The sequence below is a fragment of the Bufo bufo genome, chromosome 6 (genome assembly GCF_905171765.1).
Source record: "Bufo bufo chromosome 6, aBufBuf1.1, whole genome shotgun sequence".
NCBI lineage: Eukaryota > Metazoa > Chordata > Amphibia > Anura > Bufonidae > Bufo > Bufo bufo.
This window is the reverse complement of record NC_053394.1, coordinates 168,041,960-168,114,048: the sequence shown is the minus strand read 5'-3', so window position 1 is coordinate 168,114,048 and position 72,089 is coordinate 168,041,960. Positions and strand designations below refer to the sequence as shown.

The 72,089-nt window shown below is 42.8% G+C and overlaps 1 protein-coding gene across 4 annotated transcripts; it reads right to left on the bottom strand.

Annotated features, from left to right (window-relative positions):
• Positions 1 to 20,579: 20,579 nt before the first annotated feature.
• Positions 20,580 to 67,267, bottom strand: LOC121005107 (zinc finger protein OZF-like). Of its 4 annotated transcripts, none has more exons than XM_040437665.1 (8): positions 67,233 to 67,267; positions 58,379 to 58,519; positions 57,623 to 57,784; positions 45,110 to 45,218; positions 44,097 to 44,185; positions 39,401 to 39,512; positions 25,787 to 26,425; positions 20,580 to 22,897 (listed from the first exon to the last, which is right to left on the bottom strand). In XM_040437665.1, the coding sequence occupies exons 2-8, from the start codon at positions 58,484 to 58,486 to the stop codon at positions 22,278 to 22,280; spliced, it is 1,839 nt and encodes a 612-aa protein (XP_040293599.1). In that variant the 5' UTR covers positions 58,487 to 58,519; positions 67,233 to 67,267; the 3' UTR covers positions 20,580 to 22,277. The 4 variants fall into 4 exon arrangements, with proteins under 4 accessions (XP_040293599.1, XP_040293600.1, XP_040293602.1 ...); XM_040437666.1 differs by having other exon boundaries at positions 25,787 to 26,422; XM_040437668.1 differs by lacking the exon at positions 25,787 to 26,425.
• Positions 67,268 to 72,089: the final 4,822 nt, after the last annotated feature.

The following is a 72,089-nucleotide window of genomic DNA, read 5'->3' as shown; positions in this document are numbered from 1 at the left end:
ACAGCTTGAAGGTGCCATTTTCTACTCAGGTGCATCTAGTAGTGGGACGCTCAGGTGCAGCTTGTATCCTAGACAAGGAGATGGTGTGAGAGAGAAGGTAAAGCAGGTCTAGATCCATACTGGAATGACACAGAAGCAAAGAGAAAGGATGCAAAAAATATTTATTTGTCCAAACATTAGGGTGTTAAATTTATTTGCCCACTATGTTACATTTGCCCTATAAACAACTGAATTCTAATACATGTGAATACTCTCCTAGTCTCTAGATGGAACGTGCAGCATGCTCTTTGTAAAAGAATGGACTTAGACCCATTCATCTCATTACAATTAACCTTTCTTCACAATCCTGTATTTCAACTGGGTCAGGCCCAAAGGAACTTCTATTTTTGGCACAAATAGGACATTCTATCAGTCTCGTCACTGGTTAATGTTTCCCCAAAGAAGGATGTTCACCATTGAGGAACTCAGGGAATGTTTTGAGCAGTGGGTGTGGAACCACTATGTCAACCAACACGTTTAATTTTGGGCTAATCATAAGGGCATTATCCTGGCAGTCCCTTTGTTTTTACCTTATAACCCAGAAACAGGGATCTGGTCTTTCCTGCAGGGGAGCCACAAGGTCGCTACCACTTACACTAGTCCCATTGTGATTGACAGCTGACCCAGGGTCAGAGACACTGGTGCAGAGCACCAAAGGAACAGGCCGAGGTCAGGGAAGGCAGAGAATGTGCAAATCTGTAAACCAGGTCCAAGGTCAGGGCAGGCAGCAAAGGATCAATGCGATGTTCAGGCATAGGTCAGATCAGCCAGTGGAGTACCAGAGTCAGTAAACAAGCAGAGATCAGTACAGGGCAGATAAATGGAACAGCACACCTTTTTGGCTGGAGTAGATTAAGGTGCATGCACTGGCCCTTTAAGAACCAGGAAGCAGACAGGCAAGCGCAGATCACAAAGGCAGTGATACCGGACTATAGCAGCTGGGCCAGCAAGGTATTCAGGTGCCTTTGCCCACCCAGAGGAGCAGGCTGCTAACATAACAGCGAACAGTACCCAATGTTGGGCCAACAGTTATGTTTCCAAGACTAAATCCAAGTTCTCCCCTGGGGACTGGAATAATGCTGTGCATAAGGTCTTCTTGCATCTCGGGCATTCAATAAGGCCTCTTGCACACGACCGTATGCCCTCCAAGATATACGGTCTTTCAGCATGCTGAAAGGTCACGATTTGCCAGCGGCAGATCGTGCTGTATAATCACAATCTGCTGCCGGCAAATAACTAGACCTCATGGGGACAAGCGATGCCATAACAATCTCTCCTCCCCGTGCTGTGGAGGAGATCGCTACATGTAATATCAGTGGTCTCCTCCACTAGTGAGCAGGCGATTGCCGGGAAGGAATGCTTCCATCCCGACAATCGCCTGCAGAATTGGGCTGTGTAATATAGCCTTTAGAGCAGCTGTTTTGATAATTTGACAAAATCCACCTTACTGGACATACCTACTCTGTTACAAACTGTTAACTTCACTAAGAAAACCCTTCGATCTTCAAGGTTGACCCTTTGTATTTGTTTTACTATAGATTCAAAGATATGGAAATGAATAGTCTTATACAATGGCTAAGTGAATAAGAGATTTACTATGCAGTGATAAAAGATTTATACAAATCACAAAGTAAAGAATAGCAAAAAGTAAAGGAACTTCCACTTAACCTGAAACCAGTTTTGGGGAAGCTCACTCTACTCTGTGGCCAGCGTCCACAAGATGGTAGATGCAAGAGATAGGGTAGTCTTGTTCGGAGCTTCCCCTCTATTAGGCTACTTTCACACTTGCGTTCGGAGCGGATCCGTCTGATGTTTCATCAGACGGATCCGCTCCGGTAATGCAGACGTTCGCATCCGTTCAGAACGGATCCGTCTGCATTAAAACTTAGAAAATTTTCTAAGTGTGAAAGTTGTCTGAGCGGATCCGTTCAGACTTTACATTGAAAGTCAATGGGGAACGGATCCGCTTGAAGATTGAGCCATATTGTGTCATCTTCAAGCGGATCCGTCCCCATTGACTTACATTGTAAGTCTGGACGGATCCGCTCGCCTCCGCACGGCCAGGCGGACACCCGAACGCTGCAAGCAGCGTTCAGGTGTCCGCTCACTGAGCGGAGCGGAGGCTGAACGCTGGCAGGCGGATGCATTCTCAGTGGATCCGCCTCCACTGAGAATGCATTGGGGCCAGACGGATGCGTTCGGGGCCGCTCGTGAGCCCCTTCAAACGGTGTGCACGAGCGGACACCCGAACGCTAGTGTGAAAGTAGCCTAACATGTACAGATCTTTATAACCCCTGATGCCCCCCCCCCTCCCAAAATAGGTTAGAATCATCTAGTGTATTGTGCAGTATGCATGTGCTGAGCTAATCACTTAAGAATGCACATACAGTTCATATTTATCATAGTATTGTTAGAATAGCCTTTAAGTGGAAGAATCATATAATTAAATGGGTATTCCAAGTTTTTTTTAAATGTAATGTGTCCCCGCCCTGCCCCCCCCTCCCCTCCTTTGTTGAGGCAAAGGAGAGAAACATGAACCTTGCTGAACAACTTAGGCCTCATGCACACGACCGTGTGTCGGCAGTGCCCATGCTGCAGACCACAATTGCAGACTCATTCACTTGAATGGGGTCCGTGATCCATATGCGACTGTCCGCATCACAAACAATTAGTGCAATGGCACGGACTTCTGATTCATGCCTCTGTGAACTGTATCTTCCGGATTGCGGACCCATTCAAGTGAAAGGGTCTGCATCTGTGATACGATGCACATATATTGCGGGCCCGCTGTTTGCGTGCTGCAATACGGACATTGACCTGCTACGGTCCTGTGCATGAGGCCTTAGGCAGAGTTCACACTTTTCAGTTATTTGGTCAGTTATTTTTATCAGTAAGGGTCCATTCACACGTCCGTTTTTTCTTTCCTGATCTGTTCCGTTTTATGCGAACAGTTCTGGACCAGTTCTGTACCCATTCATTTGCAATGGGTCCTGGGAAAAATCGGAAGCACAATGTGTGCTGTCCGTTTCCGTTGTTCCGTTCCGCATGTCCGAAAAAATATAAAACTTGTCCTATTCTTTTCCGCAAAAATCGGATCCTGGTACAATACAAAGTCAATGGATCCGCAAAAAACGGAAGACATTCGTATGTCATCCGTTTTATGCGGATTCCGTTCCTGGAAATTAAATTTTTATTTTATAAACTTTTATTCACTTATTTTTTCAATTTTTTTTCAAAGAAATCCAAACAAGTTTATTTGCTTATTGAAATTTATACATGTTTCCGTTTTTTGCGGATCCGCGAAAAAACGGATGACATACGGAAACATTTTCAGGGACAACGGATCCGCAAAAAACGGACCGAAAATCGGGATATAGAAAAATACTGACGTGTGAATGTAGCCTTATTGTGAGCCAAAACCAGTGGTGAAGCCTACAGAGAGAATATGTATAATGGAAAAATTTGCAGCTCTTCTGTGTTTTTGACCAGCACCTGGTTTTGGCTCACAATAACTGATGAAAATAACAGATCAAGTAACTGAAGTGTGAACTGATACAAATTGATGCTTATTAAAAGTTGCCTACCGGGTCAGCAGCACTCTCCACAGTTGAATAATATGCTCCTGGCGCTTCCTGGATCACATGCCGTACATTGTACATGTGATCCTAGCCTAGTTACAAACCCGCAATGAACGTGTCAGTCATCACTGACGACACGTTCATGGCCTGCCTCCTGCCCGTGCAGTCAGGCAGCCTCGGGCGCTGACCTGCATGACGTCAGCAGTCAATGCCTCAGGCTTTAAAAGCCAGACTGCAATTTTGGATACAGGCATAAACCCTTCCAAGAAGTTATTCCTGGAGAAGCTAATTTTTCCAAATGGAAATGTATACACATGGAATACAAGATATGTTTTTTTGAGATATGAAAAAACTATATTTATTGCCAAACAATACAGGGCAAGACAAGACAACATTTCCACCTGAACATATATATGGAAACAGTAGTGACAGAAGCCTCTCGCATAAAAGAGTGTGATTTCTTGGGGTAGGTTCACCTTTGCATTTATCGGATCCGGCAGGCTCTTCCAGCAGAGTTCTGCAGACACCGACGTTCACTGCCAGACCCCATTGACTATAGCTGTTGCGTGGAATTGTTTTTGTTCGACAGAAAACAGTCACTTATGCTGGAAAAATGCAGTTTGCCCGCCGGATTCCATTATAGTAAGTAGGGTCCGGCAGTGAACGGATCTGGTGAACTCTGCCACCTGGATATAATAAAAACACAAGTGAAAACCTATCCTTTTGAACTATGTGTGCCCAATTATAGTCCGTGAGTGCCTCAAGCCATATATTTCTGTGTTTTTTTCGGTTTACAAATGTATCCATTTGACATACAGCAAAAATAAGTTGTTAACAGACCCCAAGTCCCCTTGGTAGAGTCAAAAGATGGCAATTATGATCTTAGCTTTTTGTTTACCAGCACACCCTGACAGATGCTTCATTTTCTTTCTGGCCTTTCTTCTTTATCCTCCAGTCCTCTTAGGGCTTATTCACGAAGCCTGTAAGGTGTCTCATGGATTTCTAATAAATCAGTAAAACGGTCTTGGGTTTCCAGATATTGATATTGTGTTCCTAATAGATTCTCAGCTTAAGATTGGTGGTGCAAGAAGAGCAGCTTTGGCAAAAATGTTTGCAGTATTCTGTAAGAGAAACTCAAGGAGCTGGTCATCTTGCACTACTAACCTAGGGATATCTCAAGCCAAAAGAACAGGTAAGAAACGACACTTGTCCACAGAAGAGGAAAGGTAAGAAAGGACTCTGTATATGGGCTCTTACTAGACTATGGATGCCTTTTTTAGGAGCTGTGAAATACAGATCCTATATCTGGCCATCAGCAAGGTCTTTCCTTAGGTTACTTTCACACTCGCGTTTGGTGCGGATCTGTCATGGATCTGCACAAACGCTTCCGTTCAGATAATACAACCGCATGCATCTGTTCAGAACGGATCTGTGACGCGATGTTGCTCCACCGTCCAGACCTTACTCATAAAAATGTCTTTATGACTGAGGTCCGATTGACCGTCTGTTTAATATGACCCACTTCCAGTGAGAATTAGAGTTTCACCTTAGCCAGGGAACAGGATGTACATATATGGCCGTTCCTGTAGCTATGATACTCTCAGCAGGGGGTAATAGAGTATCTCACACTTAGGGCAAGCTTCAAAGGAGAGAATCAACACCTAGACTACACGTTCAGTGTATCATCAAAGAAAACCCTCAGACATGTGTCTCCCAACTGCTTTGATAGGCACCCAGGGTAAATGAATGCTCATTCCCCACTCCCCTCCACTGTCCACTTCAAAGGAATGGCATGTAGTGAACCCAGCCCAAGCGCCCGATTTTCCATAACTATTGCGCAGGCGAAATTATGGGCCCTTTTGGTAAAAATGGAAAAACTCTGGCAGGGGGCGGCAGGGAGGCGAAGCAGACCCGCCTTATGAAACACCCACTGAACAGCCTCCCCTGTTCAGTGACTGGCCGGGCCAAACCCCTGCCACTCCCAGAATATGGGGCATAAAAATTCCTGCACAAGGAAAAAGGGGGCTTCTTGCCCTGTGGTCACACCGCCGATAGGCTGCCCGTTGGAAAGCAAGTTTTTGCCTGGATTTTGCATAGGCAAGGTCCAAGATAGTAATTTCTCTTTTTATCACTGTTTATTTTACACATGCTTCACAGCTTGCTATTGTATTCTTTTCTGTAAATTTTTGTATGTATTGTTTGTTTCACTTCTGTGTTACTGAAAGTAAAAGATTTTTTTATATCTTTTAAATTGTCTCTCTCTTAAAGGGGTTGACCGGGTTCAGAGCTGAACCCGGACATACCTCCATTTTCACCCCGACAGGAGCATCGGAGCAGTTCATGCTCCGATGCTCTCCTTTGCCCTGCGCTAAATTGTGCAGGGCAAAGGCATTTTTTGGAGATCCGGTGACTGACGTACCAGGGCTCTCCATGGGGCTGCCAGGAAGCCTGCTGATGTCACCGGCACTGATTGGCGTGATTTAGCGCTGCCCTAGCCAGTAAAACGGCTAGGGCAGCACTAAAGCACGGCCATCAGAGCCGGTGACGTCACCAAACACACTGCTGGGCGGAAGTTTCCGCCCGGCAGTGTGTTATTGTAAATAAAAGATCGCTTGCCCTGTGCGATTTAGCGCAGGGCAAGGGAGCGGATCGGAGCAGGAGATGCTCCATTGCTAGCCTCAGGGGGGCTGCCGGGGTGAAAATAAGGGTATGTCTGGGTTCATCTCTGAACCCAGACAACCCCTTTAACGCTCTAAGCCCCACTGCAACAAAGTACTTGTACACCTTGAAGAGACCTACCTGTTTTATAGTCGACTGGTATTAGAGACATAACTGGGTGGTGACTTGATTGGTGTTAGATTGTAGTGTGGTACAGGGGCTGACCTGCGAGAGGTCCGAACCCCTAACCCTACAATTACAGTCGTTCCCTCACGAACGTGGTGGCAGCAGAAAATAAGGGGGGTCCAGGATTGACTGTTTGGGTAATTCTGTGCCCCCCCCCCCTCCTGTCTCGGTCCACCTCCGGTTGGGCTTTTCTCCCCGCTAGGGCGTCCTGGCGGTCGTAAGTCTGAATTAAGCGGGGGCGGTCGTGACAGGATCCGTTTGTATTATCTGTAACATAGCCAAAACGGATCAGTCTTGAACACTATTGAAAGTCAATGGGGGACAGATCCATTTTCTATTGTGCCATATTGTGTCAGTGAAAACGGATTTGTCCCCATTGACTTACATTGTGCGTCAGGACGGATCTGTTTGCCCCGCATCATCAGGCGGACACAAACGCTGCAAGCAGCGTTTTGGTGTCCACCATCAGAGCGGAATGGAGGCAAACTGATGCACTCTGAACGGATCCTTATCCATTCAGAATGCATTAGGGCAAAACTGATCCGTTTTGGACCGCTTTTGAGAGCCCGGAAACGGATCTCACAAACCGAAACCAAAACGCCAGTGTGAAAGTAGCCTTAGTCTCTTTTTTGTCACAGCTGTGCAGGTAGGTACTTATCTAAATACTTCCCCATGCGACACCTTGATTATCTTTTGATATTTTGTGTAGAGCCATAAAAGCAATAAAAACAGAATTCTGAAAAATATAATAAGCAAATAAAACTCATTTAATCCAAGATAACATCATTCGTTTTACTAAATTTGGACGACGCCAAACATACTGAAAGCTTATTGACATACAATAATAAAGGGAAATCTATAAACCTAATTCTTAGGGCTGTTTCACATGAGCGAGTCCATTGCGTGAATCACATTCCGTGTGGGAGCATGATCCTCCGTTTTGGACTTGAAGGAGCACACAGCATTATACTGATTTATAATGATGTGTGCCTCTGCATGACCTCACTTCTACAGAATCATAGTGACAGATTTATATCAAATAAATAAATGTTTAAATCACTATAACGCTGTGTGCTCCGGCAATGTACTGGCTCATGAAAAATAGCCCTTTGGGTTAAGAGTAGAAATGGAGACTTGCGTGTTATAGTGAGTATATGACTGATGTTTAAGTTATAATCAGTGTTATTTCACATCCCCTGTCCATATGCTCTTTGAGGGCATATGGACATTGTATGTTGGGTTATCGAGCTCTGTTCTCTAATAGAGGATTCCCACACTGGTGGATTCAAGTCATACATGTATTACATAGATGGCCATTCTTCTAACTGGATCCATGAAATACTACAGTTGTCAGGCAAAATCAGTCATTTTGGTGCCAGACCTGTGGTGATCAGTAGATTCCCTTTCATTTTCTTGATAGAACACAGTTAATTGTCCCTCAAGGTTTGCATGACTCTTCACGGAAATTAATATTCAGAAGTAAGAAGACTGGGTAAATTTGAAAAATAGAAATCTTGATAAAACTTTAAAAAAACTCAGCATAGGCTGAAATACATCCTTTCCTGTATGTGCATTAACCTCTTCCTAACATCCACCCGTCTTTAAAGGGAACTTGTCACCGGGATTTTGTGTATAGAGCTGAGGACATGGGTTGCTAGATGGCCGCTAGCACATCCGCAATATCCAGTCCCCATAGCTCTGTATGCTTTTATTGTGTAAAAAACCTGATTTGATACATATGCAAATTAACCTGAGATGAGTCAGGGACAAGACTCCTCAGGTTAATTTGCATATGTATAAAATCTTTTTTTTTTAACAATAAAAGCACACAGATCTATGGGGACTGGGTATTGCGGATGTGCTAGCGGCCATCTAGCAACCCATGTCCTCAGCTCTATACACAAAATCCCGGTGACAGGTTCCCTTCAAAGATGGCGTCTGCTCCAGAGTAGAGTGAGTGCCATAGCCGCCGGGTTTCTGCTGTTTTACACAGCAGACATCCGGGCTAGGCTAATGTCTAAGACCGGTTTGAAAAAATGTAGTAGCAGGCACTCTCTGATTTGGAGTCACATATTAGTTGTAGCAATGAGTACAGATAATACTGAGTAATCAATAAATTTGATGTATTTATATAAAATCACAGAGTAACAGGTAATACAAAAATAAATAATAATACAATTAAAATAATAAATAATAAGATGAATAAGCAGGTGGGACTTCCTCATACTAGGTGGGACAGCACAAACAACCGCACCTTCTTATCTAGGTGAAGCGCACCACCAGACTCCACGTGGGACGCCGAGGCCTTGTCCGGGTAAGGCTACAATCGACCAAAAATCGGAAGAAGCTACGTAGGAGAAAAAACCGAGAGGTAAGCGATTTTAGATGCCAAAGAAGCTGCATGACGCCGCGTGAAGGCACTAGCTACCCAAGAATATCCACCCTGCACGTAAGTTCCGTTGACAGACTCCCTCTGATACGATACTAATCAACAGAAGGGTTCTCTGTGTTTTTATTGAATACGATTTTAACTTGATACCAGCAGTATATTAAGACTTGTACTTGGGACCAGCAATATAATTTCCGATCAGCTATAACTCAAAATTTACAAGTTTGCCAGCGAATATCACAAAAAATCAATAGTATTTAATGTTTACTAATGGAAGGACTATATATGCAAGATTGACTAATTTTAACAGTCACCTGGTTTTACTATCTTTTATGTCCATCTATTTATTAGTATTTGGGACTACTACCTATTGCTTATTCATCTTATTATTTTAATTGTATTATTATTATTTATTTTTATATTACTCTGTGATTTATAGAAATACATCAAATTTATTGATTACTCAGTATTATCTGTACTCATTGCTACAACTAATATGTGACTCCAAATCAGAGAGTGCCTGCTACTACATTTTTTCAAACATTGTACTACTGACTGGGTGAGTCACAGCAGTTGCACCTCAAACCACTGTAGTGTCCAGTGGAGCCGTCCAATAACCAAACAATTAATGTCTAAGACAGGCTATAATCTTGATCGCAGACATTTAACCCCTCAGATGCCATGGTCAAGAGACCAAGGCCATCATAGCAGTAGTTCGCACGGAGGCCTGTAAGAGGCAGAGCGACATAACGCAACTCCCAAAGGTTGCAATGTTAATTCATTGCAGTCTAAGGGACAAGTGTTCTAGACTTAATAAAAGTGTAAAAAGTAAAAAAAAAAAGTTTAAAAATATTAAATATATAAAATACAAACATAAAAATTCAAATCACCCCTTTAACCACTTAAGGACCACAGGTTTATACCCCCCTAGTGACCAGGCCCTTTTTTTACTAATCGGCACTTCACAACTTTAAAGGGACTCTGTCACCACTTTCTAACCCCCCCTTTTCAAAGTATTGTTATCTGCATGGCGCCCCTGTGATTATAAATGTGTTGTTAGAAGTTAAATTCGCCGTCTCCTTTTGATAAAAAGAGCTTTTATCTAACCTGTCAATCTTCTTGATAAGGTGCCCAGGGCGTTTCTTTTCGTCTCAATCTGCCGCCCGCCGCCGCCACCGTTGGTGCCCAGCTCCTCCCCTCATGCTTTCAGCGCCGCCTGAATGTAATCAAATACGCCTCCGGCTCTCTCTGTGCCCCCTCCTCCTTTTCAAAGATCCCGCGCGTGCGCACAGGGCTGTGCCTGATGCGCCCGTGCGGACATTTACAATCAGCCTCATTGAGCGAAGTGCGCATGCGCGCACTTCGCTCAACCTCCTCATCAGACGAGCACTGCAGCAGGCTGCAGTGCTCGTCTGATGAGGAGGTTGAGCGAAGTGCGCGCATGCGCACTTCGCTCAATGAGGCTGATTGTAAATGTCCGCACGGGCGCATCAGGCACAGCCCTGTGCGCACGCGCGGGATCTTTGAAAAGGAGGAGGGGGCACAGAGAGAGCCGGAGGCGTATTTGATTACATTCAGGCGGCGCTGAAAGCATGAGGGGAGGAGCTGGGCACCAACGGTGGCGGCGGCGGGCGGCAGATTGAGACGAAAAGAAACGCCCTGGGCACCTTATCAAGAAGATTGACAGGTTAGATAAAAGCTCTTTTTATCAAAAGGAGACGGCGAATTTAACTTCTAACAACACATTTATAATCACAGGGGCACCATGCAGATAACAATACTTTGAAAAGGGGGGGTTAGAAAGTGGTGACAGAGTCCCTTTAACGGTTTATTGCTCGGTCATGCAACTTGGCACCCAAATGAATTTTACCTCCTTTTCTTCTCACAAATACAGCTTTCTTTTGGTGGTATTTGATTGCTGCTAAGATTTTTCGTTCTCAAAAAAGTGTATTTTTAACTGTTTCTGGTTAAATTGCTCAAATATAATTACATTTCTATACAAGTTTGTGTCAGAATTTATTGTGCTACATGTCTTTGATAAAAAAAAAAATCCAATAAGTGTATATTTATTGGTTTGCGCAAAAGTTATAGCATTTACAAACTATGGTACAAAAATGTGAATTTCCGCATTTTGAAGCAGCTCTGATTTTCTGAGCACCTGTCATGTTTCTTGAGGTGCTAGAATGCCAGGATAGTATAAATACCCCCAAATGACCCCATTTTAAAAAGAAGACACCCCAAAGTATTTGCGGAGGGGCATGGTGAGTTCATGTATGATTTAATTTTTTTTCTAAAGTTAGCGGAAAATGACACTTTCTGAGAAAAAAAAAGAAAAAAAAATAAAGTTTCCATTTCTGCTAACTTCTGGCAAAAAAAAATAAAACCTCCTACGGACTCACTATGCCCCTCAGTAAATACCTTGGGGTGTCTACTTTCCGAAATGGGGTCATTTGTGGGTTGTGTTTACTGTTCTGGCATTTTGGGCGGGGCTAAATTGTGAGCAACCCTGTAAAGCCTAAAGGTACTCGTTGGACTTTCGGCTCCTTTACGCACCTAGGCTGCAAAAAAGTGTCACACATGTGGTATCGCCGTACTCAGAAGAAGTAGGGCAATGTGTTCTGGGGTGTATTTTTACATATACCCATGCTGGGTGAGAGAAATATCTCTGTAAATTACAATTCCCATTTTTTTATACAAAGTTGTCAATTTACAGAGATATTTCTCTCACCCAGCATGGGTATATGTAAAAAGACACCCCAAAACTCATTGTTCTACTTCTCCTGAGTACGGCGATACCACATGTGTGACACTTTTTTGCAGCCTAGGTGCACAAAGGGGCCCAAATTCCAATGAGTACCTTTAGGATTTCACAGGGCATTTTTTATGCATTTGGATTCCAAACTACTTCTCACGCTTTAGGGCCCCTAAAATGCCAGGGCAGTATAAATACCCCACAAGTGACCCCATTTTGGAAAGAAGACACCCCAAGGTATTCCGCGAGGGGCATGGCGAGTTCCTAGAATATATATATTTTTTGGAACAAGTTAGCGGAATATGATTTTTTTTTATTATTATTTTTTTCTTACAAAGTCTCATATTCCACTAACTTGTGACAAAAAATAAAATTTTACATGAACTCGCCATGCCCCTCACGAAATACCTTGGGGTGTCTTCTTTCCAAAATGGGGTCACTTGTGGGGTATTTATACTGCCCTGGCATTTTAGGGGCCGTAAAGCGTGAGAAGTAGTTTGGAATCCAAATGCATAAAAAATGCCCTGTGAAATCCTAAAGGTACTCATTGGAATTTGGGCCCCTAGGCTGCAAAAAAGTGTCACACATGTGGTATCGCCGTACTCAGGAGAAGTAGGGCAATGTGTTTTGGGGTGTATTTGTACATATACCCATGCTGGGTGAGAGAAATATTTCTGTAAATGACAACTTTTCCAATTTTGTTATACAAAGTTGTCTATTTACAGAGATATTTCTCTCACCTAGCATGGGTATATGTAAAAAGACACCCCAAAACACATTGCCCTACTTCTCCCGAGTACGGCGATACCACGTGTGACACTTTTTTGCAGCCTAGGTGTGCAAAGGGGCCCAAATTCCAATGAGTACCTTTTAGGAGGGCATTTTTAGATATTTGGATTCCAGACTTCTTCTCACGCTTTAGGGCCCCTAAAATGCCATGGCAGTATAAATGCCCCACATGTGACCCCATTTTGGAAAGAAGACACCCCAAGGTACTCCGTGAGGGGCATGGCGAGTTCATAGAAGATTTTTTTTTTGGCACAAATTAGCGGAAATAGTTTTTTTTTTTCCCCTCACAGTCTCCCTTTCCGCTAACTTGGGACAAAAAGTTCAATCTTTCATGGACTCAATATGCCCCTCAGCGAATACCTTGGGGTGTCTTCTTTCCAAAATGGGGTGATTTGTGGGGTGTTTGTACTGCCCTGGCATTTGAGGGTCTCCACAATTATTACATGTATGGCCAGCATTAGGAGTTTCTGCTATTCTCCTTATATTGAGCATACGGGTAATGAGATATTTTTTTTCGTTCAGCCTCTGGGCTGAAAGAAAAAATGAACAGCACAGATTTCTTTCGCATCGATCAATGTGGATGAAAAAATCTTTGCCAAAAAATGTGCAAAAAAAAAAAAGGAGGGGAAAGGCGTCTGCCAGGACATAGGAGCTCCGCCCAAACATCCAAACCCACTCAGCTCGTATGCCCTGGCAAACCCGATTTCTCCATTCACATCAATCGATGTGGATGAATAAATCATTGCCGGAATTTTTTTTATTTTTTATTTTTATACAAAGTGTTTGCCAAAGCATATGAACACCGCCCCTCAGCTCATAAGCCTCAGCAAACGTATATTTTATACTGCAGAGGAGAAATCTCGTCTTGCAGCGCCGCATACACCGACTTTTGTGTAATGACAGCAGCGCAATGCTTCAGTCAGAATGCACATCAGTGCTGCAGCTCGTCCACCTAGAAGGTAAAAAAAACAAAACAAAAAAAAAACAGGCCGCAATGCAATACATTTATTAACATTAACTTTATATAACATTTGAACAGAAAAATAACTTTTATAAACTTTATTGAACTTTTGAAACAGAACATTAACTTTTTTGCTTACCTGTAATTTTTTTTTTTTTTTACCTTTAGAGGATAAACTTCTCCTTCCCCATGGGACAATGTGCAAAGCGCAAATCGCCCAGAGATGTGGCGAAGTACATTTTGCACTTTGTCCCAGGTGAAAGGAGAGGTTTGTGGCAGCTCTGTGTGAAAGGGCCCTAAGACCCCTGTGTGCCTGTCCTGTGTCACGCAATCCCTACACTAATAGTGTACCTGTGTGTGGTACTTGCGGAAACACTCCCCTATGCATAGGGCAGGCTGGTCAGGACAGTCAGGACAAAAAAAAGGTGGTGTCACGCCTTATTCCACCCCTGCTACAGACACAACATCTTTTTCTTGGGGAACGTTGAGTTGGGGTACCAGGATAGACACTCGGGAAGTGTCTGCCATGTAGCCGGCTCACTACATCAGGGACTTGGGGCACGGACCCTCCTGGATACAGGATTTCCAAAATGATCTCTTCCTGGAATTTTAGGAAGGATCCTGTTCTCCCAGCCTTACTGTAGAGAACAAAACTGTTATATATAGCCAATTGAATTAAATATACAGACACCTTCTTATAACAGCGTCTGGTGCGGCGGGACACTAAATAGGGAGCCAACATCTGGTCATTGAAGTCCACCCCTCACATGTGAAGGTTATAGTCGTGGACAGAGAGGGGTTTCACAATGACTCCAGTTGCCCTTTCAATTTGGACAGTCGTGTCTGCGTGAATGGTGGACAGAAGGTAAACATCCCCTCTTGTCCCTCCACTTCACCGCGAGCAGTTCTTGGTCACACAAGTCAGCCCTCTCCCCCCGTGCAAGTCGGGTATTAACGAGCCGTTGGGAGAAGCCCGGCGACTAGGTCGCGCGGTGCCACAGCATTGAATTCCGACTAGATGTAAGTGCCGAAAGAGGGCCATGCTTGAGTAAAAATTGTCCACGTATAAGTGGTACCCCTTGTGGAGTAAGGGTGACACCAAGTCCCAGACAATCTTGCCACTGCTCCCCAGGTAGTCAGGACATCCGACCGGCTCCAGTTTTGAGTCTTTTCCCTCATAGACCCTAAAACTATATGTATAGCCTGTGGCCCTTTCACAGAGCTTATACAGTTTGACCCCATACCGGGCGCGCTTTCTGGGGATGTACTGTTTGATGCCAAGGCGCCCGGTAAAATGTACTAGGGACTCGTCTATGCATATGTTCTGATTGGGGGTATACGCATCTGCAAATCTGGATGACAAATAGTCTATGAGGGGCCGAATTTTGTGGAGCCGGTCATAAGCAGGGTGGCCTCTTGGATGACAGGTTTTATTGTCAGCGAAATGCATAAAGCACATGATGACCTCAAAACGTGCCCTGGACATTACAGCAGAGAACATGGGCATGTAATGTATTGGGTCTTTAGACCAATAGGACCGCAATACATTTTCTTTAGTTAGACCCATGCTGAGGATAAGGCCCAAAAAAATTTCACATTCGGAAACTGTGACTAGTTTCCACCGGTAAGGCTGGGCATAGAATCTTTCCGGATTGGCGGTTATATAGTCTGTGGTGTAGCGGTTGGTTTCTGCCACAACTAAGTCATAGAGATCTGCGGTGAAGAACAGCTCAAAAAACTCAAGGGCCGATCCTAAATGAGCTGTCTCCATGCGAACTCCAGACTGGGCGGTGAAAGGGGGCAATACGGGTGCGGCGGAAGCAGGGGAGTGCCAATTATGATTTGCCAGCACCTCTGGAAGACTAAGGGTTCTACGGGCCTGTGAACGCGGTGGCTGCGACGGGGGAGTTATTGCACGTGCCACCGTACCAGCTTGAACTGCCCTTCTGGTGCTCGCCACTTCACCAGGGAATACGGCAGTGCTGGTAGGTCCAGGATGTGCTGCGCTGCTGGTGTATGCCGCACCATAAAAAAGATCAGCGCTAGCACCACTCTAGAGTTGTTGCGATACCAAATTTTTGATTCGGTTTCGATACCATGAAAAAGTATTGCGATACTCGATACCATTCGATACCACGCGAAAAAAATAAACAAAAAAAGCCACGTGCATTCCTCATTTTTAAAAATGGCGAATCGCGCAGTTTTTATTTTATTTTTTCTGTTCCGGCATTCACCACCTAGATTTTTTTTTTATATTTTAATAGTTTGGACTTTTCTGACGTGGCGATGTAATATGTTTATTTATATATTTTATATGTGAAATTGGGAAAAGGGGGGTGATTTATACTTCATATTTTAGTGTTTTTTTTTTTTTCACTTTTTATTTAATAACTATTTCCCCCCTTAGGGGCTAGAACCTGGGATCTTTCATCCCTTTTCCTATTCACCCTGATAGATCTCTATCAGGGTGAATAGGACTCCACACTGTCCCTGCTGCTCTGTGCTTTGTGCACACAGCATCAGGGATGTTACCATGGCAACCAGGGCTTCCTGGCTGCCATGGTAACCGATCGGAGCCCCAGGCTTACACAGCTGGGGCTCCGATCAGAAGCTGCCACTGCACCACCAATGAGGGGGAGTGGAGAGGTCCCTGTGGCCACTGCCACCAATGATTTTAATACTGGAGGGCTGAGAGGGGCCGGCGCACTGTGCCACCAATGATTTTAATGGGATGGGGGGATTGAGGGGGGGGGCACACTGCACCACCAATGATTTTACCCCTTTATACAGGAGGCGGGTACTAGCAGATCAGCGGCAGTTAACTGCCGCTGATCGCAGCTCCCTGTCAGGGGCAGGGTGCCGGCAATGCGATTCTGCTGCCGGCACCCGCCTCCTGTATGTGTTAAAGACTACTGTATATGAGTCCAGACTTTCACTATTAGGCCACACAGAGCGGCGCCCAGCGATGTCTCAGCACTCACCATTTAGTCCTGGGCGCCGCTCCGTTCGCCTGCAGTGCCCCATTACTGTCTCCTCTCCTGCTCCACATGCTGCTGATTACTATCGGAGCGATGGGAGGAGACATCAGCTTCACTAGTGGGCGTTCCTTCTCCCTGGCTGTAGCGCTGTCCAATCGCAGCGCAGGAAGAAGGAACGCCCACTAGTGAAGCTGATGTCTCCTCCCATCGCTCCGATAGTAATCCTATCATTGGTGGCGCAGTGCGCCCGCCCCTCCTCCGCCCCTCTCTTCTCATTGCCGCCCCTCCTCCACCCCCTCTCTTCTCATTGCCGCCCCTCCTCCACCCCCTCTCTTCTCATTGCCGCCCCTCCTCCGCCCCCTCTCTTCTCATTGCCGCCCCTCCTCCGCCCCTCTCTTCTCATTGCCGCCCCTCCTCCGCCCCTCTCTTCTCATTGGTGGCAGCGGCAGCAGCACAGGGGGAGGGAGGACAGCTTCCTTCTCCCCGTGCTGCTGAGAGAGAACATGAGCGCGCCGATAGCAGCGCGCTCATGTTCAGAGATACTAGACTGCGCAGAAGCGCAGCCCAGTATCGAAAAAACGGAAATCCCGGTATCGTATCGATACCGGGACAAAAGTATCGATTGGGTATCGAAATTTCGATACCCGCAACAACCCTACACCACTCTGCTGCAAATGAGGCCTATCATGTGGGGTATGCAGAACACTGACATGGGATCGGATACGCCTGACCATAACAGGGACCTCAACCTCGTCATCTTCGCTAGCGGTTAGAGTGCCACTGCTGTCTACAGGTTCATATTCTGAACCACTGAATTCAGCGGGTGAGGCGTCCCCATCGCTTTCATCCATCACGGCCAGAATCCTGTAGGCCTCTTCAGCGGAATACCCCTTATTTGACATTTTGGGCTCACTAAATTTAGGAGGTATTCCTCTGAGACTACCCAGGAAAAAGAGCAAACCTGCCTAGTAAAAAGGAGCGCTTGCGAAGTAAAGCTGCGATCGCTAATAAAGATCCAAAAAGCTCAAAAGTGATCTTTATAGCGGCGCAGCGATTTTACGGTGTTTTTGCAGTGATCAGAAAAAATAATTCTGTCACTGCGGTGGGGCGGACTGAACACAAGTGTGCGCACAAGATCAGGCCTGATCGGGCGAACACTGCGTTTTTTGTAGAGCCTAAGGTGACCCTAATGTACTTATATAGATCTGATTGCGATTAGTCTTGATCACTTACAGATAGTATATAGTACTAGTGCTGATTAGCGATGCCGCTAATCAGCGACTAATCAGTGACTGCGGTGCGGTGGGCTGGGCGCTAACTACCTAACAAGTAGCTAACTACCTGGCGATGATAAGGGACCCTTACAGGGCGGTGATCAATGACAGGGGGGTGATCAGGGGTTAATAAGTGACGGGGGGGTGTGTGTGTATGTATGTGTGGTGATTGGTGCTACTTACAGAGCTGCCTGTGTCCTCTGGTGGTCGATCCAAGCAAAAGGGACCACCACAGGACCAGGTAGCAGGTATATCAGACGCTATTTACAAAATAGCATCTGACATACCTCTTTGATTGGATCTTTTAAAAATCTACAGCCTGCAAGCCAATGATCGCTGCCGGCAGGCTGTGGATGAACTTCTGAACTGCGCGATCCTGTGAACGCACGCTCCTGTGAGCGCGCGTTCACAGGAAATCTCGGGTCTCACGAGATGACGCCTATTGGCGTCATCGAGACCTGAGAGAGCCGCCGCACTCACGCCTTTCGGCGTTAGTGTGACGGCAAGCGGTTAAAAAGAAATATATATCAATTGCACTGCAGTGGCCCAAAACGCCTTAAAATATAAACATGTTTAGGGGCTGTTCACATCTCGTTTTACGTCTAGCAGCTACATTTGTAAACAGAAAAACTGTATAAAATCGTATGGCTTGACATACCCATAGACTATAATTGGGCAAACATAGTTCAAAAGTGCATACTTTTTACTCTGTTTGTCACTGTTTACGTTTCTATACTTTTTTTGCAGGACAGAATAGTATAGTATACCATGCTCTTCTGTCCTGCAGAAAAATATAGAATCGTATACTTTTTACATTGTAGTGAATGGGAGATCGATGTAAATGTAAGACAGTACGTATACATCCGTTAAACGTATCCGTGTTTAACCGCATACTTCCTTTGATACACTTTAAATCTTTATTTTAAAAAACAAAGGTTACACAAAAACGTATGTTTTGTTAAAAAACGGATATAAACATTGAAACGTATGCACATCTGTGAAACATATACGTTTAAAAAAAAAGATTAGATAACCATAAAATTGCATATGTTTGTGCAAAGAAAAAAAATAATTCTGTACTAAAACAAGAAAAAGTATATAAATGTGATATCGCTGTAATCGTACTGACACAGAGAATAAAGGGAATCGGTAAGTTTTACTGCATAAGGAACGCTGTAAAAATGAAACTCCTCTTTTTTTACAATTATACCCCAGTTGCTAATTGTTTCCAGCTTCCCATTAGACTGTATGCAATATAAAATGGTGCCATTAGAAAGTGCAACTAGTCTCACAAAAAAAGCCCTCATATGGCTATGTTAACTGAAGAATTAAAAACTTATGGCTCCAGAAAGGCAGAGAGTGAAAAACAAAAAGGCAAAAACTGAAAAATGCTGCATCAGGAAGGGATTAATGAAAGCAAAGCAGAAAAGAGATGAATGTGTTGGGATTTGTTATATAATACAACCTAAATTCCCCAAAAGTTGGGACGCTGTGTAACATGTACTCTGTAAACAAATATAAACAGATATGATAAGCAAATCTTACATACCCATATTTTATTCACAATACAACATAGAACACGTCAGATGTTGAAAGTGAGACATTTTACCAGTTCATGAAAAAAATTTACTCATTTAGAAATTGGCATCAAAGCACCTCAAAAAGTTGGGACGGGGCAACAAATGTCAGGAAACATAAGTGGTACTTATAAAAAAAAAAAATGCTGGAGGAGAAATTTGCAGCTAAGTCACATGGCTGAGTATAAAAAGGGCATGTTAGAGAGGCAGAGTCTATAAGAAGCAAAGAGGTTCACCAATCTGCGAAAAACTACGTCTAAAAACTGTAGAACAATTCCTTGACGTAAAATTGTGAAGTCTTTGAATATCCCACCATCTACAGTACATACACTGAACAAAAATATAAATGCAACACTTTCGGTTTTGCTCCCATTTTGCATGAGCTGAACTCAAAGATCTGAAACATTTTCTACATACACAAAAGACCCATTACTCTCAAATATTGTTCACAAATCTGTGTTAGTGAGCACTTCTCCTTTGCCGAGATAATCCATCCCACCTCACAGGTGTGGCATATCAAGGTGCTGATTAGACAGCATCACTATTGCACAGGTGTGCCTTAGACTGCCCACAATAAAAGTCCACTCTGAAATGTGCAGTTTGATCACACAGCACAATGCCACAGATGTCGCAACGTTTGAGGGAGTGTGGAATTGGCATGCTGACTGCAGGAATGTCTACCAGAGCTGTTGCCCGTGCAATGAATGTTCATTTCTCTACCATAAGCTGTCTCCAAAGGCATTTCAGAGAATTTGGCAATACATCCAACCGGCCTCACAACCGCACACCATGTGTAACAACACCAGCCCAGGACCTCCGCATCCAGCATGTTCACCTCCATGATCGTCTGAGACCAGCCTCCCCGACAGCTGCAGCAACAATCGGTTTGCATAACCAAAGAATTTCTGCACAAACTGTCAGAAACCGTCTCAGTGAAGCTCATCTGCATGCTCCTTGTCCTCATCGGGGTCTGGACCTGACTGCAGTTAGTCATCGTAACCGACTTGAGTGGGCAAATGCTCACATTCGATGGAGTCTGGCACGTTGGAGAGGTGTTCTGTTTACGAATGAGTCCCGGTTTTCACTGTTCAGGGCAGATGGCAGACAGCATGTGTGGGTGAGCGATTTGCTGACGTCAAAGTTGTGGATCGAGTTGCCCATGGTGGCGGTGGGGTTATGGTATGGGCAGGCGTATGTTATGGACAACGAACACAGGTGCATTTTATTGATGGCATTTTGAAGGCACAGAGATACCGTGACGAGCTCCTGAGGCCCATTGTTGTGCCATTCATCCACGACCATCGCCTCATGTTGCAGCATGATAATGCGCGGCCCCATATTGCAAGGATCTGTACACAATTCCTGGAAGCTGAAAACATCCCAGTTCTTGCATGGCCAGCATTCTCACCGGACATGTCACCCATTGTGCATGTTTGGGATGCTCTGGATCGGAGCAAAACTGAAAGTGTTGCGTTTATATTTTTGTTCAGTATAATATCATCAAAACATTCAGAATATCTGAAGAAATCATGTGCACAAGGGACAAGGTCAATATTGGATGCTCGTGATCTACAGGCCCTCAGGCGGCACTGGAAATCACTGCAAAGGCTCAGGAACACATCCAGAAATCAGTGTCTGTGAACTGTGCAATCCACATATGGAAGCTGTATCATGCAAAGAAGTCATATGTCAACACGATCCAGAAACGCTGCTGTCTTCTCTGGGCCAAAGCTCATTCAAAATGGACTGAGGCAAAATGGAAAACTAAGAGGAGGGGGACCACCAGCTTGATATCAATGCACAATTCAAATGCCTGCATCTCGTATGGTATGGGGTTGCATTAGTGCCTATAGGGTGGGAAGCTTAGAAATCTGGAAAGGCACTATTGATGCTGAACAGTATATAGAGGGTTTAGAACAACATATGCTCCCATCCAGATGTCTCTTTCAAAGAAGGCCTTGCACAGTTGAGCAAGACCATGCTAAACCACATACTGTATCCATCACAGGATGGCTTCACAGAGTAGTCCGGGTGGGGAACTGATCTGCCTGTGGTCCAGACCTTTCCCCATTAGAAAATATTTGGTGCATCATGAAATGAAAAATCTGTCAAAGAAGACCCAGGACTGTTGAGCAACTAGAACTCTACATCAGGCAAGAATGGGACAATTTTCCTTTCCCTAAACTCCAGTAATTGGTCTCCTAACTTCCCAGATGATTACAGACCACTGTTAAAAGACGAGGGGATGCTACTAGGGATGAACAACTTCTGTTTTCAAGTTCGGCTTACAATGTTCGGGTTATCTAAGAATTCCGTTATGGATTCCGCTACCATGGACCATAAGTTATGGTCGGTGGTAGCTGAATCCATAACGGAATTCTTAGATAACCAAAACCTTGTAAGCCAAACTTGAAAACAAAAGTTCGCTCAACACTAAATGCTACAAAATAGTAGACATGGCTCTGTCTCAACTTTTGAGATGCATTGCTGCCATAAGTTCTAAAAGAGTAATTTTTTCATGAAATCAGAAAATTTCGCACTTTCTGATTAGGATATGTGTTCTATAATCTATTATAAATAAAATATGGGTCCATGAGAGTTACAGATCTTTGTATTCTGTTTTTAATTACATTTATTTACATTTTAAATTTTTTCGCATTTCAGGTTGTACTTTAGAAACCTCCCCTTCCATGCTGACTGCTGGATCTGTTAGCCTGTGTAAATCTGAACAAAACTCATAGACTTTGTAGTTTGGTTATGAATGGACTTTTAAATGTCTAGTTGGTCTGAATGACTTGAGTTGTCAGCATGTAAAGGAAGCCTATACATTAATAGAAGGAATGAAATTAATGTGGATTAAGAAATTAACCCTCACAATGTAAAACACATTTATAATATTTGATTTTACAGACAGATGTTTATTTACAAGAATTGTCCAACATTTCTCACAATCAAAACAAGAAAACAGTTTCATGTCTCTACATTTTGTGATGTCTAACTAGATCTTATTTCATATTTTTATATGGAAATGGTTTCTCAACAAATTCTGATTTATGGGCAAAAGATTTTATACAATCTGAGCACAAAAATGGCTTCTCATGCCAGGTGAGTTCGTTCATGTCTCAAAATATCTGATTTATGGATAAAACATTTCCCACATTCTGAACATGAAAATGGCTTGTATCCTGTGTGACGTCTCTGATGCTTTACAAGAGAAGACTTCTGGGTAAAACATTTTCCACATTCCAGACATGGATATGGCCTCTCCCCCGTGTGAGTTCTCTCATGTTTAACAAGGGCAGATTTCTGGGCAAAAGATCTCCCACATTCCAAACATGAGAATGGCTTCTCCCCTGTGTGAATTCTTTCATGTTCAACAAGAACTGATTTTTGGGTAAAGCTTTTCCCACATTCTGAACATGAATATGGCCGCTCATCACTGTGAGTTCTCTTGTGTATAGATAGACTTGAGTTGTGCTTAAAAAGTTTACCACATTCAGAGCATGGAAATACTTTACCTCTGTTGAGAACTACAGTTTGATCAAATGGGTCTTTCTTTGGATGACTATGATCAGATGATGGCACTCTGGTTTGAAGAACTAGGGATATATTTGGGTTAATGGGTGGTATTCCAGATTTATCAAGGCCGATATTAAATCCTACTTCATCTTTTGGAGATAAAAGGCGATGTCTCTTCAAGTCTTTAGTGAAGCTATCTGTTGATGAAAGAAATACATTCATTATTTTTTGCTTTTCTGTGACAGTGGATATATAACTTTCCTACCATAATAGTTTGAAATGATCACATACTGTATAATGAATTATGGAAAATACTGTCGCCTACTGAACACAATTATTGCTGAAAACCTTGTATGTGTAATATGGAAACTGAGCTTTATCTCCAGGGTGATACTCTCACATTAGGGCTACAAAATGTCTACAACTGAAACGGGCATTCAGAGATTTCACATAAAGTTTTATCTTTTTGATAAGCAATTCAAGAGGCTGTTTAGTTCAGTGGTTGGAATATTTGCAGGGTAGATGACAGTATTGTGTTCTCAAAAAATTGAAGAATTATTCAATTAGAACATCTGTTGGTGGCAGCATCATCTTATTAAAGACATGGGTCCTGGCAGTATAGCAAACATGTATTGATGAGGTATTTGGGTGGCATCTCTGGTTTAACAATGGATTATGTATCCATTACGATTTACAGGCTTGCAAGCGGCAGCTAAAAGGGGTTTTCCCAGCACCCCCACCAACCAGCTGTTTAAAGAGACCAGGCACTCCAGTGAGCACTGCGCCCTCTTGCTAGGCCATGTGATGTCACATTCATTGGTCACATAGCCTAGGTGCAGCTCAGTCCCATTCAAGTGAATGGGGCAGAGCTGCGATACCAAGCACAGCCACTATCCAATGGACAACGTTGTGGCAAACAGCTGATCAGTTTGGGTTTCTGTGGGGGTTCCAGGTGTCCACCAATCTGATATTGATGGCCTATCCTCAGAATCACGCATCAATATCAAACACTTGGAAAACCCCTTTAATGCCAAGCAGGGCCAGATATGGGAACATCGATTCCACTTCAATGCAAGAATTACAATATATAATTCCAACATCTTTGAGTACCAAACCTTTCTTCTTCCTTCTAGCTATACAGCTAGCCCACCTGGATACCAGGTAAAAAACTAACTCTGTTAACATTGATGTAATCATCTGCTATATGTATTAATAATACTCGATAGCAGCAGCCATTTTTGAAAGAAAAATTAATGCCTAAATGTCACTGTCTTTGTGCACATCACAAGTTTCTAGTGGTGTAGCTATTCCGGATGGTTAACCATAATTCATTCTTAATGTCAACAGGGTTGTGCATAAGAAAAATGTGCCATGTCTGTCCATTAGTTGCAGCTCATTTCCACTGAAGTGAATGGAGCTGAGCTGCGATACCACACACAACCTGTGGACAGATGTGGTGCTGTTTTGGAAAGAAAGCAGCAGAGTTCCCCCAATGCTGCACAATTTTGATGCATTGTAATTAGAAATTGTTGAGAGATCTGTTGGAAAAATGCTTTATGGGTAACATAGGACTGCCAAATGGAGTCCTACATGATAATTTTATTTTGCTCTTATTGTATTCCAGATTATCTATGTTAAGGAAACATTTTGCAGATGTGGTGAAGCTTTAGATTTTGTTGCAATAGATCTTAACAGTTTTTTGTACACGAGATCTGCACTAAAGGTTGAGTCATATCTGAAAATCCAGTCTATTAGTAGCACGTAAATTGTATGTTCTAATGTCTTATTCACACATCAGTGTTCGGTCAGTGATTTTGAGCCAAAACCAGGCAAGTCTCAAAACACAGAACAGGTGCAGCTCTTTCCCTTAGGCCCATCCGGACTCGCAGCGCAGCACCCGTCCTGAACTTCCAGCACTGCCAGGGTCGCGTAGCAACATATTGATTTTTGATGCTATGTAACCCTTAGAGGTCTGGAATGTATTGTATAACACCACAGCATTATGTCAGTGCTATTCAGTACATTCCAGAACTGTAAGGGTTACATATTATCATAAATCAATATAATACTATGCGACCCCAGCAGTGCTGGAAGTTCAGGACGCATGCTGGGCTGCGAGTCCGGAGCCTGACACTCGTTCTTGTGAAAACGGCCTTATACCTCATGTCTGTGGAAGCTCCAGTCCTAGTTTTGGCCCACAATCACTGACCAAAACACTGATGTGTGAATGAGGCATAACAGTCACTAAAATACACATGGAACACAATGTAAGTTCGTAGAATATAATAACCCTCGCATAGTGTAAAAAGATCTTTATTTTAGAATTCTGATTTATACAAAAAAACTACAAAACTGTACTTAAAGGGAATCTTTCACCCTGATTTTGGACTATTATCTGCAGATCACTATTTTTTTTTCCTATTGCCCCCTGCTCCCTCACTGTCAGAGCTCGACGACGCGCTGAAATACAGAGTCTGGACTGCTGTGCCGTAATAGAGAGGACTCATGTGCACATGCACAGCAGTCCTGACAATGTATTTCAGAGCACTAACAGCGGGGGAACCGGAGGCAGTAGAAAATAAACAATAGTGATTTGGACTCCTTATCTGCAGGTCTACTTGTTTATTACAACAGATAATAGTCCACAATCGTGGTGACAAATTTCCTTTAACAGATGCTCTTATGAATGATATCAAGTGTTTTAATGCCATAACATTCCCGACATTATGAACATGAGTATGGCTTTCCCACATGGTGGATTTTTTGGTGTTTATTAAAAGATGATTTATGGGTAAAATGTGTCCCACACTGCAGACATGTATATGGTTTCTCCCCTGTGTGGATTCTCTGATGCTCAATCAGAACTGATTTCCGAGTAAAATGGTTCCCACATTCTGAGCATGAAAATGGCTTCTCTCTTGTGTGAATTCTCTGATGGCCAACAAGAATGGATTTGTGGGCAAATTCTTTCCCACACTCCAAACATGAAAATGGCTTCCCCAGTATATGTATTCTGTGATGCTCAACAAAAGTTGCCTTTCGAGTAAAACGTTTGCCGCATTCCAAGCATGAAAATGGCTTCTCACCCGTGTGAGTTCTCTGATGTTCAACAAGAACGTTCTTCTGGGCAAACTTTTTCCCACATTCTGAACATGAAAATGGTTTTTCCCCTGTGTGAATTTTTCTGTGTTCTTTCAGAACTGATTTCTGTGCAAAACATCTCCCGCACTCTGTACATGAAAATGGCTTTTCCCCTGTGTGAATTCTCTGATGTGTCTCAAGATGATGTTTGCGTGAAAAACATCTCCCGCACTGTGGGCATGAAAATGGTTTCTCCCCGGTGTGAATTATCTGATGTCTCTCAAGATGATGTTTACGTGAAAAACATTTCCCACACTCCAAACATGAAAATGGCTTCTGGCCTGGCCGTCGATGTTCAAAAAGAATGGATTTCTCAATTAAACATTTCCCACATTGTGAACAGGAGTACAACTGTTCGTCACTAGGAGATCCTGTGTCTTGAGAAACATCCAAGTTCTTTGTAAAATCTTTCCTGCATTCACAACATGGGACTATCTCCCACGGCTCTCTGCTGTAAAGGGCTGGGGACATTTTAGGGGCCGTGTGGTTTTCTCCAGATTTATCTTGATTGATATCAGGATCTTCTGTTTGATAATCTGGAAATAAAATAATATGTCCTTCTGGAATCCTGGCGTAGTCATCTGCTGGGAAAGAAAATACTTTTAAAATTTTATTGTGAATCTTTTTTAACATTCCTACTAAAAAGATTCCCACACAACATTCATTCTTGTGTACCAAAATAAAGTAGCTATTCCCTCATTGAGACAAGAAATGCATTCCTATTGTAAGAAACTGATATTTAGCAAAATTGTTAACACAATATAACTGAAGACTTTGAATGTGAATAACTATGGGAGATTCCAAATTATATGCAGAGGAGAAAAATTAGGGTTATTCACTTCAGAAAAAAGACGACTAAGGGGAGATCTAATTAATATGTATAAATATGTATAACTATATCAGGGGTCAGTACAGAGATCTATCCCATCATCTATTTATCCCCAGAACTGTGACGAGGGGACATCCTCTGCGTCTGGAGGAAAGAAGGTTTGTACACAAACATAGAAGAGGATTCTTTACGGTAAGAGCAGTGAGACTATGGAACTCTCTGCCTGAGGAGGTGGTGATGGTGAGTACAATAAAGGAATTCAAGAGGGGCCTGGATGTATTTCTGGAGTGTAATAATATTACAGGCTATGGCTACTAGAGAGGGGTCGTTGATCCAGAGAGTTAGTCTGATTGCCTGATTGGAGTCGGGAAGGAATTTTTTATTCCCCTAAATTCGGGAAAATTGGCTTCTACCTCACAGGTTTTTTTTTGCCTTCCTCTGGATCAACTTGCAGGATAACAGGCCGAACTGGATGGACAAATGTCTTTTTTCGGCCTTATGTACTATGTTATGTACTATGTTACAACTATAGCTACAAATACCACTATAACTATGTAAGGTAACAGAATACAAGGCTCCTTGGTTGCTGGTTAGCCATTATTCATTTAGTGGATCCAACTCTGGCCTTGAAATTGGGATCCCCCTAATGTTTATGGTGTTCAACGCGGACTATACCCCAATGGGCGATGTAGTGGAAAATGAGGTTTGTAAAGGTTTGATTTCAACACTAATTATTTCATCTATCGGCAAAAAAGCTTTTCTCCTTCTCCCCAATGAAATAAACGTGCATGCTTCATTGATCTAATGGTGGTCATACACATTAAATGAATGTCAGCATGGGTGTCCTGATTTTCCTCCAATGGCAGATGTCAAGGAAAGGAATATTAGGCAGTTGGATGTCAACACACCCAAACCTTTCATTGCCAAGGGAGATAAGCCGCCATAAGAAGTGTCTGGCAGTGGCTTTCTCCCCACTGAGAACACATGCATGACTATTTGAGCTGCTCTCTGTTCACCCAACAGTTATCTAATGTGTAAGGCCAATCTAAAGTTGGGGAGATTGAACTAAATATAAGATAGTATTCAGCCTATAGCCATCTTATAGGTATTGCCAGATAAGGCCTCCTTCACGCCCCAATAATTGGTTGAGTAGTTCTATTTCTATGTCAAGAGGAAGTAAAGACCAGCAGGGGACCTAGGAAGTGTTGGGATGGGAGAGGCAGGGATTTACTACTGCAAAGGTCCAATGGTTTGATAATTAAAATGCAGTCCCTTGTTCAATCCAGGTTACTATCATAACAGCAGGATGCAATCAGGTGATCCAAGTTATTTTCTATTCTTCTGGTTTACAGGATATGGCCTCCTCATAGATATAACAGTATTCTATGTATAATACTGGCTGATGCCGAAATTACACAGTTTTGTCCATCGTAAAGTGGATGGAACTGGTTCCTGCAGTGCTTCTTCCATGGGACCAGTGCTGTGGTAACCAACTCCATTCATTACACAATGGATGTGATTGTGTAGTACTGATTCTGGAGCTGCTTTGGAACAGCTGATTAGTTGGTGTGCAGGGTTTTAGACCCACTTTGACCAGATATTCATGGCCTCTCCTGAGGTAGTTGGCACAAGAGAACGGGTTCCCCTGTCAGTAGATGTATAAATATTTAACATCAAAGGAAAATAAAAATGACATAAGATGAACATTGCAAAACCCCCCGATTTCAGGGGAACCAGCCAACAATCTAATGTGTATAGTGGTATCTGGACTCTCTCTAATGACAGAAGTAATGGGAAACAAAGAAAGGACATGCTGGAGGTGTCTGCCAGTGACTTATTCCCCTCTGTCTATTGAGAGCACATGCACAGAGCATATATGTTTTTACAGGGGGTTCAGGAACAATAGCTGTCAGCCAAATGTTGTAAGGTGTTTGGCCACCTTAATACTTTGTTACAGACGGGATGGATGGTGAACATTAAGGTTGCTGTGTGATTTGGTTTAGGGATACACTGAGATGCGAGGTCAAGAGGAGTCCTAGTCTTTATCCCTAATTCCCTCCTAGAGGTCTGAGCTTACTACGGTGTATCCTGGTTATTGTCCCCAAATTAGTCTCCTGTAACAAAAGCTAAGTAAATTTTGGAGAAATACAAAATTGTAAGGCAATTTCAGAGTGATATGTAGTACACAGGTCAGGACAAGCAGAGCACTTTCATATGCAACATAATGAGCCTGAATAAGGAAAAGAGAACCAGAGATGTCATTAGAACAAGTCAGTCAGAAAAGGAAACAAAACTAACACAAAAAAAAACTAACACAAAAACTAACACCAAACCAGGTCACTGAAAGCTAGCATAAAGAGCCGAGCCAGAATATTTAGCCATAGGTAAGTGTTACACCACCAAAAAAACATCCTGTGCACTAAACCTTTAAAAGGAATTTCCAACTATGAAACATGACGTTACATATCTCTAAATTAAACCATCACTTTCTAGTTTTTGGGAATCTGGATCCTCGCAATGTAGGAGCTGAAGGACTATTCAAGTGCTGAGCTCCCCACACTATGACACTCCCTGCCACCAGCTGTGTAAAGAACTACAAGTAGCACATCACATTTACTTCCATAAGTTCCAGAAACAGCAAAGGATGTGGAGGCTGCCTCATCAGGCGGGACAGGGTTCAGGGGGCTCCATTTCCAAGTGGACCTCCATCTAGATGTTTTATAGTTTAGAATATGGCTTCAGCTTTGTAACTTGTATTATATATAAAAAAATAAAAAATAAAAATAAACTTAAACTTGCTTAACCACTTGGATACCAGAGGTTTTTTCATTTTTGCGTTTTCATTTTTCTTCCACATCTTCCTTGAGCCATAACTTTTTTTATTTTTCTGCTCACGTATCTATATAAGGGCTTATTTTTTGTTGGACAAGTTCTATTTTCTAATGCCACCATTTAAAATTACATACAATGTAGTTGGAAGTGGGCAAAAATTCCAAATGGAGTGGAATAAGGAAAAACGCAATTTCTCCACGGTTTTACGGGTTTTGTCCATACAGTGTTCCCTATGTGCCCTTCATTCTCTGGGTCAGTACGATTATAATGATACCCCATGTGTATAGTTTTTTTTTAATGTCTAAATAGTGAAAAATTTAATTAAAACTTTGAAGAAAAAAGAAAATCACCATCACCATATTCTGCCCCCTATTTTTTATCACATTTTATGACTTTTTTTGAGCAAGAGAAGTGATAAAACATGGGGGGTTGATTTAAATTTTTGTTTGTTATATATTTTTTTACTTTTGTAGCTCTTATTTGGGGCTACAAGACTCAATTTTTTTTATTCTGTACCATCATGTTTCATAAATATCCATGATTATACTATAATTGCTCATTTCTTATGTTGGCCTGCCACCTGCTGGCAAAAATAAGAATTGCAGCGCCAATACCCTGGGTCTTTTCAGAGAGACACAGCATATTGAATCCAATTATCAGCATCCTGGCGCTTCCGGGTTTTTTAGTTTTTATGGTTCAATCTTTATTGTTTTACCCAAACAGAGTAACAATCAAAGGATGGTAATAATTACCAAATATCGTAAGAGGTAATTGTGAAAAACACATGCAGCATAACAAAAGAAACAAGATACGTGTGACATCATCTAGTATCCGTATATGAAACATCTAAAAATATGATTATAATAAGAACTACTAAAAAGAGAGAGAAGTAGGAAGACAGAAAGAACAGAGGGGGAGACAGGACTGAGACACTAGGTAAGAAACAGGGGTAGCGGGGGGTTGGGGGGGGAGATACAGGGAGACGAGATACGCCATATCAAAGATGATAATGTCCAAGAAGCCCAAAGGATCAGGTGAGAGAGCAGTCTCTTAATCAAGCCGAGAATCGTGAAGAGGTTCGGAATTGGAGCCAAGTCTCCCATGCTGCTGTGTAGACCGGGCCTGAGAGTCTGGACTAGGCACGTAACTCCTCTAAGCGTGCCAGGGCATCTAGAGCAGTTGCCTAAATAATCCTCTGCAAGCTCTCTGTCGACCTCCACCCACGAGGAATAATCTGCCTCATGGCAAGTATAAAAAATCTTAGGGTACGTTTCTAAACATGTTTTATTCGCCCCGGGAAAACGGAAAGCAATGCTATTAAAGGAGAAGGCGACATATTAGTCTGGTTAAGATGGTTATAAACAGAGAAAACATCTTTCCACAGAGGAGCCACTCCAGGACCATCCCACCATATATGTGCCATCGTACCAACGTCCCCTTGGCATCGCCAGCAGGTATTCCGTACTGATGGGTAAAATTTATGTAGTTTTACCGGAGTCCTATACCACCTGGTCCAAATTTTGTAATTAAGCTCTTGGAGGCCAATGGATATGGAGGACTTATGTGTGAATAATAAAGATCTTTTCCATTGATCTGGGGAAATAGTAACTCCCAACTCTTCCTCCCAAGCCTTAGCCAATTTTAGTCCCTGGGGGTGCATCCCATGTTCCTTTTCCTCAGTCTCTCTATCATTGATCATACTATAAATCAAGGAGACCGCATAACCTGGGGCTGACACAGAGACACACAATTTCTCAAATCGGGTCAATCGCGCGTTAGACTGAGACCCAGGTGTCAAGGACCGTAAGAAATTTCGTAGTTGAAAATAAAGAAACCATCTACCTGGCGTGTTTGGAAGGAGATGAGACAAATCATTTAGGGGGAGCAAGTGTGTAGCTGAGGATATGAAACTCGGCAGATTTTTAAGGGAGTCAGGAAGTGCCGGATGCCCATTTAATACCGTGATAGGTCCCGGCATTGTGACCAATTTTAACTTTGGAGCAAATCTATCCCATAGTGCGGCTAAGGAGGACAGCAATGGAGATAAATGTAAGTGTGGGATCTGGTTACGCGAATCTGCCGGAAGCCAAAAGAGTCCGGGCACCAAGTGAGGAGACGCATCTCTTTCAATTTCCACCCAGAGCTTTGAGGCAGAGTTATGAACCAGGTAAAGGACACAATTCGTGATGGATGCCCTGTAATAAGTAAGAAAATTTGGTAGGCCTGCTCCCCCCGAAGACCTGGAGCATGTCAACAGATCGTAACTAAGTCTTGGTCTCGTGCCCTTCCAAACAAATCGCGTGGTGATTCTCCTAAGGCAGGTAAAAAATGAGACGGCACGGAATTGTTTGAAATAAGTACAAGAGTCTAGGGAGAATATCCATTTTTAGGGTATTGATTCTACCAAACCAGGAGATTTGTAGGGACTCCCATTTACGGTGGCTGGATTCAATACAATAGTTTTGATCAACGGAGGAAAATTTTATTTAAAGACTTGCTCGGTATTGGCAGGTAAGTTAATTCCCAAGTATTTAACGTATTGTGAGGCCCAACTGAACAGAAAGGAATCCTTTAAATAAGTAGTTAATCTGTTGGGAAGGCTAATGTTTAGGATTTACGATTTATGGGTGTTCACCTTGAAATTACTGAGACGGCCAAATATCTTGAACTCGTTTAATACTGAAGGGAGACAGACTCTGGGAGAGGTTAAATATACACTCACCTAAAGAATTATTAGGAACACCTGTTCTATTTCTCATTAATGCAATTATCTAGTCAACCAATCAGATGGCAGTTGCTTCAATGCATTTAGGGGTGTGGTCCTGTTCAAGACAATCTCCTGAACTCCAAACTGAATGTCAGAATGGGAAAGAAAGGTGATTTAAGCAATTTTGAGCGTGGCATTGTTGTTGGTGCCAGACGGGCCGGTCTGAGTATTTCACAATCTGCTCAGTTACTTGGATTTTCACGCACAACCATTTCTAGGGTTTACAAAGAATGGTGTGAAAAGGGAAAAACATCCAGTATGCGGCAGTCCTGTGGGCAAAAATGCCTTGTGGATGCTAGAGGTCAGAGGAGAATGGGCCGACTGATTCAAGCTGATAGAAGAGCAACGTTGACTGAAATAACCACTCGTTACAACCGAGGTATGCAGCAAAGCATTTATGAAGCCACAACACGCACAACCTTGAGGCGGATGGGCTACAACAGCAGAAGACCCCACCGAGTACCACTCATCTCCACTACAAATAGGAAAAAGAGGCTACAATTTGCACGAGCTCACCAAAATTGGACTGTTGAAGACTGGAAAAATGTTGCCTGGTCTGATGAGTCTCGATTTCTGTTGAGACATTCAAATGGTAGAGTCCGAATTTGGCGTAAACAGAATGAGAACATGTATCCATCCTCTGATGGCTACTTCCAGCAGGATAATGCACCATGTCACAAAGCTCGAATCATTTCAAATTGGTTTCTTGAACATGACAATGAGTTCACTGTACTAAAATGGCCCCCACAGTCACCAGATCTCAACCCAATAGAGCATCTTTGGGATGTGGTGGAACGGGAGCTTTGTGCCCTGGATGTGCATCCCTCAAATCTCCATCAACTGCAAGATGCTATCCTATCAATATGGGCCAACATTTCTAAAGAATGCTATCAGCACCTTGTTGAATCAATGCCACGTAGAATTAAGGCAGTTCTGAAGGCAAAAGGGGGTCCAACACTGTATTAGTATGGTGTTCCTAATAATTCTTTAGGTGAGTGTATAAGAAGATCATCGGCAAACAGGGACAATTTATGTTCAGTTTTACCTTGGATGGATTGATTGGCTTGCATAGCATTCGCCAAGGATTGCATGACTAGGATATACAAAAATGGCGATAAGGGGCATCCTTGGCGTGTGCCGTTGCGAATAGGGAAGGGAGTAGATAAGATGCCATTGACGCGGACCTTCGCCGATGGATTGGAATACAGTGCCATAATTATTTGGATCATTTTGGTTCCCAAACCTAAATGTATCAATGTAGCCTTAAGGAATTGCCAGTTAACCCTATCAAAGGCCTTCTCTGCGTCGAGGATGCACCAATGGATTTTAGAGTATTGTCGCGGGCTTCCCTACCTGGGACAAAACCCACTTGGTCTCTATGGACACAGACTGGGATATGGGGGTGAAGCCTAAGGGCTAAAAGCTTTACGAAAATTTTCAGGTCCACATTCAACAGGGAAATGGGCCTATAATTAGCACACAGAGGCGTCTTTGCCCGGTTTAGGAATTACCGTGATGTGGGCTTGTAAGGCCTGATATGTGAAGGGACAATCCTCCGCAGTTGCATTGAATGCCCTCGAGACAACTAGAGCGAGATCCTTTCCAAAGAATTTATAAAAGCGGTGGATAGGCCACCCGGGCCGGGGCTTTTTCAATTTTTAAGGTCTCTAACTATAGCCAAGAACTCAGGAGATGTGAAATCGGATTCCATGTCGCTGGAGATAGTGGCCAGTAATTGTTTGGGCCCGTATTGCGACACAAAATCTCTTACATCAGTAGCTAAACCGGAGGAATCGGGAGGGGGGGGTCTGATTTAAGTTATATAAACCCGAGTAGTAGGACTGAAACTCCTGCGCGATCTCAGCGGGGGTATGAACTATACCTCTAGACGACGTGTTCAACGCCGCAACATGGGTTAGCATATTGTGTGGCTAGAGGGCCCTTGCTAACCACTTCCCGCATGTATCCCCATACTCAAAAAAACAATGCCTAATTTTGTCCCTAATGCAGAGAGACCGCTGGTCTAGTATCTGGAGGATTTGTTGACGTATCAGGGAGATCTCCGATTTTAGCTGGTAAGACGGGGAGGCCTTATTTAAAGCATCTTTCTGATTAAGGTCATTGAAAAGTCATTGAAAAGTGATTAAGGTCATTGAATCTTGCAGTTGATGGTGCGCTCTTTCTTTAGTCTAGCTCCATGAGATATAAAGAAGCCCCGTAGTACGAACTTGAGGGCCTCCCATTGTACGGGTGCAGCTGTCTGATCCGATGCGTGTATGGCAACGAAATCGGAAATGGCAGATAGAATTGCAGTGGCACACACCTGGTCTTTTAATAGATTATATTCAGCCTTCATGTGTATGGGCGAGCACCTCTAGGGTTTGGGGACAGGAGACGATAAACAGGGGCGTGATCTGACCACACTGACGTGTCAATAGAACAACGTGGGTGTAGGTCCAGTAGTGCTTGAGAAATAAAAAGATAGTCTCCCATAACTGTTATGGGCTAGAGAGTGAAAGCTATAATCCTTGACACCTGGGTGCAGAATGCGCCAAAGATCAACTAATCTAAGCGAGGAGAGGGTGGACTTAAACAGTCGCAATGCTGATGGAGAGATTGAGGACTTGCCCACCGAAGAGTCAAGAGCAGGATCCATTACCAGGTTAAAATCCCTGTTTTTTAGCTTTTAGATGCTGTGATCACACTTGATCACGGCATCTAAATGCTTTAATGACCTCGATCGGCATTACTGCCAGTCACAGTCATTAGCCGCGGGTCCCGTCTGTCATGGCGTTCGTACATCTACTAGCACTATCAATGGAGCCACACACACAGCTCCATTGAAAGTGAACTGGTCATGCTTGGTTATTGCAGCTCAGCGCCCACTGACGTGAATGGGAGCTGAACTTCAGCAACCCAGCTAGTTCCAGCCCCAGAGGCTGCAAGGAACAGCTGTAGGACCCCCACCGACTGAATACTGATGATCTATTCGGACAATAGGTCATCAATATCAGGAGTCTGGAAAACCCTTTTATTAAGGACTGTTCCTTGCCATTCTAATACTTTCAGTCCATCTTTCATCTTGCCCTGTCACCAGGGACAAGAGAGTCAATCATTAGATTTAATTTAGTAAAAAGGCAGATCAAAAGTTCTTTGCATAAACAACCCAGGTTTACCTTTCAGAGAATACTACTGGATTTCCATTCTTCACCGTTTGATCCCAGATGGTATTAGGGTGTCAAGTCAACCCCTATTGTTCTCTATGGAATATATTTGTTATTTCTGAATCCTCATCTAACCATCAATTCCACTAATGAGAAGGTTGGAAACAGGTTTCTGAATTACCGGTACTTCTGAATCGCCACGTGTGGTCAACCAGGTGTCATCCTCATTAGCCTATTATGAATGCAAACTATTGGAGCCTTTTTTGCAAGTCTTTTTGGTTATTATTTTTCATCTTCTATTTCCAAATGGCAGAATTTTTTTTTTGTGAAATGAGTTTTATTTTTATGGCCATTTTTTGGGGCACACATAATGTACTTAATTTTTTTTTTACTATTTTTGAGGATGAAGGTATGGAACTCCTCAATTTTTGGGGTATAGTCTTTTCGGTTTTAGTTTTTCTGGTGCAGTATTAGGCCTCCTGCACACGACAGTATTTTTTCACGGTCCGCAAAACGGGGTTCCGTTGGTCCGTGATAGTTTTTTCGTCCGTGGGTCTTCCTTGATTTTTGGAGGATCCACGGACATGAAAAAAAAAAGTTGTTTTGGTGTCCGCCTGGCCGTGCGGAGCCAAACGGATCCGTCCTGACTTACAATGCAAGTCAATGGGGACGGATCCGTTTGACGTTGACACAATATGGTGCAATTGCAAACGGATCCGTCCCCCATTGACTTTCAGTGTAAAGTCAGGAGTTAATATACCATAGGATCGGAGTTTTCTCCAATGCGATGGTATATTTTAACTTGAAGCATCCCCATCACCATGGGAACGCCTCTATGTTAGAATATACCATCGGATTTAAGTTAGGTCGTGAAACTCATATCCGACAGTATATTCTAACACAGAGGCGTTCCCATGGTGATGGGGACGCTTCAAGTTAGAATATCCTACGAACTGTGTACATGACTGCCCCCTGCTGCCTGGCAGCACCTGATCTCTTACAGGGGGCTGTGATCAGCACAATTAACCCCTCAGGTGCCGCACCTGAAGGGGTTAATTGTGCTTATCATAGCCCCCTGTAAGAGATCAGGGGCTGCCAGGCAGCAGGGGGCAGACCCCCCTCCCTCCCCAGTTTGAATATCATTGGTGGCCAGTGTGCGGCCCCCCCCTCTATTGTTTGAATATCATTGGTGGCCAGTGTGCGGCCCCCCCCTCCCTCCCTCTATTGTTTTAATATCATTGGTGGCCAGTGTGCGGCCCCCCCCCTCCCTCCCTCTATTGTTTTAATATCATTGGTGGCCAGTGTGCGGCACCCCCCTCCCTCCCTCTATTGTTTTAATATCATTGGTGGCCAGTGTGCGGCCCCCCCTCTATTGTTTTAATATCATTGGTGGCAGCGGAGAGTTCCGATCGGAGTCCCAGTTTAATCGCTGGGGCTCCCATCGGTAACCATGGCAACCAGGACACTACTGTAGTCCTGGTTGCCATGGTTACTTAGCAATATTAGAAGCATCATACTTACCTGCTGCGCTGTCTGACCGGCCGGGAGCTCCTCCTACTGGTAAGTGACAGGTCTGTGCGGCGCATTGCTTAATGATCTGTCACTTACCAGTAGGAGGAGCTCCCGGCCGGTCACAGACAGCGCAGCAGGTAAGTATGATGCTTCTAATATTGCTAAGTAACCATGGCAACCAGGACTACAGTAGTGTCCTGGTTGCCATGGTTACCGATCAGAGCCCCAGCGATTAAACTGGGACTCCGATCGGAACTCTCCGCTGCCACCAATGATCGGGGGGGGGGGGGGGGAGAGAGGGGAGGCCGCACACTGGCCACCAATGATATTAAAACAATAGAGGGGGGGCCGGGGGGGCACACTGGCCACCAATGATATTAAAACAATAGAGGGGGGCCGGGGGGGCGCACACTGGCCACCAATGATATTAAAACAATAGAGGGGGGGCCCGGGGCGCACACTGGCCACCAATGATAATACAATAATTCTATAGATCCGACTTCGCATAACTTCATAAATTAATTTCTACTGTAAAAAAACATTTCCCGAACTCGGGTTCGGTTCCAAGTGGTACTTGGTACCGAATCCAAGTTCAGGAAATTGTTTTTTACAGTAGAAATTAATGTATGAAGTTATTATGCGAAGTCTCACGAGATTTCATCAAGTAATAACTTTGACTTTTAGGAGCCAATACATTCTAATACTGTACGGAGCGCTCGCCTTGTACAGTATTCAAATGAAGTATTATGCGAATCGACTTTTGAGGTTTCATCCAAAGTTGATTCGCTCATCCCTAGTCGGTACTAACAATAAATATCAATTCTGCCATTTTTATTTTTAGTTCTGGTCATTACAGATGCGGCAATACCAATAATGTGTCTTTTTTGTACTTTCTTTTATTACACCAGTTCTCACAGGGTTTTTTTCATCCCACTAGGTGACTTGAACATGTGATCACTTGATTGCTTATATGATGCACTACAATAGTTTTGTACTGCAGTGTATTATGATTCAGCAGGGCCGGCCAGGCTTCAGCAGATTCGGAGACCATGTTTAGGCACCCAGCAAAACCCCTCTTCCCTCCGTATAATCGCTTAGATGCCGCAGCCGCTATTGACCATGGCATCAAAGGGGTTAAACTGCCAGGATCAGAATCAATCATCGCCAATCATGGAAGGAGCCCACATGAGGTGCTCCTGCAGCTGATCTATGGATATATCACTATTATGGATATATCCGTCATACAGCACAAATGAACACTTGCTCATGATGGATATATCGCTGATAGAGCATTAAGGGGTAATTGCTGTAATAAGGACAAACTTTAGCTTACATAACAAAGTTTATACAGTATGTATAGGAATTGATCTCCACCTTCATTACCTCCAGTTTATGGAATTATTTATTTAGTATTAACACCAATTAAAGGGGCTCTCCTGCGATGTATATTGATGACCTATCATCAGGAAAGGTCATCAATATCAGATCAGCGGGGTCTGACACCCCTGCCAATCAGTTGTTTGAAGGTCATTACACTGCGTGTTGTCTCCTGTGGAGCAGCAGCGTCGTGTAATTACAAGTTCTTCACTCCATTGAAGTGAATGGAGCAAGTACTTGTCATTACACTGCACTTCCAAGATGAAGTGTAGTGTAATGAACACTGATCTCCGGGGGTGCCGGGTGTCGGACCCCGTCGATCTGATATTGATGAACTATCCTGACAATAGGTCATCAACATATATTGCAGGAGAACCCCTTTAATGTTGTATACAAAGCAGCAGCAGAGTCCAAGTCCAGCATTTAAAACAGGGTGGGAATTACAAATCCACCAAAATGTTCGACTATACTGAGCGTCAACACCTCATGAGCTGACAAGTCACTCAGCTCCAACTGTTCTTGACATCTCTGTCCCGCCATTCACACTTGTGATGGATATCCTTTAAATGTCTGTGTAAGACAACAGGGGTTGTCTGCCATGGTCTTTCCTGCCTTTATCAATTTCGCCATTTAACTCCCCCAATTTAATACTGATGGCCTATTCTAATGAAGGGCCATCCACTTTAAAATTATGAATGAACTCTTTAAAAAAGGCAGCTGTATTATACAAGTACACACACAGGCAATCACCAACAAACAAGAAAACAGTTGTTTGTTGCTGACCTCATCTTTAATTTGGGTATAAAATCATCGTATTTGGCAGCAGATCTCCCATTGTATATAGGGGATGCCCTGCCAACAAACAACGGTAATCTATGGGGAGGGAACAATTTCAAAAATGATTGTTCATTCAAACCCCAATCAACTTCCTATAATGTTGATCAACACTCTTTTGGGCAATTCATCTGCCTGTGTAAAAGGACTATCACTGTGGGCAAACACGTGGTTCCCATTAGTTAGTACTGCTGGTACTGAATATGGAGAATAGGCATGTTATCTGCATGTGGTTATTACTCACCGGGGCTTATATCCACAGGAATTTCCTCCTCTTTACACTGAAGATCATTCCTCACATATGGCTCTTCTTCACATGTTAAAGCCTCAACTTTTATATTTATCAGCTCTTCATCCTAATTGCATATATGAACAAACAATATTACATTCAGAAAACAGCAAAACCTTTAAAGCCAAGTATTATCAAGTGACGCGACACTGAGAAGATACTCCTTCACGTGCTGAACCACGAGGTAGGTGCCAGAACTCCAACCAACTGATAAAAATACTCCTGTCTAGGCGCTGTGGTTAGACTTCTACCAAACAAATGATGACACATCCTGCCAATATAACATCACTTGTTAAGAGTGGAACAAGAACATTTAAAAAGTGTACCAAAAGTTAAAATAAAACTTTATTAAAACCAAATGAAAATGTGTAGAAAGTAATATTTGGAATACTTTCATTATATTATTTTTTACTTTTCCTAGTGAAATAGGAAACTGAAATTCAGGTGCCTATCGCACTTTGCAATCTGTACCTGCACTGTGTACTGCACTACAGATTCCCCTGTGGCCAGACCAAGCCTGTACTCTGCCTGTACCAGCACTGCCCTTCCTCAAGCCTGGCATCTTGTACATGTGACTGGTGGGTCCCTGGTGGAATGGATAGCATTTAGGGGCTTTAGCAAAGTGGGCACAGGCAGAGGAGCGATGTGGCATATGAGCTCCTGACCTGCGCTCTCTCCACTTAGCGCTGCTAATAGAATAAACTCCAATCGCCACTAGATTTATTACGCTATACACTCCAGGTGGTGCTAATCTGCTACCTGGACACACAGCAGAATTTTGATCTGCAGGGGCCACTAATTTTTTCTCAGATGATTAGGTTTGCTTTTATAGAGGCTCAGAATCTCAATAGCTACAACCCTCCAGGTATTTACCTAGTGGTGTACTATATACAGGTGAAACTTGAAAAATTAGAATATCGTGCAAAGTTCATTTATTTGAGTAATGCAACTTAAAAGGTGAAACTAATATATGAGAGAGACTCATTACATGCAAAGCGAGATATTTCAAGACTTTATTTGTTATAATGTGGATGATTATGGCTTACAGCTTATGAAACCCCAAAGTCACAATCTCATGTACCCTTTGCTCAGGGGGTATGGATTAAGTAGCTGACTAGAGTGTGACACTTTGAGTCTAGAATATTGAACCTTTTCACAAAATTAAAATTTTAAGCTGCATTAATGCAATTCCTTTTAATTTGGATTACTGAAATAAATGAACTTTTGCACGATATTCAAATTTTTTGAGTTTCACCTGTAAGCTGAGGTAATCTCACGATGCGCGAGCTCGCGCATGCGCAGTGCCGGCATAGTGTTCCTTCCCTGTGCTGGCATCAGCCTCAGGGAAGGAACTGTGCACCGTGAGATTACGGCGATCTGACTTTGTGAGCAAGGAGGAGATTTGTGGATACAGGCAGTGCTGGGCTCCTTCACAGGGGGCGTGGCTGGGCTCCAGAATGGTTAGTGCAGCCCCTTGGGCTCCTTACCAGGCTAATTTACACATTATATATATATATATATATATATATATATATATATATATATATATATTTATAAAAATCATTTTTTTTACACTCAATAAAACCACTCAGAGATATAGGACAGGTATATTGCGGACATGCTAGCGGCGATCTAGCCGTGCATGTCCGCATCTCTATAGGGTAAAAAGAGGTTACAGAATCCCTTTAAGCCACTTTGTAACCAGTTTGGCAGTATGCTTCGGGTCATTGTCCATTTGGAAGACCCATTTCAGCCCAAGCTTTAACTTCCTGGCTGATGTCTTGAGATTTTGCTTCAATATTTCCACATAATCTTCTTTCCTCATGATGCCATCTATTTTGCGACGTGCACCAGTCCCTCCTGCAGCAAAATAACCCCACAACATGATGCTGCCCCCCCCTGTGTTTCACAGTTGGGATGGTGTTTTTAGGCTTCCAAGCTTCCCCCTCCAAACGTAACGATGGTCATTATGGCCAAAAAGTTCAGTTTTAGTTTCGTCAGACCACAGGACCTGTCTCCAAAAAAAATGTAGGTCTTTGTTCCTGTGTGCATTTGCAAACATTAATCTGTCTTTTTTATGTTTCTTTTGGAGTAATGGCTTCTTCCTGGCAGAGTGGCCTTCAGCCCATGTTGATACAGTACTCGTTTCACTGTGGTTATTGACACAATCTTACCAGCTTCCGCTATCATCTTCACAAGGTCTTTGGCTTTTGTTCTTGGGTTGATATGCACATGTCGGATGAAAGTACGTTCATCTCTAGGACACAGAACCCCTCCCCTTCCTGAGCGGTATGATGGCTGGACATCTTGTTTGTACGTGCGTGTAATTATTTGTACAGATGAACGAGGCAAGGCATCTTGAAATTGCACCCAAGGTTGAGCCAGACTTGTGCAAGTCCACAATTCTCTTTCTGATATCTTGGCTGATTTCTTTAGACTTTCCCATTATGCTACACAAAGAAGCAGTGCGTTTCAGGTGTGCATTTAAATACATCCACAGGTGTGTGTCTAATTAACTCAGATGTTGCCAAAAAACCGAAGAAGAAGCTTCCGAACAAATGACATCATATGGGACGTCTAGAATTGTTTAAAGGCATAGTAATCTTAGTGTATGTAAACTTTTGACATTGCAGAAAGTAATAAAAATGCCTTAAAACATTCTCTCTCAATATTCTGGCATTTGGCAAACAATAATAATTATGATAATCCTAATTGACCAAAATCAGGAAAAGTTTATTCTGATTTCATGTCAGATATTGAGAAAAACATGCATATGCGTCTTTTTATATAGTGTATGTAAACTTCTGGTATTAACTGTACATCTATAGCAGGAAGCACAAAGGTGCTGGACGCCCCGCCATACATGCACAGTCATTTTATAAAGTGGGACACCCAAGTAAAGTTTTCATATTTGTTAACATATGTGGGCACATAATTTTTTTTTTTTTCAATCTCTATTCAAACTGTATATAAAAAAATGATTTCAATTCTGTTAGACTTGTACATGCCATGTAGTCAAAGATTCATGGTAAAACTATGTGCGACTATGTGCGTGGCATATTACCAATTCATGTATGGGCCCATTTCTGCCATTCACTTCTGTGAAAACTACCTTCAAGACCTAAAATAAACTCAGGAGTACCAGATCAGGCACAAATGAGTAGAGCCTTGTTAGGCTTGGATCTAACATTGTGGTGGCCACCCACCTGCAGCGGCCAATGGCTGCACATAATTTGGTGTGCTGTTTCATGTTGAAATTTAGGGCATCACTGTGCTGAAAGTAAAAAGATCTCTGAAGTCAGAAGGAAGGTTATAGATATATGAGTATTAAACATATAGAAGGAATATGGCAAGGGGTTTAAAAAGACCAAACCCTGTGACTTTACCTTTATGTCCCAAGTTGTGTATACTGGGGGTTCTGGACGAGGAGTCCTGGTCGCATTCCTTGGGGAGACGCTATTTCTTGCCAGAAAGGCCATAGCCATGCGCTGGATGGGGGATAGACATCCCACAAGAGGGAAGTGGATCTCCCTAGTAAACCATGCAGTCTCTATGGAGAATTTTGTCTACAAGCACAGATGTTGTCCACAAAAGTTCCATAAGGTCTGGGGGGATTGGTGCTCATCGCCGCTGACTCTGCACACAACACATATGTACTCGGCAACTGATGACCCTCCTTGATTTCCCACCTTACCAACGGCGGGATCGCCTCGCTTACAGTGCTGTAACTGACACGGTGTCCCTCACATACTTGCAAGCTACCTGCAACCCCAGCTATTATTATGTGTCCTTCTATTCCAGACTTCCAGCATGCATTAGTATTTATGTAACTATGCTAATCTTGCATGTGACCATTGACCCCTGCGTGGGTAATCACAATGTCTTGAATGTACCATACTTGTGCTGTTTTAATTTAATAAAACGAGTTAAAAAAAAAAAAAAAAGACCAAACCAGTGTATATCAGTCATTACAATGTCTGGCAGACCATCCACGAGTGATGAAGATATTAAAGGTTGTCTACTTGCCCAGTCTAGGCCATCTCAGCTTGTTCATATCAAGAGCAGAACAAAAGATGCAGAGAGAAGTCTTTTACGAATCATAGGATCAACAGATGGCTCTCATGCTGATGTCAAGCGCATGAGTCCACTAAAAATCTGTAGACTACATGGGAGGTGTGCCAAAAGGAACATTTTTCAAAGAACAGAGCAAGTCTTAGGTTTGTTCATGAACAGAACATTCGGAACAACATGTTCAGGACAAGCGAGGCAAGAGATAGAGGGCTGCGACTGAGTGTTTTCCTGTTCATTAATCCATGCACACAATGGCGCTGCTCATGTATTCATCATTTCAGTTCTGGTTTTCAGGATGAGGGTACAGTCTGCCAATCATGATGAACATACTCATAGGCTTAAACTGTTAAATTGCTATTGTTTGCTCAGTCACACAACCTCCCCTTTATATACTGTTTGAATAAGGATCAAATATTGATTTATTCTCAAAAGTTAAAAAACTCTTCATGTGGGGTGTCCTTACTTTTTCACATTACTACATGAGATTTTACATTAAGGGGTTACAGAGCTAAGACTGAATAAGAAGATCCACATAACGCCTCATCATTTGTACAGCACTTGGTACATCAGCTCCATCTACCTCATGATCCTGGGATACAATGTATTCTCCTTTGCAATCTTGAGAATAAAGAGGGTATCGCTCCGGAGGAGGTTTGTCCCTTGGTTCATCTGCAGGAGACAAACACATACACACATAACCATCAAAAATAGTTTTCTATGCCTCAAACCCATATTATCATACACCCTTCTACAGCTCCTATAATGGGAGAGTTCCCTTTGTGTATTTCTCATGTTAAGTTATCATGCAGACTGCAGCAGGTTTTCTGATGAGCTTTCTCTCTATTTTGTCACATTCATTTAATTCTCCATCTTCACAAGCCTTCAACTCCTAAAGTTGATAGGAGAGCCCTTTTGTATTCATCATGTTGCTTCTGCCAGGAAGTACACAGTTTAGATTATATTTACCAATTAATGTGCTTCCAAAGGCAACTGGCTATTCTACTAATGATTTCAGTTTGTCATATTTGAGCTACGTTTACACACAATTTTGGGTCTTCATCCATTGTCTTGACTGCAGGAATACCATACAGTTCTCTGTTATTTCACAACCCCTTTAAATGGGTTTCCGTTGGTTAAATCAACCTCAAAATCGGTGGTGGTCCAACCCCTTGCACCCCAGCCAATCAGCTGTTTAAAGTGTCTGCAATGCTGGGAAAAAGAACAGCGCCCCGCACTGTATAGTGGTTGTGCTTAGTATTGCAGCTCAATTCCATTCATGCATACGGACTGAGATGCAGAAACGCCACGTAACCAATGAACATGAGGACACAAGCCAAGGAAGATGCCTCAGTGCTTGCACAGCTAACTGGCGGAGGTGCTAGGAATAAGATGTGATACTGATGAACTATCCTGAAAAGAGGTCATCATTGTATAAGTCCAGGAAACCCCTTTAAACATGTTTGATGTCACCTTCCTCAAATGACAAGTTGTATGGAGCATTAGGGTTGGCGATTTCTGGCTTGCAGAATAAAAATGCTGGAGTGACAGCTTGGCGAATATGTGATTTTTCAATATTCACTGGTTGCTACTCACCTGGACAGATATCTACTGGAATTTGCTCCTCTTTACAATGCTGATCAGTCCTCACATACGTCTCTGCTCCTTGTACTGCCTCAACTCTTAAATTCGTTACATCTTCACTCTAATTTCATATTTGGGGAAAAATTAACATTGGAGAAGAAAAGTCTCTGATAGGGGACATATACCGAAGAATCATAGTCTTTACAAGGTGCAGATATACAGGTATATCAGAAGATCCCATCTGTGGATTCTGTGAGCTTGGACCTTGATCACTTTCCAAAATCACAGCATCTCAAACCTGCTCAGAGACAATATGTACTGCCATTCAAAGCAGCGGAAAACACTGTTGGTGGAGCTCAAATATTTCATGTTACTTTTATAGTCGTAATAGCAGAAGAACCCGGCTTTGCATGGGTATATTTCATCTATTTCATTTAATGTTTGTGTGTGTGCTTAAAAGATAGACAGTATCCCCCATAACATGACCTCTACAGCATGCTGCCCCCTTAACAGTGACCTCCACAGCCCCCCACTCCTTAACACTGACCCCAAGTGCCCCACCTCCTTAAAATGGGACCTCCACAGCAGCCCACCCCCTTAATATTGACCTTCACAGCAGCCTGCCCCTTTAACATTGAGTTCCATAGCACCCCAACCCCTTAACAATGACCTCCACAGGGGCCTGCCCCCTTAACAGTGACCTCTAAAGCACCCAGCCCCTTAACAGTGACCTCCATAGAGGACAGTCCCCTTAACAGTGCCCTCCACAGCAGCTCCCTTTTAACAGAGACCTCCACAGCGCCTTCCCCTTTAAAAGTGACTGCCACAGTACCCCGCTCCCTTAACAGTGACCTCATAGTACCCCGCTGCCTTAACAGTGGCCTCCACAGTCCTCTGCCCCATTAACAGTGACCTCCACAGTGCCTGCCCCTTTAACAGTGACCTCCACAGCGACCGGACAATTGAATTCCTTTTCTCATGGGGCATTATTGTCTTTAATTGACAGTATATAAAACCCCAAAACTAATTCCCATGTGAATGTCACGGATCCATATATAATAACATAGTTAACCAAAAAAGATATATGGATACCCACTAAGCAGTATAAAATAATATACCAATACAAAATATAATGAAACCATACACAATTTTATTTTAATCACATAAATGTTCACGATTGACAAAACACAAGGTTAAAAACACAATAAAAAAAAGCTCTAGGGCTGGTGGTGCATGATTGGCGGGTCAAGGAATAAAGTGCAAGTGCAAAGTGCGATCAGCAGAGGAGATTTAGTTCATCAACAGTGATATAATCACTAATTTAATCTATATAGAAGAAAGGAAAATGGTATATGCACCAACACTAATGTATATAATAGTGCAATATAAAAAAGGACTAGAGACCAGATAGAACTAGTACAAATCACCAGCAGACTATGATGTCTGCATGGAGAAAAATCAATGAAGACAATATTGCAATGTATACGGACCACAATCCAGACCTCAAACCAGGCACCACCAGTCCACTCCCAGTACCCAGTACCACCAGTACCCCGCTGCCTTAACAGTGGCCTCCACAGTCCTCTGCCCCCTCTGCTCCAGTCCACAGCGACCTGACAATTGAATTCCTTTTCTCATGGGGCATTATTGTCTTTAATTGACAGTATATAAAACCCCACAGAATTCGTATACATTGAAGGCCATGTGAGTTACATCAGCCTCTACAACAACGTTGGCTAAGCGTCGCAGTCAAACTCATATTAACTCACACATAAGCTCTCTTATGCCAAGAATGCCCTTCATTGCCTACACAGCAATCAATCGGGGATCATATTAATGACCTGTAGCAAAATAGAAGCTGAGCTGTGATTGGTTGCTTTATGCAACCTGATGAATATCCAGGCAAACTGCCACAACAGCCAGCAGACAATGGCTCCTGTAGTTTGGCGGTCGTCAGGTTACTAAGCGTATTTTTTGGCAAATAATTGGAAAGTGCGGAGTGAATATTACCACTCAAAACATAGTCTATGACGTTCCCCGAGTCACAGGAGGCGGCTGTGCAAAACTATGTGATTGTAAATGCGACGGTGCGGATTGGTTTAGCGGACACACATACACTCAGCTTTATATATTCGATAAAAGCTGCATGAACACAGCCGTCAGGATAACCTATTGGATGGTTTTCAACAAATACATACATTTAAACTGAAACTGAGACATATAAAGGGGTTTGTTGTGTTGTGGTGGTCCAAGCACTGAGACCCCCACCGATTGTTAAAACGATGAGACAGAAGCACTAACAGAGTGCTCTCTTTCCTAGCTGCATGAGACCGACTCGAGACAGGCTCATAGACTTTCTATTGAGCCTGCCTTCTGCAACGGGGAGAAAAAGCGCTCTGTGTGAGTGTCTCCTCACTTTAGAAATTGGTGGAGGTCTCAGCATTCCGATCCCTACTGATCAAAACCTTCGATGTGTTAGGCTACTTTCACACTAGCGTTCGCCTTACTATGACATATGAAACGTTTTTTGAATGTACAGGGACACTTTAAAGGCTTTGTGGCACCATTAAAAGTAAAGAGAATGTGTCATCAGAAATGACCTATTGTTTAATCAGGTTTTATGTTAAACATGTTTTTAAAGAATTTTTGGTAGTTATTTCTACTTTTCCATATCACATATTTTAATAAAAATTATATCCTAAAATCAAACAGTTTTCGTAATGTCCACAAAGCCTAATAAAAGGCGCCACTTCTTGGTCTGTAAAGATCAAGTTTCTGCAGTTATCTCCTCATCATTAAAGGCAGGATTAGAATGACATATCACCTATATATAGATAACAAAGTATCCACCATTCACAATATGTCATATCACAGCTTATCTACTTCCTCCTGACCTCTGCTCAGAAATCCTTCCCAGAGATGTCAGAGGTCCCCTCCTGTCCACTGTCTCTATGGCCCATGGTGGCTGCTGTAAAACCTAACCCTAAATACTGTTAACAGCAGCTCAGGCAAGATGGCTGCCTGTATAATGATGTTCAGAAAATAGAATAAAAACTCTGCAATCAGAAAATACCAACAGTAGAGAAAAAAGGATGTGTTACTATCTGTTTTTAACTGGCAGAAACCATTAGGGGTGACTCATTCCAAATATGAGTGTATGTCCCAATCTCGCCTCCACATCTCCAACAGTGATCGGGGATCTCTGGGTTTACTCTATGCAACAAAGCCGGGGTTATATACCAACGTGATGGCAATTTGTATTGAGTGGGCATTTCTCAATATGTAATTTGTTTGTGACGCATTAAATTGAGAGTTCAAATCTTTGCTCGTTTCTCCATATAAGTAAGGGGTTTTGTCGAATCCATTATTAATTTGTAACATTTGGAGATCAGGTGATCCCTGGAAGAGCGACTGCGGAGGAGAGACGAGACCACAGTCTCTTTATCTGTGGCAACATGATTGGGGTATATTTTATCTAATAAATCTGAAAGCTTTTGGTATTTGGCTTTGGGAATTGTAACTTGGCCATAAATGAGTTCTAATTTGTTTAGGGGTATGATTTTTCCGTTTTCGTAAATGGTTTTGAATGGCATCTCTCCTAATAGTTTGTTACTTTTAAATATTCTATGCCATATATGCCATGTGTTGGGGATGAGGCTAATGAGTGGCGTATCTGGGCTTGTAGTAGAAAGAAAGTTTAGTGTTTTATTTAGTGCATGCAATTTTTTAAGGGAATATTTGGTTATTGGGTTTTTGATCCTTCTAAGGTTTTGGTTGTAATTGGTTGTCTTCCATAACATAGAGAATAGGCTTATCTCCGAACAATCAGTTTCTATATCAACCCACAGTTTTTTGGCTGGGGAGACACCCCATTCTAGTAATCTTGAAACCAAGGCAGCCTTATAATATCCTTCTGTGTCCGGTAGCCCAACACCACCCTCCCTTTTACTCTTCGTCATAGTATAATATAACTGCCTTTTAATTGTTCCCTTTTGGAAAGAGATAAACAAAATTGTAAATGAGATCTTCCAAACCAAAACTACATTTTCATTACATCTGATTCTGTTTGATGTATGTCATGCTTCTATAAAGTCAGAGTTATGTATGCTTTTCCTCAATACGGCTAAGATATTAATACCAAGGAAGTGGCTGCAGAAAGAATCCCCAACACTGAAGGAATGGTTTCTGGAGGTCAAGAAAATACAAAGCTTTGAAAAAATTCCATGGACTTTGGCCCATAACACACAAAGATATGAGGACATTTGTGAAAAATGGACTACTTATTTGACCCCAGAAAAAGCAAATATGTTGTTAATGTGACCTGAGGTTTACTTGAGTGTTTGTTATATCTTATATGGTCTACCAAGAGGTCTGTACATAGACCAATTCCTAAACCGTCATCTTGACTGGTAACCCTTATTTATCTCTCACCCGTTCTTCCGTTAACCTTTCCTTTCCTCCGCCCCTCCCTCCCTTCCTTCTTTCCTCCCCTGTCCTTTCCATGTTTGTATTATTTTTTTTGTTTTTGTATTAAAGGGGTTGTCCGGGTTCAGAGCTGAACCCGGACATCCCTCCATTTTCACCCCGACAGCGCCCCTGACATGAAGCAGTTCATGCTCCGATGCTCTCCTTTGCCCTGCGCTAAATTGCGCAGGGCAAAGGCATTTTTAGGAGTTCCGGTGGGTGACGTACCGGGGCTCTCCATGGGGCTGACAGGAACCCCGGTGACGTCACCGGCACTGATGGGCGGGATTTAGCTCTGCCCTAGCCAGTAAAACGGCTAGGGCAGAGCTAAAGCCCGCCCCTCAGAGCCGGTGACGTCACCGAACACATTGTTTATTGAAAACAAAAAAGCCCGTGCCCTGCACGATTTAGCACAGGGCACAGGAGCGCATCGGAGCACGAGATGCTCCGATGCTAACCTCAGGGGGGCTGTCTGGGTGAAAATAAGGGTATGTCCGGGTTCAGCTCTGAACCCGGACAACCCCTTTAATGACTATTTTTGATATGGATATATATATAATTTTTCTTTATGTAAAGAAATGCTTAAATGTATTCATTTTGGAGTAATGTAACTCCATAATATATATCCTTGAAATACCTTTAAAAATTTACATATAGGTGACTCATTCCCTTTAATTTTGATATAATTCAGCATAATAAAACTTTTGTAATTTACTTTCTTTTACAAAAATGCTACAGTTGTAAAATATTCTCTTTACTTCATTCTAATGTTGCCCCCAATCTTTTATCTGTATAGTAATGCGCACATCCACCTACTGAGGTGGACGCACATGCTCAGTTCCATCCTTTAACTGCCACCAGCTGTATGTTCTATTAGAAGCTATTAGAAATGAGCGAATTTCATATTTTGAAATTCGTTCACTCTTTGTTTGGTGGTAAAAGCAGAATAGTGTTATGGATTCCGTTAGCACGGACCATAACGCAACTCTATGACGGAATGCATAACAGAATGCCTTTAGAGGCATTCAGTTATTCATTCCGTCATAATAGAAGTCAATGGGCTGAATTTTTCTTTTATCTATCCCATTTCCGTTATGCAGGGGGTCCTCTCCTGCATAACAGAAACGGGAAAGATGCGTTATGCAGGCCATAGACTTCTATTATGACGGAATTAGTAATGCATTCCATCATAGAATTGCGTTATGGTCCGTGGTAACTTTTACCACCAAACGAAGCATGAACGAATTTCACAACATGAAATTCGCTCATCTCTAAAAGCTATGACAGTTACATGAAGTGAGCTGCAGCAGAAAGGAACCACCCCTCCCTGAAATGGACACAATCAGCTCATTGCGTGGTGACATCACCGTGGAAAACAAAAAAATTATTTAAATTTGGTATTGCAGTAATTGTACTGAACCGCAAATAAGATCAACACAAAAGCTAAAAAACCCTGGCAGAATTGCAGTTATTTCCAATTTCACTCACAAAGAATTTCTTTCCATTTTTCAATAGAAGCCATGGTAAAATAAACAGTGCCATTCAAAAATAGAATAAAGAATGGAAAAATATAATTAGGCCGTGCCCTGAAAGTGTTAAAAAAGTTTTAGTGATAAATCTAGTGTGACACTAATTAGGGATCGACCGATTATCGGTTTTACCGATATTATCGGCCGATATTCAGGATTTTTAACGTTATCGGCATCTATTTTGCCGATATTCCGATAACGTATTAGGAACAAGGATCGCGCTGCTCTCAGCGCTCTCCGTGTTCCCTCAGCAGCACAGGGGAGAAGGAAGCAGTGTCTCCCTCCCCCTGTGCTGCTGCTGCCACCAATGAGAGGAGGGAGGAGAAGGGGAGGGGCTGTGGCCGCTGCCACCAATGAGAGGAGGGAGGCGAAGAGAAGGGGAGGGGCTGTGGCCGCTGCCACCAATGAGAGGAGGGAGGCGAAGAGAAGGGGAGGGGAGGGGCTGTGGCCACTGCGCCACCAATGAAGATAACTCTCTCTATGACAAGCAGCTGCGATCTGCGGTAGTTAACCCCTCAGGTGCAGCACCTGAGGTGTTAACTACCGCAGATCGCAGCTACTTGTCATAGAGGTCGGGAGCCGGCTATGTGATTCTGCAGCCAGCTCCCACCTCCTGTGTATGAATTAATGAGATATCTTCATTGGTGGCGCAGTGTGCCCCCCCCCCCCAAACCCCAGTATTAATCATTGGTGGCTCAGTGTGCCCCCCCCCACCCAAGCCCCCCAGTATTAATCATTGGTGGCAGTGGCCACAGGGTCCCCTCTCCCCTCCTCCTCACTGGCAGTTCTGATCGGAGCCCTAGCAGTGTAATGCTGGGGCTCCGATCTGTTACCATGGCAGCCAGGACGATATTGAAGCCCTGGCTGCCATGGTAACATCCCTGATGCTGTGTGCACAGAGCAGCAGGGACAGTGTGAGGTCCTATTCACCCTGATAGAGATCTATCAGGGTGAATAGGACAAGGGTTCTAGTCCCTAAGGGGGCTAATAGTTAGTAAAAAAAAAATAATAATAATTAAAAAACAAACACCAAAATATTAACCCCTTAAGGACGTAGGGCGTACCGGTACGCCCTATTTCCCGAGTCCTTAAGGACTCAGGGCGTACCGGTGTTGTGACAGGATGCCGGCTGAATGATTTCAGCCGGCATCCCGTTGCGATTAACCCCCGCGGCGCCGGAATATCTATTTAAAGTTAGGACGTACCGGTACGCCCTATTTCCCGAGTCCTCATTCAGCCGGCATCCTGTCACAACGCCAGGGGGGGTCATGTGACCCCCCCGTATCGCCGATCGCCGCGAACCGCAGGTCAATTCAGACCTGCGGTTTGCTGCGATTCCTGCAGTTTCTGATCCCCGCGGTCCCTGACCGCGGGGATCAGAAACTTTAAAATGCCCAAAATGACTATTTGCACCCCCCCCCCCTGCACCCCTGCATGATTTATTCGGGTGGGAGGTGCAGAGGGGGGGGGGGGGGCCGCAGGCAGATGTCAGCCGTTTAACCCTTTCCATACCGCGGTCCATACGGACCGCTGTATGGAAAAGGTTAACTGTCATCGGTCAGGGAGCTCCCTCCCTCTCCCATCGGGGGGCTGCTGTGCCTTTGCAGCCCACCGATGGAGAGGGAGAGAGCCCCCCGACAGCCCCCTGCCAGCCCCGTGCTCACCCTTCCCCGTCTGCGAAGTTGTGGCAGACGGGGAAGGTTCCCATGGCAACAGGACGCCTTCTCAGGCGTCCTGCTGTCCATGGTGCTGAACAGATCTATGCTAAAAGCATAGATCTGTTCGGTGTAAGTAAAATACAGTACAGAACCCTATATAGTGTACTGTACTGTATTATACAGACATCAGACCCACTGGATCTTCAAGAACCAAGTGGGTCTGGGTCAAAAAAATGCAAAAAAAAGTGAAAAAAGTTAATCACTGAATAAAAATAAAAAAAATAGAATACACTACACATATTAGCTATCGCCGCGTCCGTAACGACCTGATTTATAAAACGGTCATGTTACTTTCCCCGCACGGTGAACACCATAAAAATAAAAAAATAAAAACTATGAGAAAATTGAAATTTTGCCCACCTTACTTCCCAAAAAAGGTAATAAAAGTGATCAAAAAAGTCGCATGTATGCCAAAATAGTACCAATCAAACAGTCATCTCATCCCGCAAAAATCATACCCTACCCAAGATAATCGCCGAAAAACTGAAAAAACTATGGCTCTTAGACTATGGAAACACTAAAACATGATTTTTTTTTGTTTCAAAAATGAAATCATTGTGTAAAACTTACATAAATAAAAATAAAGTATGCATATTAGGTATCGCCGCGTCCGTATCGACCGGCTCTATAAAAATATCACATGACCTAACCCCTCAGGTGACCACCGTAAAAAAAAAAAAAAAAACGGTGTAAAAAAAGCCATTTTTTGTCATCTTGCGTCACAAAAAGTGTAATAGCAAGCGATCAAAAAGTCATATGCACCCCAAAATAGTGGCAATCAAACAGTCATCTCATCCCGCAAAAAATGAGACCCTACTTAGGATAATCGCCCAAAAACTGAAAAAACTATGGCTCTTAGACTATGGAGACACTAAAACATTTTTTTGGTTTTAAAAGTGAAGTCATTGTATAAAACTTACATAAATAAAAAAAATTGTATACATATTAGGTATCACCGCGTCCATGACAACCTGCTCTATAAAATTACCACATGATCTAACCTGTCAGATGAATGTTGTAAATAAAAAAATAAAAAAACGTGCCAAAAAAGCTATTTCTTGTTACCTTGCCGCACTAAAAGTGTAATATAGAGCAACCGAAAATCATATGTACCCTAAACTAGTACCAACAAAAGTGCCACCCTATCCCGTAGTTTCTAAAATGGGGTCACTTTTTTGGAGTTTCTACTCTAAGGGTGCATCAGGGGGGCTTCAAATGGGACATGGTGTCAAAAAAAAAAGTCCAGCAAAATCTGCCTTCCAAAAACCGTATGGCATTCCTTTCCTTCTGCGCCCTGACTTGTGCCCGTACAGCAGTTTACGACCACATATGGGGTGTTTCTGTAAACTACAGAATTAGGGCCATAAATAATGAGTTTTGTTTGGCTGTTAACCCTTGCTTTGTAACTGGAAAAAAAATATTAAAATGGAAAATCTGCCAAAAAAGTGAAATTTTGAAATTGTATATCTATTTTCCATAAAATCTTGTGCAACACCTAAAGGGTTAACAAAGTTTGTAAAATCAGTTTTGAATACCTGGAGGGGTGTAGTTTCTTAGATGGGGTCACTTTTATGGAGTTTCTACTCTAGGGGTGCATCGGGGGGGCTTCAAATGGGACATGGTGTCAAAAAACCAGTCCAGCAAAATCTGCCTTCCAAAAACCATACGGCGCACCTTTCACTCTACGCCCCGCTGTGTGGCCGTACAGTAGTTTACGGCCACATATGGGGTGTTTCTGTAAACGGCAGAGACAAGGCAATAAAGATACAGTCTTGTTTGGCTGTTAACCCTTGCTTTGTTAGTGGAAAAAAATGGTTAAAATGGAAAATTAGGCAAAAAAATGAAATTCTCAAATTTCATCCCCATTTGCCAATAACTCTTGTGCAACACCTAAAGGGTTAGCAAAGTTTGTAAAAATCAGTTTTGAATACCTTGAGGGGTGTAGTTTATAGAATGGGGTCATTTTTGGGCGGTTTCTATTATGTAAGCCTCGCAAAGTGACTTCAGACCTGTAGTGGTCCCTAAAAATTGGGTTTTTGTAAATTTCTGAAAAATTTCAAGATTTGCTTCTAAACTTCTAAGCCTTGTAACATCCCCAAAAAATAAAATATCATTCCCAAAATAATTCAAACATGAAGTAGACATATGGGGAATGTAAAGTCATCACAATTTTTGGGGGTATTACTATGTATTACAGGAGTAGAGAAACTGAAACTTTGAAATTTGCTAATTTTTCCAAATTTTGGGTAAATTAGGTATTTTTTTTATGCAAAAAAATTTAGTTTTTTTTACTTCATTTTACCAGTGTCATGAAGTACAATATGTGACGAAAAAACTATCTCAGAATGGCCTGGATAAGTCAAAGTGTTTTAAAGTTATGAGCACTTAAAGGAAACCTGTCACCTGGATTTAGTGTATAGAGCTGGGGACATGGGCTGCTAGATGGCCGCTAGCACATCTGCAATACCCAGTCCCCACAGCTCTCTGCGCTTTTATTGTGTTAAAAAACCTTTTTGATCAATATGCAAATGACCTGATATGAGTCCTGTATCCGGAGATGAGTCAAGCAGAAAGGAGCCCAGCACCGCCCGGCGTCCTCCGAATCTCCTCCTTGCTGGCTGACGTCACAGAGCTGGAGCGCCGAAATCTCGCGATGCGCGAGCTAGCGCATGCGCAGTGACGGCATCATGTTCATTCCCTGTGCTGGCATCAGCACAGGGAACGAACTACGCATGCGCTAGCTCGCGCATCGCGAGATTTCGGCGCTCCAGCTCTGTGACGTCAGCCAGCAAGGAGGAGATTCGGAGGACGCGGGGCGGTGCTGGGCTCCTTTCCGCTTGACTCATCTCCGGATACAGGACTCACCCCCCACTAAGAGGCTCTGCAAGTGTACACAACCAGACCTGCTCACATTCTTGGATAGGTTGCTGGTGGACATTTTAAATAATTCCTGGAGAAGCCCTTTAAACTCAAAAGGTTGCAAAAACGACACCATGTAATGAAATAAAGTATGCTTCTCTCATGGACATGACTGCGCGTTTTTTACAGACAGCACACTGACCTATTTATTCCTATAGGGCCAAGCACACGTCCATATTTTATGCGGATCAGTGCAAGTCCTATTCTCGTCCATATTTGCGGATTAGAAAGGCCTTTTCTATTGATAGCAGTGCGAAAAATATGGAAGGCATACATGTCTCTGTATTTTTCAGATCAGCTCTTTGCAGTCCCACAATAACGGCAACGGTGTGTAAATGAGGCTTCACATTGCTAGCATCATAACCCAGATAGTGTTCAGTGAGCATGCTCGGCCGAACTGCTGGTCGGCTCGAGCATCGTTATGCTCAGCACATTGCAGTGCTCGGCCGAATACTGCGGGTGCCGGAGTACAATTTAAGGCTACATGCACACGACCGTATGTGTTTTTCAGTCCGCAAAATGGGGATCTGCAAAAAAAAAAAATGGATGACATCCGTATGCCATCAGTTTTTTGTTTTTTTTTGCGGATCCATTGTAACAATGCCTAAAACTGACAGGAATAGGACATGTTCTATTTTTTTTGCGGGACTACGGAATGGACATACTGATGCGGACAGCACACGTGGGTCCGCATCCTATCCGCAAAAAAAAACGGAACGGCCACGGAAACAAAATAGGTTTGTGTGCATGTAGCCTAATACAATGAAAGTCAAATGGGAGACCTGAGCATCAAACCAGGCACCCCCTGCTCTGAAGAAGAGATGGTGTCTGGTTCACAAAAAAAGGTTAGAAATTATGGAAACCCCATCAAAATGGTTTGGAAACAGCATTAAGAGGATAGCTGTAGCTATAGGTAGAATGTTATATGTTGCTAGAAAGTTAATCGCCCTACATTGGATACAGACAGCGCCGCCAACCCTAGGCGAATTCTTAAGTGCGGTTGACACGATGTTGAGTTATGAGCGGATGGTGTACCAGAAGCGTGGATGCCCAGCGAAATTTGAAAAATTATGGGATCCATGGCTGTCGTTTCGACGTCTGAATAGAAATGTTTAACAATGTGCCTTTGTATTTTGCAGGTTAGGGTGGGGTGGGAGGATTGGATTGAAACTTGATTATTACACATAGTTTGGTGTCCTTTTTGTTATTAGCCTTATGGACAATATGTCTCTATGTCATCCTTGTACGTAATGTGTTAAAATGTGTATTTACACTGTAAAATGTTCAATAAAAAATGATCTGATTTAAAAAAAAGAGGATAGCTGGATGCATCTTGGACTCCTATTATTTATGACATACAATAGACAACCACACAAAGGCTATATGCCAAATGCCAGGTATGTGGAAGCCAACAATCTATCCATGAGACAGATGACAGTCAGCATACCTTACAATGGCAGCCTTGTGCACTATGAGACATTCTAAACCAGCTCTCACCTGACTGAGAGCCAGTAAGCCGCAAAGTTGCTTCACGTCTGTTAGATAGCTTGGGTGGACCTGCACACCTAGATCAATATCATTAGGGTGACAAAAAGTTTTCTGATTGTCCTAACATAATATTCAATAAAATTTCTATACAGTTTTGTCATGTAAAAACTCATTTGCATAAACATGGGCTTAAGGGAAAGACATGCAAATGAGCAGAATCTGCCTTGTTTTTCAGCTGAAAAATCATTTAAAATTCAGATCCTGCTATTAGAGAAACTCAGCTCTGTACATAAAAAAGGGCTACTTCTTTTTAATACACAACTTCAAAAAGATTTTTAGCTCAAAATGAGTACAATGCAATAATAAAAAGGTGTACATAGCCTTTAAGTGTTAGTATATTACTTCACCTCTCCAGTCAGCAGCTCAATGATCTTATTGGTGACTTCTAGGATCTTCTCATCACTGTTTCTTTCATTTATCAGTGAGTCGGGTGGAGGGTCGGTGATGGGACTCTGAGTCCAGCTCCATCTTTCTGACTGAACAAATGTCTTCTTCACTACTGTGTAATTCTGTACATGAAGAGAGATGATAAGAAATATACCTATATACATTACCTCACTTGTACAGTCAACTCCCTATGTTATACAGATGTGTTCCGGGAAGTAAAATGTTTTTCAAATGGGGCCAGAAGGAGCTCAAAGTATTCACCTCACCTATTCCCACTGGTCTGGCCCCCGCTGATCTCCACTTCCTGCTTGACACACAGGAAACAGCTTGGAATGCCTACTCAACCAATCACTGGATGAAGGTGGTCACCTTTCTGGCCCTTTTTTAAAAATACTTTTCTCCCTGGAAAACCACTTTAAGGGTCCATTCACACGTCCGCAAAATGGGTCATCATCCATTCTGCAATTTTGCGGAACAGGTGCGGACCCATTCATTTTCAATAGGGGTGGAATGTGCTGTCCGCATTTGCAGATCCGCAAACAAAATAAAACATGTCCTATTCTTGTCTGGACAAGAAAAGGTATTTTCTATGAGAATGCCGGCAATGTGCGGTCCGCAAAATGCAGAACGCACATTGCTAGTGTCCGTGTTTTGCGAATCCGCAAAACACATACGGACGCGTGAATGGACCCTAATGGAGATTAGTAATCTCTCACCTCTCCAGTCAGCAGGTAGATGATCTCCAGGGTAAGTTGTAATATTTTCTTGGCCATCTCCTTTCTGTCCTTACCCATCCTTGGTGGGTCAGTCAGGAAAAGGACCATTGTCTTGTGTGGGGGACGTCACTGTGGAGGATTCTTAAGAGAAGCGGAAACACATTATATATGAATTATAGCATCTCATTCATAGTTACATATATTGTCTGACCAAGGACAACATCTGCATTGTGTTTTTGTGGGTTTCCTACGGGTACTTGGGTTTCCCCTTGCACTCCAAAGACATACTGATAGGGAACTTAGATTGTGAGCCCCATAGGGGGCATCAAGCAATGATGATGTCTGTAAAGCGCTGCAGAATATGTCAGCACTATATGAGTCAGTAAACTTAAATAAATATATACACTACTTAGAAAAAAGACTTGAGGCGCTATACACAGGGGAAGCTGATAAAGGATTTGGAGCACTGCTTTGGTAACTCCTACCTTCATGCTTTGAAGAAAAACTTCATTCGGTGGTATGAGTATAATAGCATTATATTCCCCTTTTCTGTGTACGGTTTCTGGAGGCACCGGAAACATTTAGAGAGGACCTGTCACCAGGCATTTTGCAGGCAGTATGTATAGAGCAGATGAATGTATAGTTTCTGGAAAAAGATTCTCATTTTATATATTTAAATCTCTGCTCCTTCTGAGCTCAGTACGGCACATTCCGTTATTATAGAATTCTATGTGTGAACAGATAGCTGTAAATCACTAGTGAGATGCCCCCGTGTACAAATGAAGTCAGAAAGAGCAGAGGTTTAACACTTTTAGCCCCGGAGGGTTTTTCGTTTTTCACTAAATGCCTTTCCGGGGCACTAACTTTTTTATTTTTCCATTCACATAGCAGTTAGTGCAACTTGTCCCACAAAAACAAGCCCTCTTTCTAATTCCACCATTTAATATTGCATATGATGTAGTGGGGAGCTGGAAAAACATTCTAAATGGGATGACAATGGGGGAAAAAAGCAAATCCGCAACAGTTTTATGGGTTTTTGTTTTTAGGGCGTTCCCTATACAGTAAAAGTGACTTGTTTCCTTTAGGGCTGTTTCACACCAGCGAGTCCATTGCGGGAATCACGCTCCGTGATTGAGTGTGATCCTCCACTCTGGACTTGCAGGAGCGCACGGCATTATCATGATTTAATGCTATGTGCCTCTGCTTGACCTTATTTCTACAGAAACATACTGACAGCTTTATGTCACTATGATTCTGTGGAAAAAAGGCCATGCAGAGACACATAGCATTATAAATCATGATAATGCCGTGCGCTCCTGCAAGTCCAGAGCAGAGGATCACACTCACACACGGAGCGTGATTCCCGCAATGGACTCGCTTGTGTGAAACAGCCCTTATTCTCCAGGTCAGTATGATTACGGAGATACCACATATGTCTAATTTTTTTTTGCATTTTAATACTGAAAAAAAAAAAGGTTTTTTTTTTTTTTTCCATTGCCATGTTCTGATCCCTATAACTTTTTGTGGCTGTGTATCGAGCTGTCCGAGAGCTCCACTTTTGAGGGGCGATCTCTACTTTTCATTGATACCATTTTGGTGTGTGTGAGACTTTTTGATCCCTTTACTTATTTTTTGGGAGTTGAAGTGACCAAAAAAAAGTGACAAAAAATCTGCCATTTTGACTTTTTTTGATTTTGCCCTTTGCCGTATGGGAAGAATATTTTTATATTTTAACCCGTAGGATACCAGTACCATGCATGTAAGGCACTGGTATCAGGGTCACAAATCCCAGCGCCGTACAGCAACGGTGCTCTGATCAGGTGGGTGAAGGAGCTGCGCCCGTCCGATCAGCTGCAGGGGTCCGGCAGTCACTGATAGCCGGACCCCTGCTGTATGCGCTGGCATCAGTGAAAACACGGCACGTGAGGTATCCTGCCGGGTGCAGGGGGGCCATCGGGTCCCCACGCTGCTGTGACGGGGACCCGATGGCAGGGAAGGCAGCACAATGCCTTCCTTAGGCATTGTGGCTGCCTTCCGTGACAGCCTGTGAGATCTAGCCCCCTGGATCTCACAGGCAGGAATCTGTAAGTGTATAACAGTGTGTAATACACTTACAGCCAATGCATTACAATACAGAAGTATTGTGATGCATTGTAAAGGGGATCAGACCCCCAAAAGTTAAAGTTCCAGAGTGGGACAAAAAATAAAGTGAAAAAAGAAGTTAAAAAAATAGCTTACATTTATTTTTTGTTTTAAGTAAAAAAAAAAATGGGTCCTTTTCACAAAATAAAGTAAAAATAAATAAATTTAAAAAAATTGTAAAAAAATAGGGGGAAAAAATAAATTTGACATATTAGGTGTTAGGGATCGACCGATATTGATTTTTTAGGGCCGATACCGATAATTTGTGAACTTTCAGGCCGATAGCCGATAATTTATACCGATATTCTGGGAATTTTCATTTTTGAGAAAAAAAAAAATTCCTACACAAATCTGCTGAAAATTAATATGTTTATTGTTAATGTGTATTTTTTTTGTTTATTGTTAATGTGTATTTTTTTTGATAAATCTTTTTCATTTATACTTAATATTTTTGTGTTTTTTTTTTTACTAACTTTTAACCCCCTTAGGGACTAGAACCTTTGTCCTATTCACCCTGATAGATCTCTATCAGGGTGAATAGGATCTCACACTGTCCCTGCTGCTCTGTGCATAGTGCACACAGCAGCATGGATCTGAACATGGCAGCCAGGGCTTCAATAGCGTCCTGGCTGCCATGGTAACCGATCGGAGCCCTAGGCTTACACAGCTGGGGCTCCGATCGGAGGAGCAGGGAAGAGGGGACCCTGTGGCCACTGCCACCAATGATTACTACTGGGTGGGGGGGGGGGGGGGCGCACTGCGCCACCAATGTTTTCACTATTGGCCGGGATTGGGATGGGGGGCGCACTGCGCCACCAATGATTAATACCGGGGGGCTTGGGGGGGCGCACTGCGCCACCAATGAAGATAAGTCTATCGATCATTCATATACAGGAGGCGGGAGCTGGCTGCAGAATGACATAGCCGGCTCCCGACCTCTATCAGCGGTAGCTGCGATCCGCGGCACCTGAGGAGTTAACTACCGCGGACCGCAGCTATTGCTCATAGAGGTCGGGAGCCGGCTATGTGATTCTGCAGCCAGCTCCCGCCTCCTGTATATATGAATGAATGAAAGGCTTATCTTCATTGGTGGCGCAGCGGCCACAGCCCCTCCCCTCCTCTTATGTTCTATCCCCTCATTGGCGGCAGCGGCAGCAGCTGCACAGGAGGAGGAGACACTGCTTCCTTCTCCCCTGTGCTGCGGAGGGAACACAGAACGCGCTGTCAGCAGCGCGTTCTGTGTTCCCCATACGTTATCGGTATATCGGCAAAATTGATGCCGATACCGATAACGTTCAAAATCCTCAATATCGGCCGATAATATCGGCCAAACCGATAATCGGTCGATCCCTATTAGGTGTTGCCGCGTCCGTATCCACCGGCTCTATAAAAATATCACACAATCCACCCCGCCAGGTGAATGCCATAAAAAATTAATAAAAACAGTGTCAAAAAAGCCATTACCTTGCCTCACAAAAAGTGTAATATCAAGCGATCAAAAAGGCGTATTTAGCCCAAAATGGTACCAATCAAACACAGTCATCTCATCCTGCAAAAAATTAGCCCCTACCTAAGACAATCGCCCAAAAAATAAAAAATAGGGCTCTATTTTATTTTGTTCAACAATGCTTTCACTGTGTAAAAAATAACAAAAAAAAAGACATATTAGGTATCGCCGCATCCGTAACAACCTGCTCTATAACAATATCCCACTATATGCCCCCCTCAGATGAATGCTGTAAAAAAAAAAAAAAAAATGCCAAAACAGTCTTTTTTCACCTTGCCTTGCCTTAAAAAAGTTTAATACCAAGCGATCAAAAAGTTTTATGTACCCCAATATGGTACCAATCAAACAGTCGCCTCATCCCACAAAAAATTAATCCCCACATAAGACAATCACTTAAAAAATAAAAACCAATGGAACCAATCCACCAAAATCTGCACTGCAAAAGCCTTATCGCGCTCCTTCTGTTCTGAATCCTGCCATGTGCCCCCACAGCAGTTTACCACTACATATGGGGTGTTGCCGTATTTAGGAGAAAATGGGTAACAAATTATGGGGTGCTTTCTCTCCGGTCACCCCTTGTGAAAATGAAAAAAAATTTGGGGCTAAAGCAACACATTATTGGAAGAAACAAAACTTTTCTTTTTCACAGACAAGCAGGGTGGATAAAAATCTATGATTTTTAAAAAAAGAAAAAAAAAATCGGATTTTTTTTATTTAAAATCAGATTTTTTTTAATATAAAATGCTTTTTGAGGAAAATAGATTACTATCCAAAGGTTATTCCATCATGAAATAAAGATTAGTTTTTTAATCATGTAGAATAAGGCTGTATATGTTAAATTTTTTTGGTAAATAAATTCCATTAATCCATTCACAATCAGTGATGGCCAGTTCGCATGCGGGCTGCCTTACCTGTGCCTGTGCGCGAGCCGGTCTGAAATCAAATGCGGTCACCGGGAGCAGGCAGTTCCGAGAACAGCCACCGAGGGCCTTCATTGGGCTGTTCTCGGAACTGCCTGCTCCCAGTGACCGCATTTGATTTCAGACCGGCTCGTGCACAGGCACAGGTAAGGGCTTACCTGTGCATCGCCGGACTTGTGAAAAAGGATGGCAGCCCGCATGTGTTCGCGGGCGAACAATGCAAACTGGCCATCACTGTTCACAATGTCATGCTCTTCCAGAGGTTTTTGTAAGATTATTGGGCAGTTTCTCTGCCTACAAGATATTATCACAGATGCTTGGTTTACTTTTGCAGTTCTCAAAACTGAATTTGACTCAGCAGAGATCACATGCCTCTTCTTCACAGCAAAAATTTTATAACATGAACAAAGTTGAGAAAAAGAACTTAATCCTAACTTCTACAAACCTATGAATACAGAATCAACCTAATCAAACTAATATGAAAAGTTGTTATTCTAAAAATCTTCATCTACTTGCATATTATAAGTTATACCAGCAAGAATTAGTCTTTATGTAGAAAACTACGATTTAAATCAAGCCTTACTGACTAGTGATTTAAATCGTGATTTAAATCAAATCCACCCTGCGAGACAAGTGTTTCCAACTTCTGCAAAAGGCTTAGGGGGTCAAAGTGGTCAGTTCCCCCTTTAATATATTCTTTGAAGGGTGTAGTTTGCAAAATGGGGGCACTTTTTGAGGGTTTCCACTGTAGGGTTACGTCTGGGTCTCTTCAAATACTGAATGGTGCCTAAAAACCATTTTAGCAAAATCTGCCTCCAAAATCCATATGGCACTCCTTTCCTTCTGACCACTGCCACGTGCCCATAGAGCAGTTTACCGCCACATATGGGGTATTTCTGTAAACTGCAAAATCTGAGTAATGTATATTGAGGTTTATTTTGCTGTTAACCCTTGCTGTGTTGAAAAAAAAAAAAAAAAATCAATTAACATAAAAAATCTACCAAAAAAGTTAAATTTTAAAATTTCACCTCCATTTTCCTTTAAAGACGACCTTTCACTGATCCTGACATTGTGAACTAAGTATACAGACATGGAGAGCGGCGCCCGGGGATCTCACTGCACTTACTATTATCCCTGGGCGCCGCTCCGTTCTCCCGCTATGCCCTCCGGTATCTTCGGTCACTAAGTTATGGTAGGCGGAGATTTCGGTCACTAAGTTATGGTAGGCGGAGTCTGCCCTTGTTCTGCTGTATTGCTGGCCAATCGCAGAGCAGAGCTCACAGCCTGGGAGGTTGTTTCCTCCCAGGCTGTGAGCTCTGCGCTGCGATTGGCCAGCGCTACAGCAGAACAAGGGCAGACTCCGCCTACCATAACTTAGTGACTGAAGATACCGGAGGGCATAGCGGGAGAACGGAGCGGCGCCCAGGGATAATAGTAAGTGCAGTGAGATCCCCGGGCGCCGCTCTCCATGCCTGTATACTTAGTTCACAATGTCAGGATCAGTGAAAGGTCCTCTTTAATTCTTGTGGAACACCTCAAGGACTAACAAAGTTTGAGGGGTGTAGTTTCTAAAATGGGGTCATTTATGGGTGGTTTCCATTAAGTAAGCCCCTCAAAACCACTTTATAACTGAATTGGTGCTTAAAAAAATGGTTTGGGAAATTTTGTTGAAAATTTGAAAAATGGCTTCTAAACTTCTAACGTCCTAAATAAATAAAATTACATACAATTACGCCGACATAAAGCAGACATATGGGAAATGGGGTATTACTATCTGTCTTAGGCTACATGCACACGAACGTTGTTTGTTTCCGTGTCCGTTCCTTTTTTTACGGATAGGATGCGGACCCATTCATTTCAATGGGTCTGCAAAAAATGCGGACAGCACACTGTGTGCTGTCCACATCAGTATGTCTGTTCCGTAGCCCCGCAAAAAAAATATATATATAGAAAATGTCCTATTCTTGTCCGTTTTAGGCATTGTTACAATGGACCGCAAAACACATAGCCCGAGTCGCAAAACACATGTAGCCCGAGTCGAAAAATTAAAATTTTGAAAATTGCTAATTTTTCTAAATTTTTGGTAAAATTTGGATTATTGTGAACTATATAGACTCAAATTTACCACTGTCACGAAGTACAATGTGTCATGAGAAAACAATCTCAGAATGGCTTGGATAAGTAAAAGCGTTCCAAAGTTATTATCACATAAAGTGACGTCAGATTTGCAAAAAGTGGCCTGGGATTTAAGGTGAAAAGTGGCCCAGTAGTGAAGGGGTTAATAGCATGGATATTTTCTCACACGCCGATGCCCAAGATGTGTATTTTTTTTTTTTATTGTTTACATATTTTTATTTCCATTTTGGGGAAAGGGGGGGGATTAGAATTTTTACATATACAGTACAGACCAAAAGTTTGGACACACCTTCTCATTCAAAGAGTTTTCTTTATTTTCATGACTATGAAGGCAACAAAACTAGGAATTAACACATGTGGAATTATATACATAACAAACAAGTGTGAAACAACTGAAAATATGTCATATTCTAGGTTATTCAAAGTAGCCATCGTTTGCTTTGATTACTGCTTTGCACACTCTTGGCATTCTCTTGATGAGCTTCAAGAGGTAGTCCCCTGAAATGGTCTTCCAACAGTCTTGAAGGAGTTCCCAGAGATGCTTAGCACTTGTTGGCCCTTTTGCCTTCACTCTGCGGTCCAGCTCACCCCAAACCATCTCGATTGGGTTCAGGTCTGGTGACTGTGGAGGCCAGGTCATCTGGCGCAGCACCCCATCACTCTCCTTCATGGTCAAATAGCCCTTACTTTCAAAGTTTTCCCAATTTTTCGGCTGACTGACTGACCTTCATTTCTTAAAGTAATGATGGCCACTCGTTTTTCTTTACTTAGCTGCTTTTTTCTTGCCATAATACAAATTCTAACAGTCTATTCAGTAGGACTATCAGCTGTGTATCCACCTGACTTCTCCTCAATGCAACTGATGGTCCCAACCCCATTTATAAGGCAAGAAATCCCACTTATTAAACCTGACAGGGCACACCTGTGAAGTGAAAACCATTTCAGGGGACTACCTCTTGAAGCTCATCAAGAGAATGCCAAGAGTGTGCAAAGCAGTAATCAAAGCAAAAGGTGGCTACTTTGAAGGACCTAGAATATGACATATTTTCAGTTGTTTCACACTTGTTTGTTTATGTATATAATTCCACATGTGTTAATTCATAGTTTTGATGCCTTCAGTGTGAATCTACAATTTTCATAGTCATGAAAATAAAGAAAACTCTTTGAATGAGAAGGTGTGTCCAAACTTTTGGTCTGTACTGTATATATATTTTTTTTACTTTTTTTTATAGTTCCTATAGGAAACTATAACAAGCAATCATCAGAAAGCTTCTCTAATACACGCCAATGCATTAGCATTTCAGTGTATGAGAATTATACTGTGTTCCTATGGAGCCTTGCCACAGGCAGCGGCTCCATAGGAACCAATGTGCGGCAGCTTCAGTTCATTGTAGAAGACCAAAGCTGCCGTACAATGCGAGAATTGGGGGAGCCGAAGCACATCCAGAATGCAGGTTTTAGCGTGTCACGTTTGACCATGGCACCTGAAGGGCTAAAGGTCTGCAACCAGCATGACCACCTGTCGTGGACATTTGCCGGGGGCTTCTGCTGTATGAAAAATCAGGCACCTGGTAACTATGGAGCTCGCCATCTTTATAGTCCCGGCCAGCACTGTAAATGCACGGCGCTGGTCGTGAAAGGGTTAGTTGTATAAATTATACGTTTCACTGAATCTTTTCTCAGAAAACTATAGATCCGTCTGCTCAGCTCTTCCTGCTCTATAAGATGCTGTCCGCAGACTGCACTGCATTGCGGGGAGAGGCTTTATGATTTGACCAGCTGGAGCAGTGAGAAACCCAGGCTTACTGGGCAGTACAGTTGCCATGACAATAAAACCAAGCCCAAAAAGAACGACAAAGTATACCCTCCAGGTGGTGCAACAGCAAATATCACACTCCTGCAGCCAGACTACACTGGACACACACAGTGTATGGGGCAGCAGAACACGATCCCACAAGCAGTGCAGTACAGATGACAGTGTACACTGAGAAACACAACCAAGCTGCTGCTACAGCAGGGGGTGCCGGACAAAGCCTGCTCAACCCCCTCCATTACTGCTGCACCCGATACTATACAACGCAGCAACAGAAAGGATATTCTGGAGGATTTACAGGGAAAACCTGGACCCAGCCTCACACTGGACACTTACTGAGCAGCCACCGCCTGACCCCGGAAGTTATCCCATCCCACGGAATGACTTCCGGTCTGTAGTCCTGACTTCTGAGCGATGCGTCGCACTCTTCCATGTTTGCATCTGATTGGTTGTCCCGCTGTACGGGGGTAATATGGCTGAGCAGACCTAGTGACAGGCAGGGGGCGCTCTGTAGTATCCAGTGCAGGCAGACATACTGAAGAGGATGAACTCTCCCTCAAAGTAGAGGGAAAGGGGGAGTTAGGACTATTCTGTCACATGAAGTCTCCCAGTCCTCACATGCAATATTATAGAAACACACGAATAATTATTTATGCAGTCCTCACATGTGTAATATTATACGTAGTCCTCGTGTAATATTATATGTAGTCCTCGTGTAATATTATATGTAGTCTTCCAGTCCTCACATGTGTAATATTATACGTAGTCTTCCAGTCCTCACATGTCTAATATTATACGTAGTCTTCCAGTCCTCACGTGTGTAATATTATACGTAGTCTTCCAGTCCTCACATGTCTAATATTACATGTAGTCCTGCAGTCCTCACATGTCTAATATTATACGTAGTCTTCCAGTCCTCACATGTCTAATATTACATGTAGTCCTACAGTCCTCACGTGTGTAATATTATACGTAGTCTTCCAGTCCTCACATGTCTTATATTACATGTAGTCTTCCAGTCCTCACATGTCTTATATTACATGTAGTCCTGCAGTCCTCACATGTGTAATATTATACATAGTCTTCCAGTCCTCACATGTCTAATATTATACGTAGTCTTCCAGTCCTCACGTGTGTAATATTATACGTAGTCTTCCAGTCCTCACATGTCTAATATTATACATAGTCTTCCAGTCCTCACATGTCTAATATTACATGTAGTCTTCCAGTCCTCACATGTCTAATATTACATGTAGTCCTGCAGTCCTCACATGTGTAATATTATACGTAGTCTTCCAGTCCTCACATGTCTAATATTACATGTAGTCCTGCAGTCCTCACATGTGTAATATTATACATAGTCTTCCAGTCCTCACATGTCTAATATTATACATAGTCTTCCAGTCCTCACGTGTGTAATATTACATGTAGTCTTCCAGTCCTCACATGTCTAATATTATACATAGTCTTCCAGTCCTCACGTGTGTAATATTACATGTAGTCTTCCAGTCCTCACATGTCTAATATTACATGTAGTCCTGCAGTCCTCACATGTGTAATATTATACGTAGTCTTCCAGTCCTCACATGTCTAATATTACCTGTAGTCCTGCAGTCCTCACATGTCTAAGGCTACTTTCACACTTGCGTTGTTGGATTCCGGCAGGCAGTTCCGTTGCCGGAACTGCCTGCCGGATCCGGAAAACCGTATGCAAACGGATAGCATTTGTTTGCAGATCCAGCTGACAAATACATTGAAACACCGGATCCGTCTCTCCGGTATCATCCGGAAAAACAAATCCGGTATTTATTTTTCTCACATTTTTAAAGGTCTGCGCATGCGCAGATCGGGAAACCGGATCCGGTTTTCCAGAACACTTGGTACCGGATTCAGCATTAATACATTAATACATGCTGCGGTATTTTCTCCGGCCAAATACCGTAAGAGTGACTGAACTGAAGACATCCTGATGCATACTGAACGGAATGCTTTCCATTCAGAATGCATTAGGATAAAACTGAAGACTTTTTTTTCTGGTATTGAGCCCCTGTGACGGAACTTAATACCGGAAAACTTTAACACAAGTGTGAAAGTACCCTAATATTATACGTATTCTTCCAGTCCTCACATGTGTAATATTATATGTAGTCTACCAGTCCTTACATGTCTAATATTACACAGGTTACCTTTGTGAAATTCGATCCACTAACCTCTTGGATCCAGTATGCTGCGTCCATGTGACTCGTGTATCTATTCCTGTGTATCTTTGTATGTCTGGATGATGCTGCTCAGGGAACTGTATAGTCTTTTTCTTGCTGTGCCACAATAATGTATGCCATACATCTATGAATATGTGAATCCATGAATATGTCCACATGCCCACATGACATCCCTTATGGAATATACAACAGGTTGCTATACCTGATATTTTGGTCTTGCTTTTGCTATGCCACAACTATGTATGCCATAAATCTATGAATATGTGAATCTATTTATCTGTGAATGCTCACATGCCCACACGACATCTCTTTATGGGATATACAACAGGTTGCTATACCCGATGGGCTTTGTTTGTGCACTTTCCAGTACGCTCTCCCTACATGTGTTCCGTGTGATATTAAGTTTGATGACAGCAATCTACATAGTCATGCCTCAAATCCCTATATAATTATATTTATTTCCCCTCCTCTATCATTTGCCCCCTCTACACCTCCCCCAGTCTACATCTTAATAATCATGTTTGACGAATTTTTTGATTGCTATGAACATATGAATTTTTCATGATTTTGCACACATAGGTGTTTTCAGTAACCCCTGGACATTCTTCACTCTGCTGTGATAAACGCTGTGAAATTTTGCTTGTTGTCTATTTATTTATTGTTCTATGTTATTTTGTTAATTTTGTGACTTCATGCTCTGCCTTCCATTTATATGAAAAATATTCTAATATGTATATTCCAGATAACATGACCACTGATGAAGGTCCTCCGTGACCGAAACGTCTGGTCAGAAAAAATCTGTCATTCCTTATTTTTTACGGGCATATGGATGATGCAGAAAACATGAAAAAAATAATTAAAATAAAAAATTATTTGAATTGCAAAACCTACGGACTGAGTGCCTCAAATTTTTATCATTTGGATACGGCCTTATAAGCCCTTGATTGGCACCGGTGATATTACTTCTAAACAGAGTGCGGTTCCTCATTTCTCTACAGACTAATATTACATGTAGTCTTCCAGTCCTCACATGTCTAGAATTACATGTAGTCTTCCAGTCTTCATATGTGTATTATATGTATTCTACCAGTCTTCACGTCTAATATTATATGTAGGCTTCCAATCCACACATGTCATATTATATGTCGTCTTCCAGTCTTCACAAGTGTAATATTATATGTAATCTTCCAATCCACACATGTGTAATATTATATATAGTCTTCCAGTCCTCACATGTGTTATTTTATATGTAGTCTTCCAGTCCTCACATGTATAAGGAGCTTAACGGCAAAATTCACAACAGGTGTTTGATCCATAAATCTCCCAATAAATTTCCTGGTTCAATTAGAATTGGTATTTAAACAGTCCTCCTCATCATGCGGTTCATATTTTGAAATCATGAGACCAAGACGACACATAACAATTAGAGTTGAGTGGACACCTGAATGTTCGGGTTCGACGGGTTCGGCTGAACTTCACAAAAAGGTTTGAGTTCGGGACCCGAACTTGACCCCAAACCCGAACCCCATTGAAGTCAATGGGGACCCGAACTTTGGAGCACTAAAATGGCTCGAAAAAAGTCATGGAAAGGGCTAGAGGGCTGCAAATGGCAGCAAAATGTGGTTAAGAGCATGGCAAGTGCTCTGCAAACAAATGTGGAGAGGGAAATGACTTAAAATAACATAAAATATGTAACAAAAAATAATAATAATATTCTTGGTCTAGGAGGAGAAGGTCCATATGGAGTAGGAGGTTGAGGAGGCGGTGGATGTGGCAGTGTAGGTGGAAGCGGCGGTGGAGGAGGTAATTTTTGTTCAAATTTGGGTAGACCCCCAAAACATTTGGAAATATAAAAAATAAAACAAAGAGAAAGTGCGCTGGAGTACAACAATGGCTGGGTGAGGCCGGTATACATGTCTATTCTGCACAAGGTACGGACAAGTCCTGTGGGGTCCCTGCATGGTTCATTTTAATGAACGTGAGCTTGTCCACACTGGCTGTGGACAGGCGGCTGCGCTTCTCTTTGTTAACCCCCTCCTGCTGTGCTAAGCAAACGTTCAGACAATACACCGGCTGCAGGGCAGGCCAACACCTCCAAGGCGTAAAGGGCAAGCTCAGGCCATGTGCCCAATTTGGAGACCAAGAAGTTGAAGGGGGCAGACCCGTCATTCAGTACGTGTAGGCATGTGCACACATACTGATCCACCATGTCGCACGTCCCCGTGATGTCCACGATCCAATTGGATATCTTCTCTATCAACTTTCGATGTTCTTTTATGCGCCTACCATGGTGGTCACGGGTAAGGGGGAATCAGGGTTCCATGCCGGAGAGGGAGCGTGAGAAAGGGATACCACATCCAAGGGAGGTCAATGGCTGAAATGTGATCGAGCGGAAAAGTGGGACAAGTTGTTAAAGCGAAAGAATCGAATAAAAGGAAGGGACGCGCGTCAATTAAAGACGAATTTTAGAAATTTAAGTCCCTCTCACCTATGCAGAGCAGGGATTTATTCACGGCAAAACTGGGTTCATGTCACCACCAATTGAACAGACGATTTTACAAAAATTAGTTCCCCGTCACCTATGGAGAGCAGGGGTTTGTATACGGCAAAAATGGTAAAATGTAACCTGAGAATGTAACAGACGCTTTTGCACCCTGCTCCCTCTTTTGCTGTGCTGGTGCCTTTGTGCGACCACCGCCTCTTCCTCCAAACTGCACACGTTACTCACATGACCTTGATTCCATGTGGGGTCGAGGACCTCATCATCTTCCACCCACTCTTTACCCCTGCCCTCCTTGTCGGTCTGCAGAAAGCCGCAGCAGTTGGCACCTGTGTTTCGTCATCATTAGAGACGTGCTGCGGTGGTCTTCCCATGTCCTCATCCTGAAACATAAGTGGTTGGGCATCAGTGCACTCAATCTCTTCCACTTCTGTTGCAGGGCTATGTGGATGGCCCACGGAAACCCTGCCAGCA

What these genes read in the sequence shown, in the direction of transcription:
- LOC121005107 (XM_040437665.1), bottom strand. Translation starts at nt 58,486, where the DNA reads ATGGTCCTTTTCCTGACTGACCCACCAAGGATGGGTAAGGACAGAAAG. An exon ending in TCTACCTGCTGACTGGAGAG is followed by an intron (nt 57,785 to 58,378) that starts GTGAGAGATTAC and finishes CTTCATGTACAG; the next exon opens with AATTACACAGTAGTGAAGAA. An exon ending in TTGTATCCCAGGATCATGAG is followed by an intron (nt 39,513 to 44,096) that starts GTAGATGGAGCT and finishes ATATGCAATTAG; the next exon opens with GATGAAGAGCTGATAAATAT.